The sequence below is a fragment of the Glycine max genome, chromosome 7, assembly GCF_000004515.6.
Source record: "Glycine max cultivar Williams 82 chromosome 7, Glycine_max_v4.0, whole genome shotgun sequence".
Lineage (NCBI taxonomy): Eukaryota > Viridiplantae > Streptophyta > Magnoliopsida > Fabales > Fabaceae > Glycine > Glycine max.
The window spans coordinates 36472025-36544113 of NC_038243.2; the positions used below are offsets into that span (position 1 = coordinate 36472025).

The 72089-nt window shown below is 32.9% G+C and overlaps 5 protein-coding genes and 2 pseudogenes across 5 annotated transcripts in view; 5 read left to right on the top strand and 2 right to left on the bottom strand.

Annotated features, from left to right (window-relative positions):
- Positions 1-92, top strand: part of LOC106799477 (polyphenol oxidase A1, chloroplastic) — a 453-nt gene extending 361 nt beyond the window's left edge. Inside the window, exon 1 of the mRNA XM_014778114.3 lies at positions 1-92. This exon is cut by the window's left edge and continues 361 nt beyond it. Within this exon, the coding sequence (XP_014633600.3) occupies positions 1-92 (92 nt within the window).
- Positions 93-5700: 5608 nt separating this feature from the next.
- LOC106799311 (polyphenol oxidase latent form, chloroplastic-like) lies at positions 5701-6448 on the top strand. The gene has a single exon (XM_014777512.3). It carries the CDS (start codon positions 5733-5735, stop codon positions 6270-6272), a length of 540 nt encoding a protein of 179 aa, XP_014632998.1. The 5' UTR covers positions 5701-5732; the 3' UTR covers positions 6273-6448.
- A 15894-nt stretch (positions 6449-22342) lies between these two features.
- LOC100801754 (polyphenol oxidase I, chloroplastic) lies at positions 22343-24366 on the top strand. The gene has a single exon (XM_006583742.4). It carries the CDS (start codon positions 22375-22377, stop codon positions 24190-24192), a length of 1818 nt encoding a protein of 605 aa, XP_006583805.1. The 5' UTR covers positions 22343-22374; the 3' UTR covers positions 24193-24366.
- Positions 24367-35395: 11029 nt separating this feature from the next.
- On the top strand, positions 35396-37363 carry LOC100802289 (polyphenol oxidase A1, chloroplastic). Its single transcript, XM_003528396.4, has one exon. It carries the CDS (start codon positions 35415-35417, stop codon positions 37149-37151), a length of 1737 nt encoding a protein of 578 aa, XP_003528444.1. The 5' UTR covers positions 35396-35414; the 3' UTR covers positions 37152-37363.
- Positions 37364-41452: 4089 nt separating this feature from the next.
- On the bottom strand, positions 41453-49315 carry LOC100802818 (polyphenol oxidase A1, chloroplastic-like; annotated as a pseudogene).
- A 1119-nt stretch (positions 49316-50434) lies between these two features.
- On the bottom strand, positions 50435-55899 carry LOC102670026 (polyphenol oxidase A1, chloroplastic-like; annotated as a pseudogene).
- Positions 55900-65565: 9666 nt separating this feature from the next.
- On the top strand, positions 65566-67733 carry LOC100803874 (polyphenol oxidase II, chloroplastic). Its single transcript, XM_006583745.4, has one exon. It carries the CDS (start codon positions 65740-65742, stop codon positions 67552-67554), a length of 1815 nt encoding a protein of 604 aa, XP_006583808.1. The 5' UTR covers positions 65566-65739; the 3' UTR covers positions 67555-67733.
- The last annotated feature ends 4356 nt before the right edge of the window (positions 67734-72089 follow it).

A 72089-nucleotide genomic window follows, 5' to 3' on the forward strand; every position in this document is an offset into this window, starting at 1 on the left:
TGAGGCGCATGAAAGCCCTTCCACCTGATGATCCTCTCAGTTTCATGCAACAGGCCAATGTCCACCATGCCTACTGCGATGGTCGCGGCTAATAGAGTGAATAGGGTAAATAGTTTGTTATGCTGTTATGCAATATTAGTTTGTTATGCTGTTATGCAATAGTTTGTTGCTGCTATATATAAGAGCATTGTTTTCATTATTTCAGTTTTCAATAAATATATGAGAAATAGACTTTACTCTCTCTCTTTCTCTTTTATGATATTGTATCATGGTATCTAGAGCTACTTTTTTTTCGATCCAGTGATCTTGATCTATGGCGTCTCCGTTTCGCAACGACGGCGCGTTTCCTTCTTCTCATCTCTCACACCTTATCTCCGTCAAGCTTGATGATAAAAATTTCAAGCAGTGGAAACAACAAATTGACGGTGTTGTTCGTGGCCACAAGCTTCAACGCTTCGTCACGGTTTCGGTGATTCCTCATCGTTCCCCTTCTACTTCCGATCTTAATCTCAGTGAGGTGAACGATGCATATCTGGATTGGGAACAACAAGATGCTCTCATCTGTACGTGGCTTCTCTCCACGATCTCTGATTCGCTACTCCCGAAGCTTGTTGACTGCACGCACGCGTGGCAGGTTTGGACTGAAGTGCATCGTTACTTCGCCACGCTCCTCACGACGAAAGCACGTCAGCTTCGCTCAGAATTGCGTCGTCTCTCCAAAGGTCCTCTCACGATTGAGTCGTTCATGGAGCGTGTTCGCGAAATCAATGAATCCTTGATCTCAATTGGAGATCCCGTTCCTCTTCGTAACCTAATTGAGATCGTCCTTGATGCACTTCCCGAGGAATATGATCCTATCGTTGCTACTGTTAATAGTAAGGAAGATCTTAGCTCTTTGGACGAACTTGAATCCTATCTCCTTGCACACGAATCGAGATTGGAGAAGCATCGGAAAATGATTCTCACAGAACCAGTGTCAGTCAATTTAACGCAGGCTCAGCCGTCTGATTCGTCTTCTCCGATGGAACCGTCGTCTCCTGCTACAGAGTCGTTTCCCACTGGCACTAGTCATGTTACTGCTCATGCTGAAAACAATAATTATAACTTCAGAGGCGGTCGTTCTGGCCGTGGAGGTGGCCGTTTTGGCCGTGGAGGTGGCCGTTTTGGTAAGTCTCAATGTCAGATCTGTCACAAAAGTGGTCATGACGCCTCTATTTGTTATTACAGATATTCGCAATCCGCTTCTATGCCGTTTTCACCTCAACGTGCTCCTTTCAATCCATTTCTGATGAATGCTCGACCGGTGTATGCACCTTCTTTTGGCTATGCTTCACCTAGACCAGCTGCACCCAGACCTTCTCCACCACAAGCATTTATGGCCAGTTCTGATCCAACCTTCAGCAACCAATGGTGGTATCCAGATTCAGGTGCGTCGCATCATGTTACACCTGATTCTTCTAATGTGTCTGATGCTCACTCTGTGACTGGTTCTGAGCAAGTGTTCATGGGGAATGGCCAAGGTTTGTCTATCAACTCTATAGGTTCCATGAATTTTACTTCCCCTAACTTTCCTCACAAACCACTCACTCTACACAGTTTACTCCTTGTACCTCACATCACCAAGAACCTCATTAGTGTTAGTAAATTTGCCCAAGACAATCAGGTTTTCTTTGAATTTCATCCTTCCTTTTGTCTTGTTAAATCTCAGGATTCTTCTGAGGTGCTTCTTCGTGGAGTTGTAGGAGCTGATGGTCTTTACAAGTTTCAGAGTCCCTCGTCTCAAGTGTCCAAGTTCAAGTCTCTCTCTAGTCTCAATTCTAGTGTAGCCTTAGGTTCAAACAATTGTAATCCTAGTACATCATGTAATACTTTACTTCATTCTAATGCTCAAAGTGATTGTATTACTGATTGTACTCCTTCTGTTTCAATGAATACAAGCAATGTTTCCTGTGTTAATTCACCTCTTGTTCATGCTACTACATTTACTAATTCTCAATCTCCACAACACTCTATTGTTCCTAATATTATACCTACCAGCAAATATGCTTTGTGGCATACAAGGTTAGGCCATCCTCATTACCAAGCTCTTGCAGAAGTGCTGAAAACTTGCAATATTCCTATACCCCCCAAGTCTCTAGCTGAATTTTGTACTGCCTGTTGTTTAGGCAAATCTCACAGACTGCCTACCTCTTTATCCACTACTGTGTATGCTCAACCTTTTGAGTTAGTAGTTTGTGACTTATGGGGACCAGCTCCTATCCAGTCTTTAGGAGGTTATACCTACTTCTTGACTTGTATAGATGCCTATTCCAGATTTGTTTGGGTCTTCCCTTTGAGACTTAAATCTGACACACTTACTCAATTTGTCCAATTCAAAACAATGGTTGAACTTCAATTCAACTGTAAAATTAAAGTTGTTCAAAGTGATGGAGGAGGTGAATTTAGGCCTTTCACCAAGTATCTCAATAACCTTGGCATTACTCATAGGTTTACATGTCCCCACACCCACCACCAAAATGGCATAGTTGAACGAAAGCATCGTCATATTGTTGAAACAGGCCTAGCTTTATTAGCTCACTCTAATTTACCTCTCAAAATGTGGGATCATGCTTTTGTCACAGCTGCTTACCTAATTAATAGGATGCCTAGTATGTCTCTTGCCAACCAGTCCCCTTATTTCAAGCTACTTCACAAAGTACCTGACTATTCTCATCTTAGAGTCTTTGGCTGCGCTTGTTTTCCCTTCCTTCGTCCCTATAATGCTCATAAATTGGACTTTAGATCCCAAGAGTGCATATTCCTTGGTTATTCTACCATTCATAAGGGTTATAAATGCCTTGCAGCTACTGGCCGTATTTACATCTCTAGGGATGTTCTTTTTAATGAAACCAGATTTCCCTACTCCATCTTATTTCCCTCTTCTTCTTCTGCTACATCCACATCATCTCCTCATACTTCTTCTGCCTGGTCTATATCAGCAGTTCCTGTATCTGCTATTCCTCTTACTCAAGTCAGTTCTGTTCCTACTACACCCACTACCTCTGTTTCTCTTAGCAGCCCTATGTCTGCCCCTATTAACACTAATGAGGTTCCTACTACACCCACTGCCAATTCTCCTATTATAACACCTTCCAATGATGCTTCCCCTGCTTCTGAAAATTCCTCTTTACACTCTCCCATCACTCCCTCTTCTCCCACCCCTATCACATCTGATATTGCAGAGGCCAACACCATTTCTCCATCCTCTATTCCCGCCACCAGTTCTCCTCTCAGCCCTGTACCAACCCCCCAACAACCCTCTATCCATCCTCATAACACTCATTCCATGCAAACTCGAGCCAAGAGTGGCATTACCAAGCCTAAAATTCATCCCACTCTTTTACTCACTCATATGGAGCCTACTTCAGTTGGTCAGGCCTTGTCTTCTCCCCATTGGTTTCAGGCCATGAAAGATGAGTATCATGCATTGTTAAAGAATCAGACTTGGACCTTAGTGTCGCCATCTGTTTCTAGGAAGCCAATTGGCTGCAAGTGGGTTTTTAGGGTGAAGGAGAACCCCGATGGCTCCATTAACAAATATAAGGCCAAGCTGGTAGCTAAAGGCTTCCATCAGCAAGCTGGCACTGATTTTATAGAGACATTTTCTCCTGTGGTGAAGCCTGTTACTGTCAGAATTGTCCTTACTCTTGCTGTTACTCACAAGTGGCCTATACAGCAGATTGATGTGAACAATGCCTTCTTAAATGGCACCCTTGAGGAGGAAGTTTTTATGCTGCAGCCTCCTGGGTTTGAAGCTGCTGACAAGACACTTGTATGTAAGTTGAACAAAGCAATTTATGGACTAAAGCAGGCCCCTAGAGCCTGGTTTGATAAACTTAAAGGATCCCTTCTGCATCATGGTTTTCTTGCTAGCAAATGTGACCCTAGTCTATTTCTCCTTCACACTGCAAGCTTAACTATAATGGTGCTCGTATATGTTGATGATATTATCATAACTGGCAATTCTGCATCCTTTATTACTGCTTTAATCAAGAATCTGAATACTGATTTTTCCCTCAAACAGTTGGGTAAGTTGGATTATTTTCTTGGCATAGAGGTAACACACTTGCCTAATGGCTCCCTCCTTCTCTCTCAAACCAAATATCTGACAGATTTACTTGCTAAAATTAACATGCTCAATGCTAATGGCATGCCTACTCCTATGGTGTCCACAAGCAAATTGTCTAAAATTGGTTCGCCAGTTGTTTCAGATCCCACTCAGTTCAGATCTGTTGTGGGGGCTCTTCAATATGCCACTCTCACCAGACCTGAAATCTCATTTTCTGTCAATAAGGTTTGCCAATTTTTATCTAATCCCTTGGAAGAGCATTGGAAGGCAGTTAAAAGGATATTGAGGTACCTTAGTGGCACTCTGCATCATGGCTTGCTAATTCAGCCTGCCTCACCTCACCAGCCTTTGTCTTTGCTTGGGTTCTGTGATGCTGATTGGGCATCAGACCCTGATGACAGAAGGTCCACCTCAGGAGCATGTGTGTTTCTTGGTCCAAACTTGATATCTTGGTGGTCTAAGAAACAATAGTTGGTTGCCAGGTCAAGTGCTGAGGCTGAGTACAGAAGTATGGCTCAACTTGCTGCAGAAATTCTATGGGTGCAGTCTCTCCTTCAAGAACTTAAATGCAGACTTCTCACTCCCACAATTCTCTGTGACAACCTTAGTACCGTTACCCTTGCTCATAACCCTGTGCTGCACAATAGGACCAAGCACATGGAATTGGATATATTCTTTGTGAGGGACAAAGTGCTCTCCAAGAATCTCATAGTGAAGCATGTTCCAGCCCAAGATCAATGGGCAGACTTACTAACTAAGCCTCTCTCAGCAGTGAAATTTCTCCCTCTGCGTGACAAACTGCGTGTGATCAACAAACTCAGTCTGCTTGATGCATCCTCAGTTTCTAAGGGGGAATAATAGAGTGAATAGGGTAAATAGTTTGTTATGCTGTTATGCAATATTAGTTTGTTATGCTGTTATGCAATAGTTTGTTGCTGCTATATATAAGAGCATTGTTTTCATTATTTCAGTTTTCAATAAATATATGAGAAATAGACTTTACTCTCTCTCTTTCTCTTTTATGATATTGTATCAGCGGCTATGCTCAAAAGGGCTTCCCTGACGACAAGCTTGACGTTCACGGCTCCTGGATATTCTGTCCTTGGCACCGCTGGTATCTCTATTTCTATGAGAAAATCTTGGGGAAGATGATCGATGACCCCACTTTCGCTCTTCCGTTTTGGAACTGGGACCATCCCGCCGGCATGAGAATCCCTCCCATTTTCACAGACAAAAGTTCGCTTCTCTACGACGAACACAGGAATAACGATCATGTATATGCTTTAATCGACCTAAACTACGATAAGGACTCTGATAAGGACTCTGTGCAACCTCTTCAAAACACTAGATGGCCGCCAGTGGAGAAAAAGAAGAGCTTGATCCTAACCAACTTGAACAGAGTTTATAGGGCAGTTGCAAGCGAAGAGTGCTCTCTCCCATATACCTTCCTCGGGCCAGCATTCGAAGTTGGTTGTGCACCTCAGAAAAACTATGGAACTCTGGAATCTTTGCACAATACAGTCCACAGCTGGACCGGTGAATTAGAAAAACCTAACCACGACATGGGGTTGTTGGCTACGGCTGCAAGAGATCCCATTTTCTTTGCTCACCAAACGTCGATAGGATGTGGAACATATGGAAGACAGAATTGCTGGATGGAAGAAGATTTGATCACAAAAGTGACGACTGGTTGGAATCCAGTTTCTTCTTCTACGACGAGAACAGGAACTATGTGCGTGTGAAGGTCAAAGACTGCCTCGACTCCAAGAAGATGGGGTATGATTACCAATATGTTTACCTTCTATGGCGGGTCACTAGGGGGGATCTCATCAAACCAAAGAAGGAGAGTAGTCTCCTTCGTTCAAAACGAGAAGCTTCAACATTCAAGAAATTACAGCTCCCTCACACTCTGGAATCCATTGAGCGTACAACCGTGAAGAGGCCGAAGCCGCGATCCAGGAACGAGAATGAAGAAGAAGAAGAAGAAGGCGTAAAAGAGGTGTTAGTGATAGATGTTGAATACGATAGCACTGATGGTGTGAGGTTTGATGTGTTCATCAACGACCAAGGCGACAATGAGATTAGACCCCTGGATTCAGAGTTTGCGGGAAGCTTTGTGACTTTGCCTCACTCGCCGCATGTCAACCATAACAACATCACCTGAGCTTCTTTCAAATTGCCATTAACGTATCAGTTGAAAGACTTGGGAGTAACAAAAGACGATGACAGTATTTCTGTCACACTGGCTCCCATATATGGGGACAAGCCTGTTGCAATTAAGGGTGTAAGGATAAAGCGTGTTTATCCTGAGGTGGACGATGAATAAATCTAAATTATGTGTGTGCTACTGCTAGGGTTTGTTCCTCTAGGGATACTTTATCTGTCATTTGTTGTTTCTTAATTAGTGTGTTGTATTAATAGATCCCTTTCATCTTTGAGGAATACTATGTTATTGTTATAATAAATGTTTGTTAAATTGTCTGTTTTATTGTTACATTTGTTTATAATACAATATAACTCCTAATCTCCTTTTAATTAATATATATTAATGGAAAAGAATGAATGAAAAGAATAGTTTAACTATTAGTTAACCAAACTACGAAGAAAGATAACTTGGTTCGAAGAAATGCTTTGCCACCCATGTTAGTGAATATGTTCACTTCTATTGATGATTCTACAACTATACATACACTTGTATGTTCACTGCAGTTTTGCCTCTAGCTAGGTCGTGGTATCATACTTTTAGCTATATTGGTATGTTATGCCAATTCCTCAGTATTTATACCCGTATTTTTTCCAATTCTTGTTTTATAGCTCAGGTTTAAATAAGAAAAGGAGAGTTTGCTTTCTTGATTTGGTTGTGAGTGTGTAGTTTACTTGGAGGTATTGATGGTTATTAAATATTTCTGGTTCATATCATAAATACTAACTAATTAACCATCACAAGCTGGCGATGATAGGAGGTTGTACAAAATCTACCAGTTTTTTTTTGTACTATACGGTATTTCTTATGCCCATCATATGTTTATAAAGTATTTGTTTTGCTGAAAAAAAAGCGTATGCAATTGATAATATTAATTTCTTAACCAATCAATTTATGTCATTTTTCTATTAATTTTAAATTAGTATTAGATTATTATTTTTTAAAATTTTTAAATTGTAACTTTTTAAATTAGATAATATGATTAAATACAACTTTAGAAGTCTGAATCCTAAAATTCTTTTAATTACTTTTAACACTTTTTATTTATTTTTTAAATGTAAGACCACAATATTCGTATGGGTATTCTTCTTCGTCCTTTTCTTTAACCTTAACTTTCTATTTGAATGAAGGATTTGAAAATTTATAGGAAATTCAAATATACAATATTTTAATTTTTTTTATTTAAATTCCTTTCATTTTATAAATATTTTGTTTAGATGAAGTAATTTAATTTCAATGAAATTCAAAATTTCATTTTAAAATATTTATTTAAAACTTAAAATTTCAATATTAAATCAAAATAAATATTAGTCATTTTTAAATATTTAATTATTTAAAATAATTTTAATTCTAGACAATATTTAATCATAAAAAAGTAAATGAACTTTGGCGCGAAGTTGATATTTAATAATAAAAAAGTAAATGACCTTTAGTACCTCCTTCTTAATCACCCCGTGGCCACGATGACGGTTCTCCTTCCTCCAACCATCGTTGTGCTCACACCCACCACAAACCAGGGTCGATATCTCCTCATAGCAAATCGTTGGAGCCAACACCGTGGTTTCAAATCTGGTGCTTGTCAACGACTCTGTGGAACTCTTCATCACCACCACCAACATTCATCATCTTCGTCAGAGCAACAACACCTCCCCGCATGGCTCCTGGTTCGCTTAAACATGGGGTGGGGTTCAGGTGGTTCAACATGAAGGTTCAGGATGGTGGCAGCGTGAAAAGGTCGCCAACACCATAGGAACACAAAACGTGTGAGAGAGAACGAAGGACTACCGTGTGAGAGGAGAGAATTTGAAATTCTTATCAATTAGGTGGAATTTCAATTCCTAATATTTTAGTCTATTAAAATTCTTTTAAAAATTGATGTAAATTTAAATTCTTTAACATCTTCTATCCAAACAATTAAATTATGATAGGAGTATTTCAAATTCACTAAAAAAATGAATTTACTTGTTTAAATACTACATTCAAACACACTATAAAGATGTTTTTATTAATTTATACATAATCGACTGTGCATTAATTACATTAAAGGGGAGGACAAAATTCCCAGTTTTTCTAATTTCTCACTACGTTTAAAAAAATTCTAACAACGATTTTGAAACCATTTTATAATTAACATAATGCAGAAAGAGAACAAATGAACAACAATACAGAGACTCGTTGAGCAGTAATGTTGATGGGATCACCACAAAAAAAAACATTAAATATTGATAAGGAATGATATTGATATTTTTTTTTATAAAAAGAGTTAAAAGTAACAAAATATTTTAGGGTTTTAACTTTTAAAGTTATCTTTAATCATATTTTCTTATTTATAAGAAAGTTGAAATTTTAAAAATAATAATCATTGACTGATTTGAAAAACAAAAAAAATAATTAATGAGAAAATTACATGTAATTTGATTGGTAAAAAAAACTAATAGTATCAAAATTCCCAAAATTATTAGAGACATCATAGAAACTCTAAAAGTATATTAATCTTTGCCTTTTTCTTTTAACAAAAAAGACATAGGTCATAATTAAAGAAATAACAAAATCTTCATACAAAAGAAAGTCACATATTTATAAAGTTCCAAACAACTACAATAACAAATAATGTATTTATGTTCAAGGAGTCAAAGTGACATAATCACATTGAGACACTCTTATTTGCTCTCCATCCATGAAATCATAACTTTCTCCAACATAACTTCCATTTTGGTTCAAATTTTCCATAGCATCCTATATCATCTTCATCCATCATCCAAGTGTAATTCATGTTTGACAATATTAATGTAAATATAAGTTAGTAACTAACATCTACTGGTGTCATCAATTAAAAAAAATAAAGTTATAAACAAAAATTTATCAATGTCATCTGAAATGGATTGGATAGCCATATTTGCGAGGGTGGATCATTAAGTAATGCATTAATCTTATCATTAGTTAAGAATGACGGTGACTTCTCCAATATCTAATTAGCATGCTCATGGTCATCAACACTTTCAAAATTCTTAGGATAATAATTTTTCTTTTTCAATGGATTCCTAAGTTTATTAATTTGGTCATTAACAAATAATCAACATAAAAAAATGAAAGATGTATTTAAAAATGAAAAAAAGTTTAAAAACCTAATATTAGGAAATCAATATTATCAACAATGTTGCAGGTTCTATACTAGTTGAACAACCTAAGAATATTGAGTTTAGAACATGCAAGATACGAGTTTGGTTCATTTTCTATTTCTATAATTTTGAAATATACCACTTTTAATCCTGAAAATAGTTTAAATATAGCATTATCTAAACGTTATTAGATAGCGCTTTCAAATCAAAAGTGATGTATTTCAAAATTAGAGGAACTTAAAAATGGACCGAAAAAAGGGCTTACACCAGCACTCCTTAATCAATAAAGCAAACTCAACCCCTTTAGCAACACCGAGTTAAGGCATGCTTCAGATGAAGAACCCCTTGAAAAAATCCGCACAGAACTATGGTTATCTACTGCCCCACCCATACATCTAACCCCGAGATAATTAAGTTCATTCTATATATAGATTCCAATTTACTATATTTAAGAACCATATATATTCTATATATATTCTTGCTGAACATACACTACAACAGATTCCATCAGGCCATCCCAAAATTTAGATGAAATGAACCAATCTGTTGAAATTGCTACAAATTTCTAGAATATTCTTAAATATAATATGTATGAATATGGTAGAACAATCTAGATGGTAGAACAATCTAGAACTATAATGTGTATGAATATGGTAGAACAATCTAGAACTATAAGTGTATGTATAAGATAGAAAAATCTAGAACTACCATGATACTAATCTATCATGAAAACTCTAGAAAGACCTAAAGTAATGTAGAAACATTCACCACCATTGAGAGGTTGGTGACTTGAGCCTATAAATAGGCAATTGGTATGTTGTAATTGAGAATCCAATAAATCAATGACATAGCCTTCTTTTTAAAACAATTCTCTAAAGCTATCAACTATCATCTAATCAACTACCAACAGTGGTATCAGAGTTACGTTTGGTCATACATTGGGCGTAGTTATCTTACCTATCTACCATTCCAAAATCCTCCCAACTACTTCAAAAATTTTCTTTGTACTATTAACCCACTCCAATAATATTTTTTCTAAGCTATGGATAATTCTACTCAATCGTCAACTATTTCTGTTCCTATCTTCATGATAACTGCTAAATAATTGTATTTTGATAGTAGAAAATTAGTCAAATATTGGCCTGAAATTAATTATTCAGCAGTTATTTGTGATTAAAAGTTAGAAAATTAATTAAATTGAATTTTTGGTTGCAGATATAAAAATTGGAGGTGTAACAAGCAAAAAGGGCAGAAAAATTGAAGAAAAGAAGAAAATTTGAAGAAGGCTCGGCCTAATACGCGCGCGTCACGGGTTAAGCGGGCCAGGAAATACACGCGCTAAGCGTGGGGTGTCGTGCTAAGCGCACCTACGAAGGCCCAAAGCTCACTTCAGCAGCTATAAATAGAGAGCCAGTCCAAGGGACAGAGAACACCACCACAGAACCCCCTCTCCTAGGGGTTTCATTTACTCCCTTTCTTTCTTTCACTCCTCCTCTCATTGTAAAGCCCTCATGACCATGAGTGGCTAATCCCCTAGCTAGGGCCTGGCAGGCCTAAAAAGTCAATGATGTATGGAGCATTTCAAGAGTTATCAATAAAAAGAGGAATTCCCTCTAGGTTCTTTTATTTATTTACCGTTCTTTCTTTTTACATCCTGTATCTCGGAACTTGCTTTCTGTTAGGGTTTAGTCCACTCGGGAGAGGGTAAAGCCTAATTAGGGGTAAGGAATGAATACTTGAATCTGTTTTAAGGGTTAGGTCACTCGGGAGAGGGTAACGCTTAAGAGAACACTAAAAGGAAGAAATTATCGGGTTATCTTTTAGAGGGGTTTCCTTCCAGGTTCTTTTATCTGCTTTTCTTTCTTGCTTATTCTGCATCTCGAACTTTGTTTTCTGTTAGTCTTTAGGCCACTCGGGAGAGGGTAAAGCCTAATTAGGGATAAGGAATGAATGCGTGAATCGGTTTTAAGGGTTAGGCCACTCGGAAGAGGGTAACGCTTAATAGAACAATAAAAGAAAGAAATTATTGGGTTAGCATGACTTAATGCCCCAATGCCCATGCTTTAGCAAACATCTAGAATGTAATCCTAATGCATCTTAGTTATTGAGTCTTCGCAAAGGGCATTTGGAAGATAGGTAATTAAGGTAGGCTTATCATCATGAGGCATCAGGGGCAAGTAGATGGATAGATATGGGGCAGAATTAGTTCACTGGTATTGATACAGACAAATCCTGAATCCAAATATCTAGGTTGATTAGACTTGTTAGGTTTTAGCAATTTTATTATATAGATTTTATTTTTCCATTATTTGAATTTTGTAGAAGTAATTATCATTATCATATCGCAATTTAAATATTTTATCTTCTATTTTGATCTTTCAATCTTTTATCTTTTTTTTTTATCTTCTAATTTTATCTTTAAGTATCTTATCTTTTCTTTTCTCTTCTAAGTTTATCTTTAAATATCTTATCTTTTCTTTACTTTATCTTCTATCTTTCTTTATATTTTATTTTAAATTCTTATCTCTTGCTTTTAAATTGGGTTTGCATTAATCTAAGTACAAACAAAGTCCCTGTGGATTCGACACTCGGACTTCCGAGAAATTTACTACTTGTGACGATTTGGTACACTTGCCAACGAGTTAACACTTCAATGGTGAAAATTATGATTTCTGGCATGTTAAAATGGAAACATATTTTTCATCTCAAGATTTATGGGACATAGTAGAAGAAGGCTTCACCATTCCCACGGATACTTCAGCCCTTAATGCATCTCAAGAAAAAGAGTTGAAGAAAAATAAATAGAAAAATTCAAAGGCGTTGTTCACCTTGCAACAAGCGGTTACTGATCCAATTTTCCCAAGAATTATGGGAGCTAAGATTGCCAAAGAAGCGTGGAACACATTGCAGGAGGAGTTTCAAGGAAGTGTTAAGGTACGTGCCGTTAAACTTCAATCTCTAAGAAGAGATTTTGAACTATTGAAGATGAAGGAGTCTGAGACAGTTAAAGATTAATATTCTAAAGTTAAAGAAATAGTTAATCAAATGAGAGCTTTTGGGGAAAATATTCTTGACAAGAAAATTGTTGAGAAAATTCTAATTACTATGCCCCAAAAGTTTGACCCAATCGTGACAACGATTGAGGAAACCAAAGATCTGTCCACTCTATCAGAGACAGAACTTGTGGGCTCTCTTGAAGTATATGAGCAAAGACTGTATAGGCATAAAGAAGATACAATTGAAAATGCCTTCCAGTCAAAGTTTAAATTTCAGCCCCAAAACAAAGAAAATAGAGGAAAGAAAAATTATGGAGAAACTTCCAAAAGAAGAGTAGGTTCTAGGAATTTCCTTAAGAACAAAACAGATAAAAATCCTCCATGCAATATATGCAAAAGGCAAGGCCACACAGAGAAAAATTGTTGGTTCCGTAATATGCCACAATGCAACCATTGCAAGAAGTTCGGGCACGTAGAGAAAAATTGTCGCAACAAAAATAGGCATCAAGCCAATATCGCAGAGGAGCATGATCAAGAACAATGTACGTTCTACGCCACTCAAGACTCAATAAAAGAAAAGGGAGGAAGCTGGTACTTGGATAGTGGATGTAGCAATCACATGGCCAAGGATGAGACTATTTTCAAAAGCATTGACGAGTCTGTCAAAGTCAAAGTTCGACTGGGAAATGGAAGTGTGGTTGAATCAAAAGGCAAAGGAACTGTCATGGTGGAGACAGATAAAGGTACGCGACTCATCCATGATGTCTTACTAGTTCCCAGCCTAAAAGAAAATCTTCTAAGCATTGGCCAAATGATGGAGAGAGGCTACACACTTCACTTTGAAGGAGGTGTATGCAAAATCTTAGACAACAAAAATAAAAGGTCTGAGATAGCCCAAGTAAAGATGAATAAGAGCAATAGAAGCTTCCCTCTAAATTTAAAATATGCAACAAACATTGCCATGAAGGTACAAGTTGATGATTCATGGCTATGGCATTGAAGATTTGGTCACTTCAACACACATGCCTTGAAGTTGTTACATGAGAAGAACATGATGAGAGATCTTCCAAGCATAAAGGAGAACAATGAAGTGTGTGAAGGATGTCTCCTTGGTAAGCAACACCGATTTCCTTTCTCAACAAGCGGAGCATGGAGAGCGAAAGATCTATTGGAGCTGATATATACGAACGTTTGTGGACCAATGAGGACGCCATCACATGGGAACAACAGGTACTTCATACTCTTCATTGATGACTTCTCTAGAATGACATGGGTATATTTTCTAAAAGAAAAATCAGAAGTCTTTGGAGTATTCAAAAAGTTCAAGGCCCTTGCTGAAAATCAAAGTGGAAAACGAATAAAAGTACTAAGAAGTGATCGCGGCAAAGAGTACACCTCTTGCGAGTTTGAAAGATTTTGTAAGGATGAAGGCACTGAGCGACAACTTACAGTCGCATATTCTCCTCAACAAAATGGAGTGTCCGAGAGAAAGAATCGCACAGTTATGGAGATGGCTAGATCGATGCTCAAGGAGAAGAGACTACCTAACACATTCTGGGCTGAAGCAGTCTACACTGCTGTTTACATACTCAACAGATGTCCAACTAAGTCTGTAAGAGACAAGACTCCAATTGAAGCTTGGAACAGAAAGAAGCCATCAGCAAAGCACCTAAGGGTCTTTGGATCTATATGCTACATTCATATTCCAGACGTGAAGAGGCACAAGCTTGAAGACAAGACTATACGAGGTATCTTCCTTGGGTATAGCAATATCTCTAAGGGCTACCGTGTCTACAACTTGCAAACTATGAAACTCGTCATCAGTCGAGATGTTGAAGTTGATGAGTACGCTTCTTGGAATTGGGATGAAGAAAAAGTGGAGAAGAACATTCTTATACCCGCTCAACTACCTCAAGAAGAAGTTGAGGAAGAAGACCCAGGTGAACCACCTGTCAAGAACTATCGTCACTAGAGTCTACTCCAAGACGAGTAAGATCTTTGGTGGACATATATGAAACCTGTAACTTGGCCATACTTGAACCTGGAAGCTTTGAAGAAGCGTCAAAGCAGGAAGTATGGGTCAAGGCAATGGAAGAAGAGATACAGATGATCGAGAAAAACAACACATGGGAGTTAGTAAATCGTCCCCATGGAAAAGATATCATTGGGGTTAAGTGGGTCTATAAGACAAAGCTCAACCCTGATGGAACCATACAAAAACACAAGGCGAGGCTAGTAGCTAAGGGTTACTCACAACAACCCGAAATTGACTACAATGAGACATTTGCACCAGTAGCTTGTCTTGATACCATAAGAGCTCTAATAGCTCTTGCGTCACAAAAAGGATGGAGTATCCATCAACTAGATGTCAAATCCGCCTTCCTTAACGGCGTACTTGAAGAAGAGATCTATGTGGAACAGCCACAAGGATGCGTGCCTGAAGGCAAAGAAAACAAAGTGTTAAGACTAAGAAAAGCACTCTACGGTTTGAAGCAAGCACCTCGAGCATGGTATAGCAGAATCGATCAGTATTTCATGGATCGAGGATTCAGGAGGAGCAAGAGTGAGCCTACACTTTACATCAAGTCTCAAGGGCAATACACTCTCTTACTCTCTCTCTATATGTAGATGATCTTATCTACACGGGAAACAATACTAAGATGATGATGGAGTTTAAAAAAGACATGATGAAGACCTTTGAGATGAACGACCTTGGTTTGATGAGTTACTTCCTCGGCATAGAGGTAAGTCAAAGAAATGAAGGGATATTCATCTCACAAAAGAAATACACAGAAGGCTTACTTAAGAAATTCAAGATGTATGGTTGCAAACCTGTTGCTACTCCACTCATAACAAATGAGAAACTACAGAAGAATGATGGAGCACCAGAAGCTGATGCATCCAAATACCGAAGTCTAATTGGAAGCCTCCTATATTTGACAGCTACACGGCCTGACATAATGTATGCTACAAGTCTTCTATTAAGATTCATGCAAAGCCCAAGTCAAATACACTTTGGAGCAGGAAAAAGAATTTTGAGGTATCTACTAGGAACAAAAGAGTTCGGTATATGGTATACTACCGAAACCAACTCAGAATTACTTGGCTACACCGACAGTGATTGGGCAGGTTCGACAGATAACATGAAGAGTACCTCTGGCTATGCTTTCTCACTAGGATCGGGAATGTTCTCTTGGACGTCGAAGAAGCAAGCTACAGTAGCACAATCAACAGCAGAAGCAGAGTACGTGGCAGTTGCGGAAGCAACGAGTCAAGCTATATGGCTTCGTAGGATACTTGAAGACATGGGAGAAAAACAAGATGGGCCTACTAAAATCAACTGCGACAACAAATCAGCAATTGCAATGGCGAAGAATTCAGTTCATCACCGCAGAACAAAACACATAGCAATCAAGTATCACTTTATTAGAGAAGCTGAAGCAACTAAAGAGATCAAACTCGACTACTACAGAACAGAAGATCAAATTGCAGACATATTCACGAAGGCTTTGCCGAGACCAAGATTTGAAGAATTACGAGCTATGCTCGGAGTCACAGAAATTTGCATCAAGGAGGAGTGTTGAAATTGCTACAAATTTCTAGAATATTCTTAAATATAATATGTATGAATATGGTAGAACAATCTAGAACTATAATGTGTATGAATATGGTAGAACAATCTAGAACTATAAGTGTATGTATAAGATAGAAGAATCTAGAACTATCATGATACTAATCTATCATGAAAACTCTAGAAAAACCTAAAGTAATGTAGAAACATTCACCACCATCGAGAGGTTGGTGACTTGAGCCTATAAATAGACAATTGGTATGTTGTAATTGAGAATCCAAGAAATCAATGACATAACCTTCTTTCTAAAACAATTCTCTAAAACTATCAACTATCATCTAATCAACTACCAACACAATCCTGAATGCTGCTAAAATCTAGCCATAAGTAGAAGGATTAAGAAACTATATTTGAAATAAACATATCCTTTTATTACCTTTGGCCAACATCCATTTCCATGACAGGAATTTAATCCTATATGCAATATAAAGACAAACTATTACATTGTTTATTTATTTAAAAGAAAGGTCTCATTTCTTTGTTTCGAAAGCGACCACACAAAAATCCATACTCTTTTCTTCTTCAAACTTGAGCTATGAAAGAAGAAATGGAAAAAAATGCTAGTATAAATTTTAAGGAAGAGGCATAATTAAAAATACCAGGACAGCAAAATATGATGCCAGACCCTATTGGCAATCAACTTTTTATGCATGTCAATTTGTAATTATTGTAACAGCATGATGAATTTTTAGAAATGGAAAACTAAATTGATGTTTTTTTTTAAAAAAAAAATTGAGGACCAATTTTAAGGATATATTAATATAGAGACCTTGTCCACGTTTGATTGAAAGTATATATAGAGATTAAAAATATATTGTTTCTTTTAATTTATTATATTTCCTTTCATAAAAACACATAATAATATTAATGTGTTGAGTTTAATTTTTATACAGTGTTAATCTAATTTTTTTTACACATTATCAATTAACTAATTAAAAATCATTGTAGATATAAATTTGAAGATGATTTTTGTAAAATTTATCCACTTATATACATGCGAATTTATAATTAGTTGATAAATATGTAAAGACTCTTTAGAGTGCAAAGAGTATTATTTTTTGTATTACATTATTAAAAATAAAACAAACAATTTAAGATACATTTATTATGTACAGATGGAGTTATTAGTTTAAGAAAGAAAGTAAAAGATGAAAAGGATTTTAAGTACTAATGAAAATTACTGGGATATAATGAAACACAATAAGACACGTGACAGAAGAATATATTTAATTTAATTATTTGTAACGAATAAAATTCAACTTAATTAGTATATTTCATAAAATACAATTGGTAAAAAAAATTGATCAATTAATTGTTAAAAAGTAAGAAAATTTAAATTATTTGTAACGAATAAAAGTCAAGTGAAGTGTTTTTAAGAAAAATTGTTAAAAAGTAACGAATAAAATTGGATTGTTTACAAAATGTTTTATTAAATTCTGTACCCCTCTCCTAACTATGTTTTGTCTTGTTGGTAGTTATTGAAGCAACAGAGACACAGGAGGAAGTTAGAGTGCATCTGGTGAAGCATGAGTAGTGGCTCAGTGTGAGGTTTAATGGACTGGAACATTTTATGATGTGCTCCCCGTTGCATGCTTTTCTGGGGGATATCATACATATTTATTCTCACTAGTACTGCTGCTACCTCCTGGCCCTGCTTATTCATATTTATTGTCACTAGTATACTAAATTATTTGACACATGAATTTAATAAATGATTTATATAAGTTGTTGGTAGAAAAATACCAACATTATAAAAAGAAAAAAAACTAATGAATGAGACTTTAAATCTGTAAAAAAGTTATAATTTACTCCTATATTATAATTTGAGTTACTCTCACTCTTTCAATTAATTCACTTTATATATATATATATATATATATTCTTCCAAAATTACACAATGATCTCTAAAACACAATTTGAGAGTAAGACTGTTTTTTAGTTAAGATTTCAGTTATTCAAATTTAAAATAAATTATAACAATTATTAATATTAATAATTTTTAAATATAATTATCAATTTATTAAAAGTTTTTTGTTTCATTTGGTTTCTTTATTTTCACATTTCTTTTATAAGTAAAAGAAATCTATTAATATTAAAATAAGTTTGACTAAAAACTTAATTGTTGCCCAATATATACAATAAGAAATTCAATGATGGGTTTGATTTGTTAAAAAAATTATGATACTAAAGAATATAAGTATTTTTGTTTTAAGTTTGATTTGAAAATAAGATTATGAAACAACCACAAATTAGAAAAGAAAACAATAAGATAATTTTTTTTTATCTTAAGTATATAATATTCAAAAGATACACATAATATCCTTACTTCTCTCTTATTTCCTATTATCTATTTATTGTAATAATTTTATATAATATTTTAAATTCACACTATCTATTATAATTATAATAATTTTATCATAAATTTTAAATTCACATTATATAATAAGTTACTTATATAGTTACGTGTTTTGAATTCACATAATATATAACAATAATAATAAAAATTATATTAAGATGATTTTACTAAAAAAAATATTTTAATACATTTTATATTATATTTGATTGTGTTATCTAACAATATATACATTATAAAAAAAATTCCATTAACTCAAATATTTGTCTTATGTTATTTTTTTTTCCCTCTAATATGTATCAGGCACATCCAAACATCCAGAGGATATTTTAGAGTTAACCAAATGTATTCCTCCCCATTAATGTAATAAAGTTACCCCCTAATCTATCATAAATCCTCTAATTTTATTTGGTGTCAAATAAATTTTTATAGTACACCATTGGATAGGATTTTGGGTGTCTAACTATATTTATCGAATTTTCAAATTATTTTCTATCTTTAGCACATGTATCTAGTAAAAAACCATTTCTTTTCTTTTCCAAACAAACTAAACTCAACAAAAACTAACTAGAGGTAAGACAATTAAACTAGTTGGAATTGAACTAAATCAAAGATCAATTAAAATTCAACTAGGACAATGATAATCTAAGCACGTCCCTAGCCTTGCAAGGTGTCACAACCATATTTTGCATGAAGGGTATTAGGTTAGTCATCACTCATCATAAATTCGTACGCCGGCTACCAACACCTAGTGGTCCACAAACCTAAAACCCACTTCTTTCCTTCTTTTACTAAAATCAGATTTTCCAGAGTAAGGAGAGAAGACATCTATCATAACTCTCAACATAAAAGTATAACCATGGGTGTTAAGTAATGTGTTCCTAGCATCATATTGTTTATTTTATTTTTCTCTTAATTATTATTGTCATTCTATTAATTTAAAAACGTTACTATTTTGCTCTTCAATCCTTAACGAAAAGTTAAATCAATTCTAATCCAAAAAAAAAAATCAATTTTAATTCCCTGTACCTACGTAACTTTTAAACATTACTAACCCATAACCGTCTCTTTGTTTCTTGTTACTATCTATCTTCAATAAGTTATCTTGTTTTAATTCCATTTATCTCTAACCGTACAAAACTCTGTATCATGTTTTTATTTTATTTTTTGCTATTTGAATTGCTATATTTAATTTTTATTTATTTATATGCTTGGTTTTTAACTTCTTTATTTAATTCTAAAAAACACTTCTTTTATTTATTCCACATATAAATCTCTACTATACCACAGTAACTCTTTTTACCATTTATTTATTCTGCTGTTAGTTATATATTTGTTGTTAGTTAATTATAAATACTGTTAGTTACGTACTTACATATGCCCATTTTATTTTATTTATAAATACTGTGTTATTTATATACATATGTTGCTTTTTTTTTTTTACTGTATATACATATTTTTCTATTACAAATTTATGAGATTATACATATACGTAGTTAATAATTTTTAAAGTTAAACTCCATCCATGACTATCTAAAGTTGAAGCAATTTATTTGAAAATTACAATTTTGCCACTAATGTTTGATTAAAATATTTTAATATCATTAAAATAGTTGCTAATTTTTATATTATTATGTGTGACTATTGTTAATATGTTGCTCAACGGAAATCAGAAGTATCTCCAATATTCCACACATCAAGAAAAAATGGTTTTTAGAGCCAGAAGATTTCTAATTTTACAAAGTGGATCGTTAATCAGTTAGTGACCAAATAAGAGACCAATTTTAGCAATTGTAGCTAAAGTTTTAGTCGCTGATTGTTGATTCCAATTTAGACACTGATTTAAAAACCGATTAGATGACTGGTTTTATTACAATTAATGTAGTTACTCAAATTATAGAGACTAATTTAGTGACCAATACTGTAGAGACTAATTTGGTGACCATGTTATAAAAGTTGATTTAGTGACTCATGGGTAGTGACCAAACTAAAAACCACTTTCATAATGACTGACTAGTGACCAAATTTATGTTAACTGTTTTTGTGACGATACTATTAATCGATGTAGTAACTCATTTAACTAAAAAAAATCCAGTCTAAATCAATCTCTAAGTAGTGAATCTCGTGTTTAAAGATTCCATGATTTCTCCATGTATCTTGAGTTTTTTAGATTTTTTTTTGTTATCATATGTTATTAGTACAAAGTGTTAATTAATTTAGTAAAAAAAATTGACTAACCGTTTTTAATGGAATCTCCCTCCATCAAAGTATATATATATATATATATATATATATATATATATATATATATATATATATATAAGTGTCCAGTATAAATGGATACATGTGTACATAACCTAAGCCTTCACCAAACAGCTTAAGTTTTCTTTGGAGTTTGAAATTTCCAATCTAGATCTCCATTAAAACCTGAAATAAAGCCCACAAATCTACATCAATATTTAAATAGCATGCCAAACCCATATGTGTACCACATTGTGCCAAAATTAATAATGAGACAATTCAAACCCTTGTTTAGTCCTTGGAAACTCACATTACTTTAGAACCTTTAGGTGGAGATAGATAACTTAAATTCTTCACGACTCATTCACAATTAAAATACCTACTAATACAAATGTCATGAGTAGGGATGATAAGAATATGCATACTTGTAAGTATTCGTTCTGATCTTGACAAAAAATACACTATTTAATCGGATATCAATATGAATATTACTCGTCGTTAGTGGAGGTAACTATAAAGATGATAATTATGACGACTGAGGTGGTAATAGTTGTAATAGTTAGTGATGGATCTTCATTGGGACATAGGGGGGCATGGTCATCTAACCAATTTTTTTTGTTATTTCTTTATATATATATATATATAATTTATATTTTAAGATTTTAATAAGATTATTTTTAATATTTTATTATTCTTAAAGTTATTTCTAATATATATATATATATATATATATATATATTAATAATAATTTTCATACATTAACTTTTTCCTTATTCTTATGGGTTTTCCTAGCAATTTTTTATGAATTTGTAAATTTTGCAATTTTTAATTCAAAATTTGTAATGACTTTGGCAAAAATGTAAGTATTCCTTAAACTCTTTGGAAAAATCTGTATAATTTTTTTTTGTATTCTAATATAATTTTTGTTTTGTATAAAAAAAATTAATTTCTTTAATTTGCAGTTTCACAAAAATAAATTAAAGATAAGCTCGAAAAAACTTGAACAGTATTTTTAATAAGCTCGAAAAAATATTTTTTTTAATTCATAAAAATAAAATAACATTTGAATATTATGGTTAAGGCTTAAAATCACTGTGACAAAAGAAAGCTTAAAATCACTTATAAAAAATGATATTATCAAAATTATTATATTGAATTATACTTTATAACTACTTTGGTCCTCCAAACTTTTTTTCGAGCTTCATCACTGATGTTGATGTTGGTGATGATGATGGGTTAATAATAATAAAGAAGAGTGATATAATAATTAAGATATTTTAAAATATAATAATTAATTAAGATTTTTTTTATAGATTTGATTTTTGTTCCCTGATCTCTAAACACAGTTTGAGAGTAGGATTGATTATTTTAAGATTTTACAATTTTTAAAATTTAAATTGTGTTTATTATTAGCATATTATTATATTCAAATTAAAATTAAAATTGAATCATATTTTATTTTAAATTATAACAACTATTAATATTAATATTTCTAAAGTATAATTGTCTATTTCTTAAAACTTTTTTCTCTGCTTCCTTTCACATTTTTTTTAGTAAAAGAGATATATTAATATTAAAATAAATTTGACTAGAAACTCAAGATATGTCTTAGCCCAATATGTTAAATAATTTTAATAGTACATTTTTTCACCTCATTTTCTCTCTCAAACTTGACTATAAAAGGCAATAGTATCTCAGAAGCGAAATACGCAACTGATTAACCATGGCTTCTTCTACATCACATCCATCCTTTTGGTCCCTCCTGAACCTGTCTGCATCCATTCCCATTTCTTCTTCCGTATGCATGTTCCCACCGTCTAAAAAACCTAGCAAAGCAACAAAACGGCGTCATGCTTGGGAAGTAGCATGCAATGGTAACCCTAGAAATAGGAGGGACATTCTGATCGGCCTTGGAGGACTCTATGGTGCTACAACAAGTCTCACAAGTAACAACACTGGTTCTGCATTTGGTGCTTCATTGTCGCCTCCAGATCCAACTAACTGCGTTCAACCGGACCCAGAAAAAGACCCTTTTTGCCCACCACCCCCCTTCAAAGACTACGAGCTCCCTCCACACGATGACAAGACATTACCCCTTCGAATTAGACCAGCTGCTCATTTGGTCACTGATGATTACATAGCCAAGTACGAGGAAGCCGTGAGGCGCATGCAAGACCTTCCACCTGATGATCCTCGCAGTTTCATGCAACAGGCCAATGTCCACCGTGCCTACTGCGATGGTCGCGGCTATACTCAAAAGGGCTTCGCTGACTACAAGCTTGACGTTCACGGCTCCTGGATATTCTTTCCTTGGCACCGCTGGTATCTCTATTTCTATGAGAAAATCTTGGGGAAGATGATCGGTGACCCCACTTTCGCTCTTCCGTTTTGGAACTGGGACAATCCCGCCGGCATGAGAATCCCTCCCATTTTCACAGACAAAAGTTCGCCTCTCTACGACGAACACAGGAATAGCGATCATGTAAATGCTTTCATCGACCTAGACTACAAGAAGGACGATTCTCCTGTGAAACCTCCTCAAACAATTTTATGGCCGCCAGTGGAGAAAAAGAATAACTCGATCGTCGACAACTTGATCGTCAACAACTTGATAAAAGTTTATACGGCAGTTGCAAGCAAAACCAACTCAAGCCCAGACTACTTCCTCGGGCCAGCATTCGAAGCTGGTTCTGCACCTCAGCAACACTTTGGATCTCTGGAATCTTTGCACAATACTGTCCACAGCTGGACCGGTGAAAGAGAAAACAATCACCACGACATGGGGTTGTTGGCTACGGCTGCAAAAGATCCCATTTTCTTTGCTCACCATTCAAACGTCGATAGGATGTGGAACATATGGAAGACAGAATTGCTGGATGGAAGAAGATTTGATCACAAAAGTGACGACTGGTTGGAATCCAGTTTCTTCTTCTACGACGAGAACAAGAACTATGTGCGTGTGAAGGTCAAAGACTGCCTCGACTCCAAGAAGATGGGGTATGATTACCAACGTGTTGACCTTCCATGGCTGTTGGCTGGGGAACTCATCAAACCAAAGAAGGAGATTATTCTCCTTCGTTCAAAACCAGAAGCTTCAACATTCAAGACATTACAGCTCCCTCTCCCTCTGGAATCCATTGAGCGTACAAACGTGAAGAGGCCGAAGCCGCGATCCAGGAACGAGAATGAAGAAGAAGAAGAAGGCGTAGAAGAGGTGTTAGTGATAGATGTTGAGTACGATAGCACTGATGGTGTGAGGTTTGATGTGTTCATCAACGACCAAGGCGACAATGAGATTGGACCCCAGGATTCAGAGTTTGCGGGAAGCTTTGTGACTTTGCCTCACTCGCCGCATGTCAACCATAACAACATCACCAAAGCTTCTTTCAAATTGCCATTAACGTATAAGTTGAAAGACTTGGGAGTAACAAAAGACGATGATAGTATTTCTGTCACACTGGCTCCCATATATGGGGACAAGCCTGTTACAATTAAGGACGTAAGGATAAAGCGTGTTTATCCTGAGGTGGACGATGAATAAATCTAAATTATGTGTGTGCTACTGCTAGGGTTTGTTCCTCCAAGGGATACTCTATCTGTCATTTGTTGTTTCTTAATTAGTGTGTTGTAGTTATTTTCCTTGGAACTTAATAGATCCCTTTCATCTGTGAGGGATACTATGTTATTGTTATAATAAATGTTTGTTTTATTGTTACATTTGTTTATAATACAATATAACTCCTAATCTCCTTTTAATTAATATATATTAATTGAAAAGAATGAATGAAAAGAATAGTTTAACTATTAGTTAGCCAACCTAAGAAGAAAGATAATTTGGTTCAAAGAAATGCTTTACCACCCATGTTAGTGAATATGTTCACTTCTATTGATGATTCTACAACTATACATACACTTGTATGTTCAGTGCAGTTTTGCCTCTAGCTAGGTCGTGGTATCATACTTTTAGCTATATTGGTATGTTATGCCAATTCCTCAGTATTTATACTCGTGTTTTTTCCAATTCTTGTTTTATAGCTCAGGTTTAAATAAGAAAAGGAGAGTTTGCTTTCTTTTTTTGGGAAAAATGTAAATTATATTAAACCCAAAATGATACAATAATAAACGGAGCATATCCCGCAGTTAAAGAAAATCAAAAGTCCCCCTTATACAAGAAGACCTATATCAAGATGCTAAAACAAATGCAACAAGTGCGCTTGTCTATACATAAGAAACTTAATCTTGCTAATAACCTCTATTACATAAAATTGATAATCTTTAAAAATCAGCTTGTTCCTAGACAGCCAGATGCAATAGACTGTAATTGTTATAGCCAGACAACGTAATTTTCCTTGAACACCTGATGTGGATCTGCCCCTAATTAAAGAGTCAGTAATGCGCTGTAAAGAAGTGAAACGTCTGTGGAAAGGAGCCAAATCACGAATGTGATCCCAAACTTGAAGAGATTTCCTGCAAGAAAAGAACAAATGAGCATTTGACTCAATCTCATTTGAACATAAAGGGCAGAGGGAACCCTTGTTCAAAAAAGCAACTTTGTCAAGAGTAAGCAGCCGGTTCCTTTTAGCAAGTCACAGAATGAAAGACATCTTAGGGGGGATTGCTGGGTTCCATATAACAGAACACCAACTAACAATAGGCTTGACACCTCTAATGTATTCATAGACTTTGCCAACAAGCAATTGTTCATTGGTGCTCCAAGATTGAATCCTCTTTTTGGCCTCTTCCGTACTTAGCTCTTTGGAGATAATAAAGTCCCTTATTTGAATGATTTTCTTTATCAAAACTGAATCTGATGAAGAAGTATTGTAATTCCACACATCGCTCCTTCTGAAATAGTAATGGTGAACCCACCGAACTCATAGAGAATCTTTCTTACAATGAAAGTCCCACAGGATACGGGAAAGAAGCGCAAGGTTCTAGTCCTTGAGATTAAAAAGGCCTAAACCCCCTTCTTTTTTCGGAGAACAAACTACTGACCAAGCAACCAAGGGCTTGTTTTTGCTAATATCCGCTTTGCCCCACAGAAAATTACGACACGAAGCGTTGATCCGGTCTAGAATAGATTGCGGCAAAGGAAAAATCTCCATCCAGAAATTCACAATTCCTTGAATAACTACTCTGATCAACTCTAACTTACCTGCATAAGATAAAGACTTCTTGCTCCATCCCTGAATCAGGCCAGTAATCTTGGAAAGCAAGGGAGCATAATGACATACATTTAATCTAGATGATAAAAGGGGAACACCCAAGTATCTAAAAGGGAAGTCACCCAAGCTAAATCCAGTAAGCTGCTGAATATGAGAAAGCTCATGAGGCCTAATACCGACTGAGTATATGACAGATTTATCAGAGCTGATGAAAAGCCCTGAAACCCTACAGAAGTGATGAAGTTTGGCAAACATAGTTGACACAAAAGGGATATTTCCTTTAGATAGAAGCATAATATCATCTGCAAAAGCCAAATGAGATAGTTGAATACTTGCACAGTTGGGATGAAATTTAAAATTGACATCATCCTTGAGGCTGCTCATATCTCTAGAAAAGTACTCCAAACAGAGCACAAACAGATAAGGGGAGAGAGGATCCCCTTGTCTAAGACCCCGCTGCCCTTTGAAGTGACCATAAATGGATCCATTGACTGCCACACTAAAGAAAGTGGAAGAAACACATTCCATGATCCAAGTACAGAACTGGGCTGGGAAGCCAATGGACTTAAGCATCCAATCCAAGAATTTCCAGGAAATGGAATCATAAGCTTTATGCAAGTCAATTTTTAGGAGGCATCTCGGAGAGGATCTTTTCCGGACATATTTGCGCAAAATCTTTTGAACTAGGAAGATGTTGTCCATCATCTTTCTGTTCTTAATGAAAGCAGTTTGAGTTTTTCCAATAATAGTCTCAAGCACTGGGGCTATGCGGTTGGCCAGAATTTTAGATACAATCTTGTATAACAAATTACAGCAAGATATGGGTCTAAAATGGTTAACCTGGGAGGCCTGATCATGCTTAGGAATAAGCGCAATAATAGCATGGTTGAGCTGCTTTAGAATTTTTCCAGTTGTAAAGAATTCATTAACCGCTGCAAAGATATCATCACCAATGATATTCCAAGCCTTCTTGAAGAATAAAACATTGAAACCATCTGGCCCAGGAGCTTTATTGTTATCCATCACAGAAATAACGTTCCAAACCTCTTGCTTAGAAGTAGGACAAAGTAAGGCCGCAAAACAATCGGTGGGAACCTTAGGACCCCTGTTGCAAATCGAAATGGAAGGAGTTTGGGTCAGCTCATGAGCACTAAACAAATTCCTAAAGTGATTCACAAAAGCAAGGCAATTTCATCTTGATTGGTTGTGAGTGTGTAGTTTACTTGGAGGTATTGATGGTTATTAAATATTTCTGGTTCATATCATAAATACTAACTAATTAACCATCACAGGCTGGCGAGGATAGGAGGTTGTACAAAATCTACCAGTTTTTTTTTTTGTACTATACGGTATTTCTTATGCCCATCATATGTTTATAAAGTATTTTTTTGCTGAAAAAAGGGTATGCAATTGATAATATTAATTTCTTAACCAATCAATTTATATGTCATTTTTCTATTAATTTTTTCTTCAAATTAGTATTAGATTATTATTTTTTAAAATTTTAAAATTGTAACTTTTTTAAATTAGATAATATGATTAAAGACAACTTTGAAAGTCTGAATCCTAAAATTCTTTTAATTACTTTTAACATTTTTTTATTTATTTTTTAAATGTAAGACCACAATATTCGTATGAGTATTCTTCTTCGTCCTTTTCTTTAACCTTAACCTTCTGTTTGGATGAAGGATTTAAAAATTTATAGGAAATTCAAATATACAATATTTTAATTGTCTTGATTTAAATTCCTTTCATTTTATAAATATTTTGTTTGGATGAACTAATTCAATTTCAATGAAATTCAAAATTTCATTTTAAAATATTTATTTAAAACTTAAAATTTCAATATTAAATAAAAATAAATATAATTCATTTTTTAAATAGTTAATTATTTAAAATAATTTTAATGCTAGACAATATTTAATAATAAAAAAGTAAATAAACTTCGACGCGGAGTTGATATTTAATAATAAAAAAGTAAATGACCTTTAGTACCTCCTTCTTAATCACCTCGTGGCCACGATGACGATTCTCCCTCCTCCAACCATCGTTGTGCTCACACCCACCACAAACCAAGGTCGATATCTCCTCATAGCAAATCGTTGGAGCCAACACCGTGGTTTCAAATCTGGTGCTTGTCAACGACTCTGTGGAACTCTTCATCACCACCGCAAACATTCATCATCTTTGTCGGAGCAACAACACCTCCCCACATGGCTCCTGGTTCGCTTAAACATGGGCTAGGGTTCAAGTGGTTCAACATGAAGGTTCGGGATGGTGGCAGCGTGAAAAGGTCGCCAACACCATAGGAACACAAAACGTGTGAGAGAGAACAAAGGACTACCGTGTGAGAGGAGAGAATTTGAAATTCTTACCAATTAGTTGGAATTTCAATTCCTACTATTTTAGTCTATTAAAATTCTTTTAAAAATTGATGTAAATTTAAATTCTTTAAAATCTTCTATCCAAACAATTAAATTATGATAGGAGTATTTCAAATTCACTAAAAAAATGAATTGATTTGTTTAAATACTATATTCAAACACACTATAAAGATGTTTTTATTAATTTATACATAATCGACTGTGCATTAATTACATTAAAGGGGAGGACAAAATTCACAGTTTTTATAATTTCTCAGGACGTATAAAAAAATTCTGACAACAATTTTAAAACCATTTTATAATTAACATAGTGCAGAAAGAGAACAAATGAACAACAATACAGAGACTCGTTGAGCAGTAATGTTGATGGGATCACCACAAAAAAAAAAATTAAATATTAATATTTTCACATAAACAAGGAATGATATTGATATTTTTTTTTATAAAAGAGTTAAAAGTAACTAAAAATATTTTAAGGTTCAAACTTTTAAAGTTATCTTTAATCATATTTTCTTATTTAAGAAAGTTGCAATTTAAAAAATAATAATCACGGACTAATTTGAAAAACAAAAAAAATAATTAATGAGAAAATTACATGTAATTTGATTGGTAAAAAAAACTAATAGTATCAAAATTCCCAAAATTATTAGAGACATCATAGAAACTCTAAAAGTATATTAATCTTTGCCTTTTTCTTTTAACAAAAAAGACATAAGTCATAATTAAAAAAATAACAAAATCTTCATACAAAAGAAAGTCACATATTTATAAAGTTCCAAACAACTACAATAACAAACAATGTATTTATGTTCAAGGAGTCAAAGTGACATCATCACATTGAGACACTCTTATTTGCTCTCCATCCATGAAATCATAACTTTCTCCAACATAACTTCCATTTTGGTTCAAATTTTCCATAGCATCCTATATCATCTTCATCCATCATCCAAATGTAATTCATCTTTGACAATATTAATGTAAATATAAGTTAGCAACTAACATCTACTGGTGTCATCAATTAAAAAAAAATAAAGTTATAAACAAAAACTTACCAATGTCATCTAAAATGGATTGGATAGCCATATTTGCGAGGGTGGATCATTAAGTAATGTATTAATCTTATCATTAGTTAAGAATGATGGTAACTTTTCCAATATCTAATTAGCATGCTCATGGTCATTAACACTTTCAAAATTCTTAGGATAATAATTTTTCTTTTTCAATGGATTCCTAAGTTTATTAATTTGGTCATTAACAAATAATCAACATAAAAAAAATGAAAGATGTATTTAAAAATGAAAAAAAGTTTAAAAACCTAATATCAGGAAATCAATATTCTCAACAATGTTGCAGGTTCTATACTAGTTGAACAACCTAAGAATATTGAGTTTAGAACATGCAAGAGTGCGAAAAGCAGTTGGGTTCATTTTCTATTTCTATAATTTTGAAATATACCACTTTTAAGCCTGAAAAGTTTAAATATAGCATTATCTGAACGTTATTAGATAGTGCTTTCAAATCAAAAGTGATGTATATCAAAATTAGAGGAACTTAAAAATGGACCGAAAAAAGGCTTACACCAGCACTCCTTAATCAATAAAGCAAACCCAACCCCTTCAGCAACACCGAGTTAAGGCATGCTTCAGATGCAGAACCCCTTGAAAAAATCCGCGCAGAACTATGGTTATCTACTGCCCCACCCATACATCTAACCCCGAGATAATTAAGTTCATTCTATATATAGATTCCAATTTACTATATTTATGAACCATATATATTCTATATACATTCTTGCTGAACATACACTACAACAGATTCCATCAGGCCATCCCAAAATTTAGATGAAATGAACCAATCCTGAATGCTGCTAAAATCTAGCCATAAGCAGAAGGAATAACAAACTATATTTGAAAATAAACATATCCTTTTATTACCTTTGGCCAACATCCATTTCCATGACAGGAATTTAATCCTATATGCAATATAAAGACAAACTATTACATTGTTTATTTATTTAAAAGAAAGGTCTCATTTCTTTGTTTCGAAAGCGACCACACAAAAATCCATACTCTTTTCTTCTTCAAACTTGAGCTATGAAAGAAGAAATGGAAAAAAAATGCTAGTATAAATTTAGAGGAAGAGGCATAATTAAAAATACCAGGACAGCAAAATATGATGCCAGACCCTATTGGCAATCAACTTTTTATGCATGTCAATTTGTAATTATTATAACAACATGATGAATTTTTAGAAATGGAAAACTAAATTGATGTTTTTTTTTAAAAAAAAAAATTGAGGACCAATTTTAAGGATATATTAATATAGAGACCTTGTCCACGTTTGATTGAAAGTATATATAGAGATTAAAAATATATTGTTTCTTTTAATTTATTATATTTCCTTTCATAAAAACACATAATAATATTAATGTGTTGAGTTTAATTTTTATACAGTGTTAATGTAATTTTTTTTACACATTATCAATTAACTAATTAAAAATCATTGTAGATATGAATTTGAAGATTATTTTTGTAAAATTTATCCACCTTATATACATGCGAGTTTATAATTAGTTGATAAATATATAAAGACTCTTTAGAGTGCAAAGAGTACTATTTTCTGTATTACATTATTAAAAATAGAACAAACAATTTAAGATACATTTGTCATGTACAGATGGAGTTATTAATTTAAGAATGAAGTAAAAGATGAAAAGGATTTTAAGTACTAACGAAAATAACTGGAATATGATGAAACACAATAAGACACGTGACAGAAGAATATATTTAATTTAATTATTTGTATCGAATAAAATTCAACTTAATTAGTATATTTCATAAAATACAATTGGTAAAAAAAATTGATCAATTAATTGTTAAAAAGTAAGAAAATTTAAATTATTTGTAACGAATAAAAGTCAAGTGAAGTGTTTTTAAGAAAAATTGTTAAAAAGTAACGAATAAAATTGGATTTTTTACAAAATGTTTTATTAAATTCTGTACCCCTCTCCTAACTATGTTTTGTCTTGTTGGTAGTTATTGAAGCAACAGAGACACAGGAGGAAGTTAGAGTGCATCTGGTGAAGCATGAGTAGTGGCTCAGTGTGAGGTTTAATGGACTGGAACATTTTATGATGTGCTCCCCGTTGCATGCTTTTCTGGGGGATATCATACATATTTATTCTCACTAGTACTGCTGCTACCTCCTGGCCCTGCTTATTCATATTTATATTTATTGCTTCCTTGGATGCCTTAAATTAATATGTTTTTCTCCGTCTAAGTTAGTATTCCAAATCTTGGATGATGAAACTTCAATTTGTTATCTATGAAAATAAGATCCTTTACGTTCACACGTTTATGCATTTTATTTCCGTTCATCTATTAATTTCTCCTTGAATATAGTAACTTCACTTACCAGAAGAACCAGAAGTGAGGAAAATTTACAATAATCCTAATAAATTAAGCCATCTATACATGGAGCAATTGTGCTAAGATTTTTGTTATATTTTATTATCCTAGCCTGGGATGAGGGAAAAATTAGTTTAAACTTTGTTTGCTTAGGAAGTTAAAACTTTTGCTTATCGTGTAGTCTACACTCGATTCATGGGTTTCTCAGTTCTTGTGTAAAACTTGGTCCCTATCAGAAAGGGAGGCCTCAATAATTTTATATAACTTTTCTTCAATTTTTCATATTCATTTTAAAAATTAATGTTATCAAAAGATGGCTAATATGAGCCCTTATTTGACACAAATTGTATGAGTTTCAACTTTATTTCAAGTGTTTATTTTTATTAGGATACTAGGCAATTATTATTTTTTATTGGACATTTGGGAATTTTTTTTTTTTTACAGACATCGTATATGCTGCAGAGAGTATTCAAGCTTCAAGCTTGACACTGAAATATGAAGAGTGCTGTGAACATAAAAATAGTTTATCAAAATAGTTTTCTTTTATTGAAAGTGTAATTTTAAGATTTATGTATATAAAAAAGTGAAAGATAAGTGAGAAATAAATATAATTTAGATAACTGTCACCTGTCACATGTAGTGACCATTTCTCCGTTTTAAGTATAATTGAGCTACTGAAATATTCATATTAGCAAAATGGCAGGTTTAGCATAGAGAAAAGGATGAGTAAGTGTTCCAAATTGACAACAAAAAAATATTACAATCATATTTTTTGGCTAGATTTTCACTTACGATGAATGGTGTTCAAAAAAAACTTCTTAAAATTGTATGACTAGTTAGACTTCTAGGCAAAACATAAGCAAATGTCAATGTATTTGCATTTTTATAGTAGGATAAGAGTAAAGGTTAATGAGGTTTTCATCTATATACATTATTGAGGATATAGATGTAGGGCATTAAACAAGTTCTATTATCATTTGAATGAGCATCTATTAATTCTTGACTATTCTTTCTTTTGGGAACATAAATTAAGGCTCTCTTCAATTAAGTTTCACTTACGAGACTGTCTAATTATACTCACTGTCCCCCACCTCTAATCTACCATGCTTGAAATTTCTAGCCAATTAACTTCATTATTACCACACTGGTCTGCACGAATAATTGTTGAAATTAAATATCTTCATACTGATAAAAAAAACTGCAACATCTGCGACCATATTTATGAAGTCTACGCAGATGTAAGATTGAACTGGTAGCTAGATTGGAAAATGGACTTAAGATAAAGGAAGAAGAGGGGAAAAAGAAGTTATGTGTTCAAATTTCTTTCACGTATTTCTAATCAACCTAATAAATTAATTTTTGTTGATTTAAAAAAAACACATACAAATACAGGACTATATTTACTGGATCCCACCTTCAAAGTTGCCATTATTGATATTTATTGGATCACATTTGCAACGTTGCCTTTATTGATTTGTACATAAAAAATTAATTTTGCTTGCGAAATTGTCAATATGGTATTGCTAAATTAGGAAACAGAAGTTAGGTATACAATCATTCGGAACCCTTTGGGTACCACTACCCACTTGATTCACGAGTTCTTCGACAAATCCATATAGTAACATCACTCCTTTTAATTATATTAAAATTAAACTAATGTCTCACATCTATTTATTATATTTTTATATTAAAGCACGGCTAAACCCAAGTCTTGCATTCTTGGCATTTTCATCAAGTTTGATCTGTGTTGGTCATTATAAATCCCCATTTCAAACTTGACCAACATAATGCAATGTATCTTATGCACTATATACAGCTGTAGCAAACTGACAAAATACAGCAATAATTTTAACACCAAAATACAAATAAACGATATCATCATCAATTTTTTTAATTATTTGAAACTGGTGCACATTTTCTTCAAGATCCATCAATTATTCCACATTCCCAAAAACTATATCTTCATCAAGAAATATGAAAAATAATATCTCTGTATTAACACATCCTACAAAGAAGTTGAAAATAAAAATAAACAAAATAAGATACCTCAAAATAATTATATACTTAAAAAGGATTCAGAATTTCAGATTCCACTCAAACGTGCTACAAAAATGAATTTTCAAATTTTTTTTTCCCCTCATATAATTCTACTCAAATTTTATCTTATCTTCTTATTTCTCTTCAGACAGAGATCACCTGTCTCACATCATATTTATTATTCGATATCAAACAATTTTTAAATTTTGTTTTTATCATGGTCTTTCTTTATACTCAAAATATATATCTTATCTCAATTATTTCAATCAATTTTATAATTTTTTACCTTACAAGATAGGTAACTAATCATTAACCACATTCACATTTTTTTTACTCATAACATAGATGTGATAGGTAACGGACTGATTAGTTACCTATCAGTTATAAGATAGATAATTTTCTCCCTTATAACTAATCTTGTCCAAATTTTTCAACACAGAAAGGACCTATTCTCTTTATAGACTTATCCTTTTTTCCACCACCGAAGGAGACCTATCCTTTTTGCCTCATGGTCTTTCTTTATACTCAAAATATCTATCTTATCTCAATTGTCTCACTCAATTTTATAATTTTTTACCTTACAAGATAGATAACTAATCATTAACCACATTCACATTTTTCTTACACATAACATAGATGTGATAGGTAACGGACTGATTAGTTACCTATCAGTTATAAGATAGATAATTTTTTCCCTTATAATTAATGTTGTCCAAGTTTTTCAACACAGAAAGGACCTATTCTCTTTACAGACCTATCCTCTTTCCACCACCAAAGGAGACCTATCCTCTTTGCTTCATGATCTTTCTTTATACTCAAAATATCTATCTTATCTCAATTGTCTCACTCAATTTTATAATTTTTTACCTTACAAGATAGGTAACTGATCATTAAACACATTCACGTTTTTCTTACTCATAACGTGGATGTGATAGGTAGCAGACTGATCAGTTACCTATCAGTTATAAGATATATAATTTTATCCCTTATAACTAATCTCGTCCAAGTTTTTCAACACAGAAAGGACCTATCCTCTTTATAGATCTATCCTCTTTTCACCATCAAAGGAGACCTATCCTCTTTGCCTCATGATCTTTCTTTATACTCAAAATATCTATCTTATCTCGTCACCATAATCTTTGTTCTCTTGCTTTTCCTACTCATAAAAATACTATCGTAAGGAAAGGACCAATAAGCGGAGCAACCGGACTTAACTTTAATAGTATTATTTTTTTTTCATTTTGTGATTCAAACTTCACTATAAAAGTGCAGTGCTATGGATCATTTTGAGTTATACTACTTTCTTGGTACCAAAAAATTTACACACTATTGTTATTTGTGCAAAATATTTAAATAATTTTGCATTGTACTTTATAATGATTTATATGTTAATATTGATAATATACAGTAGATATAGATATAATTTATTTATTATAATATTTATGATATATAGTCTGTAAAATTATTAATTTTATAAATCTTTGTTACTATTTTAACCATATAATAATTATTTGGTTGTTGCACAACAATTTCATGTTGAATCATTATCATCTGGGGTCAAAGTTACGTGGCGATGCATGTTATCCACTAAATAAATGTGTTTAGCATAAAATTGTTTTGGCACAAAAAAATTGATAATTTTTCTCCCCTCATGTTTTTCTTGCTACTTAAATTTAATAGTATTATTTTTTTTTCATTTTGTGATTCAAACTTTACTATAAAAGGGCAGTGCTATGGATTATTTTGAGCAGAGGCAGAAGATAATTAGCCATGGCTTCTATATCATCACATCCATCCTTCTCGTCCCTCCTCAGTTTCTCTGCATCCTTTTCCATTCCTTCCATGTTTCCAACGTCTCAAAAACCATGCCAACCTAGCAAACCAAAACGTGGTCGTCATGCTTCAAAAGTTGCATGCAATGGTAACCCTAACCCTAGAAATAGGAGGGACATTTTGATTGGCCTTGGAGGACTTTATGGTGCTACTACTCTTAGTGGTAACAGCACCGGTTCAGCCTTTGGTGCTCCGGTGTCTCCTCCAGACCCAACTAACTGTGTTCCGCCACTATTGCCGGGCGAAAATGATGTCAATTGTTGCCCTCCATCCCCAATCGTAGACTTCGAGTTCCCTTCACACAAAAGACTTCGACATAGACGACCTGCACAATGGGTCGATGATGATTACCTAAACAAGTACAAGGAAGCCGTTAGGCTCATGAGAGCCCTTCCACTTGATGATCCTCGAAATTTCATGCAACAGGCAAAAATTCATTGTGCTTACTGTCATAATGGCTATCGCCAAAAAGGTTTCCCTGATCATAATCTCCAAGTCCACGGCAATTGGCTATTCGCCCCCTTCCATCGTTGGTACCTCTACTTCCATGAGAGAATCTTGGGGAGCTTGATCGGTGACCCAACTTTTGCTCTTCCATTTTGGAACTGGGACAATCCCCCAGGCATGGCAATGCCAGCCATTTACACTGATGAAAATTCCCCTCTCTATGACCCTTTCAGGAATGCCCTCCATCAACCACCAGTTATTGTAGACCTAGCCAACGAGGCCAATATTCTTGACCCAAGTAAGCAAATCGTGAACAACGAAATTACAATGTTCAGGCATGTTGTTATTGAGGGGATAAGCCCTAGCCTCTTCCTCGGAAAACCCTACTATGCTGGATGTGAGCCAAATAACCCTGGTGCTGGCTCTCTAGAAAAAGGTCCGCACAATAATGTCCACAGATGGACTGGTGATCCCACACAACCTCATAGGATCGACATGGGGTATTTGGCTTGGGCTGCAAGAGACCCCATTTTCTTTGCTCACCATTCAAACGTGGATAGGATATGGAACATATGGAAAACAATACCGGGAGGGTTTAGAAGAGATTTCAACGATGATGATTGGTTAGAGTCCAGCTTTCTCTTCTACGATGAGAACAAGAACCTTGTGCGTGTGAAGATCAAAGATTGTCTTGACTCCAGAAAGTTGGGGTATGATTACGAATATGTTGATGACACGCCATGGCTGAATGTTCGTCCTAGACCCAAATATGCGGTTCCTCTCCCCCTCCCGTTTCCACTTCCACAACCTTTGCCGTTCCCTCTCACTTTGAATTCCATTCAACGTACAACTGTGAAGAGGCCAAAGAAGGAGGAGTCATGGAGCGAGGTAGAAAAGGCGGAGGTGTTAGTGATGGAAGTTGAGTATGATATGACTGAGGATGTGAAATTTGATGTGTTTATCAACGACCAAGGTGACGATGAGATAGGACCCGAGGATTCGGAGTTTGCGGGAAGCTTTATGACCTTGGCTCATTCGCATGGGCACCAAAGCAAGAGGACAACAACTTCTCTTAGATTGGCAATAACGGATCTGTTGAAAGATTTGCATGCACTGGACGATGAAAGTATTGCGGTCACACTGGCTCCAAGATATGGGAACAAGCCTGTCACAATTAAGGGCATAAAGATAAAGCTTGTCCCTCTGGTGGAGTATGTTAATGTATAACAATATTCAGCAGCTTAATTATGTGTGGTGTGAGACCTTTTTTTTTCTTTTCCTTTTCTTTTGAAGCTTCGGTTTGTTGTTTTGTGAGGGAATGCGGTTTGTGATCCTGCCATCTGCTATGTGACAGATTTTATCACATGTAAATTGGCTAGGCAACAATTCCATATGTCATGTTTCTTATTGCAACTAAATCCATGTCAAATACTATTGCAGATGCTTTTCTTTTCTACCTTAGAGTCCCGCGTAGCTAGAAATACATGAGGGGAGAAAAATTATCAATTTTTTTGTGCCAAAACAATTTCATGCTAAACACATTTATTTAGTGGATAACATGCCTCGCCACGTAACTTTGACCCCCAGATGATAATGATTCAACATGAAATTGTTGTGCAACAATCAAATAATTATTATATGGTTAAAATAGTAATAAAGATTTATAAAATTAATAATTTTGCAGACTATATATCATAAATATTATAATAAATAAATTATATCTATGTCTACTGTATATTATCAATATTAACATATAAATCATTATAAAATATAATACAAAATTATTTAAATATTTTGCACAAATAACAATAGTGTGTAAATTTTTTGGCACCAAGAAAGTAGTATAACTCTAGCGGAATAGGGGATGCTTCTAAATACAGTGATCCACCTAACTTTTGGATCTTCGATGGAGCATGCTTTTTATTTTTACGTTGTGGTCGGTTTTTCCGACTGGGTAGTCTACTATAATTCTGTCACAATTGTTATGAAAACAAATAAAAGAAAAGAAATCACGTCTCCCATCGGTGTATAATTCCAAAATAACTAGTGACATGGATTTTTTTTTCATCCATTTTATTTTGTCTCACAACTCGAAACTTTTAAGGGTTATGTTGCACAATTTAAAAGTAACAAGGTTTATATATTAGTTACTGATTATTAAAGTATACCAACGCGCGCAGTGTGATATAATATATAGAAGAATAATCCTTAAATTTAGGTCCACATATGAAAAAACATGTATCGAAAAATGTTAGACGATCCTTACATATTAACGGTTTCAAGAAATTATTTTTATTATAATAAGCATTTTCTTACGTCTAGAAATATCATCACTAGTTTATTAGCGACTCGAATATTAGTATGGATAAGGAACCAATAAAAATATTGTCACTAATTATCTTTAGTGATGAATTTTTAATTTTTAGTAACGAATGTCATCATCACACACACAAAAAAAAACACTATTTCTTGCAGTTGTAGAATAGTATGCTGAATTGGAATTTTTTGCACAAGACTTTCACATATGAGAGGGCACGACAAAAAACCGCATCCCCTGGCAGCAAACAACCCAAAAAGGAGGCTCAAAAGAAAGAGAAATCATCCTGTTTTAGAAGTTAGTATTTTTTTATTTTATTTATATAAATTTATTTTTTTTAATTTTATTTTATGTAAATTTATTTTATTTTTTAATTTTGATTCATGTATGATATTTTTTTAATTTTTTAATTTTTGTAAATTTAGGATTTTCTAATTTTGATCTCAATAAGATTTCAATTTTCTCATTTATAGTGTTAATAAATTTGAGTTTATAAGGATCAAAATTAAAAAAGTATAAATTTAAAAAGATTAAAAAAGTAAAATATCTTATAAAAATTAAAATTAAAAGTGTAAATTTACAAGAATAAAATTTAAAAAAAAATACTAACTTAGACGGAGAAAAACATATTAATTTAAGGCATCCAAGGAAGCAATAAATATAAATATGAATAAGAAGGGCCAGGAGGTAGCAGCAGTACTAGTGAGAATAAATATGTATGATATCCCCCAGAAAAGCATGCAACGGGGAGCACATCATAAAATGTTCCAGTCCATTAAACCTCACACTGAGCCACTACTCATGCTTCACCAGATGCACTCTAACTTCCTCCTGTGTCTCTGTTGCTTCAATAACTACCAACAAGACAAAACATAGTTAGGAGAGGGGTACAGAATTTAATAAAACATTTTGTAAACAATCCAATTTTATTCGTTACTTTTTAACAATTTTTCTTAAAAACACTTCACTTGACTTTTATTCGTTACAAATAATTTAAATTTTCTTACTTTTTAACAATTAATTGATCAATTTTTTTTACCAATTGTATTAAGTTGAATTTTATTCTTTACAAATAATTAAATTAAATATATATTTCTGTGTCACGTATCTTGTTATGTTCTATCATATCCCAGCCTTTTAGTTTCTTCTTAAACTAATAACTCCAACTGTACATGATTAATGAATCTTAAATTATTTGTTTTATTTTTAATAATGTAATACAGAAAATAGTACTCTTTGCACTCTAAGGAGTCTTTATATATTTGTTAACTAATTACAAATTCACATGTATATAAGGTGGTTAAATTTTAAAGAAAATCATCTTCAAATTCATACCTACAATGATTTTGTAGTGATGATTAGTTAATTGTGATTATTAAGTTCTGTAAAAAAATTGAGACTATTATTGTTTACAATTAAAAAAATAGTGTTATTCGTATCCATTAGAGTTGTGCCAAACATATTGTACTTTTTGGATAAAAAACAAATTATTGTAGTCTTTTGGAACTTTATAAATATGTGACTTTCTTTTGTATGAAGATCTTGTTATTTCTTTAATTATGACTTACGTCTCTCTCTTTTTTTTTTTAAAAAAAAAGCAAAGATTAATATACTTATAGAGTTTCTAAGATGTCTCCAATAATTTTGGAAATTTTGATACTATTAGTTTTTTACCAATTAAATTACATGTCATATTCTCATTAATTATTTTTTTTGTTTTTTTAAATTAGTCCTTGATTATTATTTTTTAAAATTGCAACTTTCTTAAATAAGAAAATATGATTCAAGATAACTTTAAAAGTTTAAACCCTAAAATCTTTTTAATTACTTTTAACACTTTTTATAAAAAAAATATCAATATTGTTTATTTGAAAATATCAATATTTAATGTTTTTTTTGTGGTAATCCCATCAGCATTACTGTTTAACGAGTCTCTGTATTGTTGTTCATTCGTTCTCTTTCTATACTATGTTAATTTTATACTATGTTAATTATAAAATGGTTTCAAAATCATTGTTACAATTTTTTTATACACTGTGAGAAACTAGAAAAACTGTGAATTTTGTCCTTCCCTTTAGTGAAATTAATGCATAGTCAATTATGTGTAAATTAATAAAAACATCATTAAGGTTAAAGAAAAGGATAAAGAAGAATACTCATATGAATATTCTGGTCTTATATTTTTTTAAAAAAAATTATAAAAAGTGTTGAAAGTAACTAAAAGGATTTTAGGATTCAGATATCTAAAGTTATCTTTAATCATATTATCTAATTTTAAAAAGTTACAATGTTAAAATTTTAAAAAATAATAATCAGGGATTAATTTGAAAAAAAAAATCCATAGAAAGATGACATATAAATTTATTGGTAAAAAATTAACAGTATCAAAATCCCTAAAATTATTGAAGCACCTTAGAAAGAATTTATCAACTGCATACCCTTTTTTTTTCAGCAAAACAAAATACTTTATAAGTATATGATGGACATAAGAATACCGTATGGTACAAAAAAAAAAAAAACTGGTAGATTTTGAACAACCTCCCTGTCTCCGCCAGCCTGTGGTGGTTAATTAGTTAGTATTTATGATATGAACCAGAAATATTTAATAACCATCAATACCTCCAAGTAAACTACACACTCAACCAATCAAGAAAGCAAACTCCCCTTTTCTTATTTAAACCTGAGCTATAAAAAAAGAATTGGAAAAAATACGGGTATAAATACTGAGGCATTGGCATAACATACCAATCTAACTAAAAGTATGATACCACGACCTAGCTAGAGGCAACAATGCAGTGAACATACAAGTGTATGTATAGTTGTAGAATCATCAATAGAAGTGAACATATTCACTAACATGGGTGGCAAAGCATTTCTTCGAACCAAATTATCTTTCTTCGTAGGTTGGTTAACTAATAGTTAAACTATTCTTTTCAATTAATATATATTAATTAAAAGGAGATTAGGAGTTATATTGTATTATAAACAAATGTAACAATAAAACAAACAATTTAACAAACATTTATTATAACAATAACATAGTATCCCTCAACAAAGATGGAAGGGATCTATTAAGTTCCAAGAAAAATAACTACAGCATACTAATTAAGAAACAACAAATGACAGATAGAGTATCCCTGGAGGAACAAACCCTAGTAGTAGCACACACATAATTTAGATTTATTCATCGTCCACCTCAGGATAAACACGCTTAATCTATCCTTACGTCCTTAATTGTAACAGGCTTGTTCCCATATATGGGAGCCAGTGTGACAGAAATACTATCATCGTCTTTTGTTACTCCAAGTCTGAAAGAAGCTTTGGTGATGTTGTTGTGGTTGACATGCGGCGAGTGAGGCAAAGTCACAAAGCTTCCCGCAAACTCTGAATCTTGGGGTCCAATCTCATTGTCGCCTTGGTCGTTGATGAACACATCAAACCTCACACCATCAGTACTATCATACTCAACATCTATCACTAACACCTCTTCTACGCCTTCTTCTTCTTCTTCATTCTCGTTCCTAGAGCGCGGCTTCGGCCTCTTCACGATTGTAGGAAAAAGTTAATGTATAAAAATTATTATTAATACTTAAGCAAATTGTTTAAAATAATAATAATAATAATAATAAATATTACTTTCAATTTATATGTTGTTTTGTGCTCGTACACTTAAAATTCTTAATCATTAAGAAACAAATAACTTTAAAGAATAACTAAAAATATTATAAATAATCTTATTAAAATCTTAAAATATAAATAATATATGTATAAAGAAATTGCAAAAAAAAAAAAATTGGTTAGAGGACCATGCCCCCTATGTCCCAATGAAGATCCGTCAATTGTTAGGGATTTTATAATTCCTAATTAATTAATATGGATTACATATTATATTATAACATTTATATTAGTTATTTACATTTAAATGAGTTCAATATAAAGTGATCTATTTAAGTGAGCCCATTAGACTGTCAATAGATAATTGATATGAGAATAGGTTTAAAACATAAGGCATGGTTATGATCCCCAATACACCAAATCAATAAACAGTTTCTCCTCTCCCCATCTGAAGAGAAAACGAAGGTTTCATAAGGAAGAATGTGATTTGGTTGAAGAAGGTCATTAAACCAGTTGTTCGTGACCACTGTCAGATTTCGCTGCGTGATAATCAAGCTCCATGGATCCAAGTATTCCTTAAAACCTCTTGATAATCTGACGTAATATGTTATGATGTTCATTTTGTATTTTATAAGGTTTATTGAAAATTCACAACATCAATGACTACCAGAATTAAGAATGATTATTATCTGCCATCATGACTGTAATCTCTGCAGTCACCTCTATCAACGATAAATAATATTTATATTGGTATCCGATCAAAATATGTATTTTTTGTCAAAATCAGAATGAATACTTGCATGTATGCAGATTCTTATCATCCCTACTCATGACATTTGTATTAGTAGGTATTTTAATTGTGAATGAGACTTGACGAATTTAAGTTATCTATCTCCACCTAAAGGTTCTAAAGTAATGTGAGTTTCCAAGGACTAAACAAGGGTCTGAATTGTCTCATTATTAGTTTTGGCACAATGTCATTTTTCTTGCCTAACACTACACATACGGGTTTGGCATGCTATTTAAATATTGATCTAGATTTGTGGGCTTTACTTCACGTTTTAATGGAGATCTAGATTGGAATTTTCAAACTCCAAACAAAACTTAAGCTATATATATATATATATATATATTTTGATGGAGGGGAGATCCAATTAAAAACGGTTAGTCAAATTTTTTTACAAAATTAATTAATACTTGGTACTAATAACATATGGTAACAAAAATAATCTAAAAAACTCAAGATACATGGAGAAATCATGGAATTAATCTTTAAACACGAGATTCATTACTTAGAGATTGATTTAGACTAGATTTTTTTAGTTAAATTAGTTGCTACATCAATTAAGAGTAACGTCACAAAAACAGTCAACATAAAATTGGTCACTAGTCAATCATTATGAAAGTGGTTTTTAGTTTGGTCACTACCCATCAGTCACTAAATAACTTTTATAACATGAGTCATCAAATTAGTCTCTATAATTTGAGTAACTACATTAATTGTAATAAAACTAGTCATTTAATTGGTTTTTAAATCAGTGTCTAAATTGGAATCTACACTCAGCGACCAAAAATTTAGCTGCTCGCTAAAATTGGTATCTTATTTGGTCACTAACTGATTAACGACCAACTTTGTAAAATTAGAGACCAATATTCTGTCACTAAGAACCATTTTTCTTGAAGTAGGGAATATTGGAGATACTTCTGATTTCCATTGAGCAACATATTAACAATCAACACACATAATAATATAAAATTAGCATTTATTTTAATGATATTAAAATATTTTAATCAAACATTAGTGACAAAATTGTAATTTTCAAATAAATTACTTCAACTTTAGATAGTCATGGATGGAGTTGAACTTTAAAAATTATTGACTACGTATATATAATCTCATAAATGTATAATAGAAAAATATGTATATACAGTAAACAAAAAAGAAACATATGTATATAAATAACACAAGTATTTATAAATAAAATAAAATGGGCATATGTAAGTACGTAACTAACTGTATTTATAATCAACTAACAACAAATATATAACTAACAGCAGAATAAATAAATGGTAAAAAAAGTTACTGTAGTGTAGTAGAGATTTATATGTGGAAAAATAAAAGAAGTGTTTTTTTTAGAATTAAATAAAGAAGTTAAAAACCAAGCATATAACTAAATAAAAATTAAATACAGTAATTCAAATAGTAAAAAATAAAATACAAACAGAATACAGAGTTTTTATACGGTTAGAGATATAATGGAATTAAAACAAGATAACTTATTGAAGATAAATAGTAACAAGAAGCAAAGAGATGGTGATGGGTTAGTAATGATTAAAAGTTACGTAGGTACAGGGATTAGAATTGATTATTTTTTTTTGGATTAGAATTTATTTAACTTTTCGTTAAGAATTGAAGAGCAAAATAGTAACGTTTTTAAATTAATAGAATGACAATAATAATTAAGGGGAAAATAAAATAAACAATATGATGCTAGGAACACATTACTTAACACCCATGGTTATACTTTTATGTTGAGAGTTATGATATATGTCTTCTCTCCTTACTCTGGAAAATCTGATTTTAGTAAAAGAAGAAGGAAAGAAGTGAGTTTTAGGTTTGTGGACCACTAGGTTTTGGTAGCCAGGGTACGAATTTATGATGAGTGGTGACTAACCTAATACCCTTCATGCAAAACATGGTTGTGACACCTTGCAAGCCTAGGGACGTGCTTAGGTTATCATTTGTCCTAGTTGAATTTTAATTGATCTTTGATTTAGTTCAGTTCAATTCCAACTAGTTTAATTATCTTAGCTTTAGTTAGTTTTTGTTGAGTTTAGTTTGTTTGGAAAAGAAAAAAAAATGGTTTTTTACTAGATACATGTGCTAAAAATAAAAAAAAAAAAATTTAAAATTTCAATAAATATAGTTGGACACCCCAAATCCTATGCAACACACCTAGTGAGAGAGAGAAAAATATTGAGATAATATATGATATGATAAAAAGAAAAAGATAAAAAAAAATAAAAGATATTGACAATGTGTTTAAAATAAAGGATATGCAAATATCATTGTTAAAAAAAAAATATTCAACGTATTCATAGTAAAAGGTAGAGTTCCTAGTACTTATTAAAAGAATGAGGACACAATAACCTCTTTTCTTCAATTTGGCTCAAGTATAATTTTGGACTCTCAAATTTAGATCAGTTTTGTTCTTGTCCTCCAAATTTAGATTTGTTCTTTTTTTTTTCTCTTAGAATTAGAAGAATGCTAATATTAAACTCTTTCTTGGTTCTTAGGAATACTATTGATTCTAGTTTTAAATTTTCTAATTCAAAGTAACAAATTTTCCTCACTTATCAATCTCTAGCGATTGCGGCATTGTTTTATTGAGTTCTTGTCTCAATCCATTTTTATTTTGTCTTCAAATTTTTCCTTGAATTTTCTACTTTTTGGGATGTATGCTGAATTTTGATCCATAAAAAAGAATTTTTCATTGGTTATATATATAGAGAGAGAAAACTATTTTTGTGAGAATATGTGCATATATAAAAACACGAGAGCAACAAATTATAATCCTCGGATTAAATTTAATGGTCTAGATTAGAACCCAAATTAAAAAACGGCACGGCCCCATTCTCCTTTAAGTTTGCCTATTATCTCCTCCTTCCAGTTCACGTTCTCTTGCTTTCATTGTGTGTTAATGCTTAATACTGCAACTAGTTGGCTTAGAGGGGATGCTCTCTTCCCTGCACTATGCGCCAATTCTTCTACCACAAAAGCGATTGCTGGAATCAAATTTTACACCCTTTCTCTACTCATCATGTCACACACCCTTTCTGTTCGTAACGTCGCACGCAAGAGAAGGGGAAAAGACACTTGAACCTAATTCCTATATTCTCTTTCTAACGTCGCACCATTCCTGTTTTCTTCGTCAATTGTTTTTCATCTCTCAAAGTGCGATCTTTTTTCTTTGCATATTAACGTGATGGATATTGCACCAATTTGACTCCAATAATCGATTTCAGAATTGGCGAGGGTAGGGGAGTGAGCGTCCTGTTTCACGAAAGATAGCATCCTATTTCAGCAGACAACGTTAACAAACTATATTGCTGGCAACATGAGAAACGAGGCACGTGCTTTTTTGTATTTGGATTAATCTTGACCATAAAATTTAATCTGAGGGTTATAATTTGATGTTCTCATATAAGCAACTTGCACTATATACATACATACATATATATATATATATATATATATATATATATATATATATATATATATATATATATATATATATATATATATTTCAAGTGGATATTTTAATTATTTACAAGAAATTCGTTATACACGAAACGGGAGAGAATAAAATTGAAAAAAATAAATATTATACATTGGATCAAACATTTGTTAAGCTCTATAACAACAACAAACGAAATATATTCAATAAAATTTTCTTTGCCAGTAAAAGTGCCATAATTAAGTCGTATATGACAGTGACATATTTCCACTCCTCCTTTTCAAACTCTATCTTTATGCCTTGAATTGTGATGGTGACATTCTCACATCGTGGTACCAACGTGACCAAAATACTATCATCATTTTCAGCATCCAAGTCTGTTACTCCTATTGTCAAGCTAGTTTTGATCTTCTTGTCCATGTTCATGTTCGAATGGGAATGACCCAAAGTAGCAAAGATTCCTGCAAACTCCGTCCTCTTTGGTCCAATCTCCTCCACATCTTCATCAGTAATATACACATCAAACTTCACATCAGTATCCCCATCAAACTCAATCCCATCAATCACCAACACTGCTTCCTCTTCCTCTTTCTCCCTCTTGCTCCTCAACTTCTTTGGCCTTTTAACAAGTAGGGTTACCTTTGAGTCCAACAAAGTGATAGGAAACTTGGCACTTGGCTTAGGCTAAGCCGCCATTGCTGCACCAATCCCAGACTGTTGTACGAACGCCACCTTCTTAGCTTTTCTAGTTATTTTGGGTTTAGTCTTTTTCTTGAGCCATAGAATGTCAACATCTTGGTAGATGTACCGCATCTTTTTCGAGTCGAGGGAGTCTTTCACCTTCACCCGCACAAGGTTCTTGTTCTCATCGTAGAAGAAAAAGGTGGTTTCCAACCAATCGCGGTTTTTTATGTCCCTTCTTTTTCCACATGGTATTGTTTTCCATATGTTCCATATCCAATCCACATTGGCATGGTGAGAATAGAAAACAGGGTCTCTTCCAGCAGAATATAAAATCTCCCCATGTCCTCTTTGTTAGGTTGTTTTGGATCAATAGTGAAAGAAAAAGAGGGTTCAAAACACGCAAGCACAGCGACAGACTAAAAAAAATTATTTTACATTTAAATTATATATTGAAGTAGACCACATTTCTTTAATAATGTAAAGATTCTATGTGTATTTACATTAAGACATCAATTATTTGATGAATGAAACTTTAAATAGTAAAAAACATTTATACTGTTTAAAATTGGCTTAAACTTTATTAGTGTATTTCTGGTGCATTTTGCTTTCAGCTAAATGCTTTTATTTTCAAAAAAGAGAGATCAACAACTTTGGCCTTTTAACAAGTGTGGATACCTTTGAATTCAAAGTGAGAGGAAACTTGACGCTTGGCCTAGCTTCAGCGGCCTGTGCTGCACCAACACCAAAATGTTGTGCATGCCACCTTCTTAGCTTTTCTAGATTTTTTGGGTTTTGGCTTTTTGTTGAGCCATGGAATGTCAACATCCTGGTAAACGTACCCTAGTTTTTTGGTGTCGAGGCTATCTTTTATCGTCACACGCACACGGTTCTTGTTCTCATCGTAGAAGTAAAACGCGGTTTCTAACCAATCAGGGTCAGTGAATCCCTTCTTTTCCCACCTTTGATTGTTTTCGAAATGTTCAACATCCTATCCACATTGGCATGGTGAGAATAGAAAATGGGGTCTCTTCCAGCAGAATAGAATCTTCCCATGTCCTCACCGTTAGGTTGATTTCTATCGCCAGTCCAAATGTGCCCAGGAGTGTGAGGAACACTCTCTACAGAACCAGCACTATTATTAGGCTCCTCTCCAGGATGGAAAGGTTTTCCGAGGAAGACTGATGGGGTTTACCCAAAAGAAACAACACTCTTATACACTACACAGAGGTTGTTTTCTACACTTGCACTGCCGTCATTGTTTTTGCTATAGTTTAGGTCTACGAGAGTAGGGGGTTGGTGGATTTTATCCCTGAAACAGTCATAAAGAGGGGATTTTTCATTTGTGTAAATGGGAGGGATTACCATGCCACATCAGGGTTGTTCCAGTTCCAAAACCTAAGAGCAAAGGTTGGGTCATCGATCAATTTCCCCAAGATTTTCTCATAGAAATAAAGGTACCAACGGTGGAAAGGGAAGAATAGCCACGAGTTGTGGACTTTGAAGTCGAGCTTAGGGAACTCAACTTGTTTATAGCCACCATCACAGTATGCACAATGGATGTTTGCTTGTTGTATGAAACTTCGAGGATCATCAGGTGGAAGGGCTTTCATGCGCGTAAGGGCTTTCTCATACTTCTCTAGATAGTCTTTGTTGAAGAATTGAGCAGCTGATCTAACCCTAACGGGTGTTCCTGGAGGAAGGAACCTGAATTCTACAGGCTTGGAAGAAGGTTATGGTGGGCAACAATTGAGTTGTTTCTCAATCCCCCTGGTACATCATCGATTTCAACACAATTTTCTAGTTTGGGTGGTTGAAATGGAGCAGCGATGGCTAAAGGGTTGTTGATGTTGTTGCTAAGAGTAGAAGCATCGTAAATGCCTCCGCCAAGGAGAACATGCCTCCTATGTTTTCCTAGAATATTGTTGTGTGATGATGGTTTTCTTTTTCTGGGTACTGTTTTGTTTAATGTTGCATGACACTTTGGAAATTACGAGATGATCATTGAGGTTTTTTGGTTTGCTACGTTTGGTGGGTTTGCATGGTATTTGGAAGGTGGAAGATGAGGAATAAAAGGGAATGGGAAGGGGTGGAGGATATAGAGAGGGAATAGAAGCCATGATATTATTCGTTTGTTATTCGATCTTCTTTTGGCTCATAATGATGATATCTACCATCTTGCCCTTTTATAGTAATGATCTTCCTTTGGCTTATGATTAAAATTGATCAAGTAATGATCCTTATTAGTGTGTATACAGTATTTAATTTGCACTGGCTCATTGTTCCTTTTTAAGTTATTTTTTCTGATTGAGTGGTAATCCCTAAGCAGATTTTTCACATATGGATTAATTTGATCCGTATGAAATACAGATGAAATTAATCTATAAGTATGAAATTCATTTGTATAAAACATACGGATCAAGTTGATCTGTATGATTTATATAGATGAAGTTTATCCGTATAAAATATACGGATCAATTTCATCTGTATGGTTTATACGAATGAAGTTTATTCGTATAAAACATACGGATAAACTTCATCTGTTTAAACCATACGGATGAAGTTCATCTTTATTAATTTTTTGGTTTTTTTTTTAATTTCTTAAAGTTTTATTTTTTAAATTATTAATATGTTAAATTACTCATTTGTGTATTAAATTTTTTTTACTATTACAAAATTTAATATATATTAAATTTTGTAATAGTAAATATTTTTTATTTATAAAAAAATATACGGATTAAATAATTTGTATGATTTATATCAAAATTAATTGTCATAAAATTTATTATTTAAATTTACATGCACATTAAATATATATTAAAAATTTTAGTGTTATGTATAACAATATTATTTATTTTATAATGTAATTAGTTCATTAGTTCAATTGGTTAAAGTATTGTGTTAATAACTTGAAAGTCACAAGTTTTATTCTTATTTTGATCATTAATTTTAAATTAATTCATCACAAATATTTTTCAAAAAATGGAATTAAATAAGTAACCACTTTAATATCCTGTATAAAAATATAATAAAAAAAGTAGCCACTTAATAGAAGGGACGTGAAACATCCTAACCTTCTCAATCTCAATTTCTCTCCGCCCTTCCAAAACCTCTTACCTCTTCATTAAAAAATTTCATCCTGAAATACTAGTGCTTCTTTTTAATTAAGAATTAGGCATATACAAAGTAATTCCTTTTCTTAAACAATTTGTCAGATGATTTAATTTGTATTTATGCAGTTTTATGATAACCTTATCATCTTATTAATTTCTTTTATAGTATGAAGTATGATTCTATGGCAAAATGAACTTTTGTTTAGATAGTGTTAACCAAAACCACTTTTAAGGTATAAATAAATATTATTGAAATGATATATAATATTAAGTTATGAAAACACACACACACACACATATATATATATATATATATATATATATATATATATATATCTCAAGTGGGCATTTTGGTTATTTATATGAAATTTGTTGGACAGTAAAAAAAAAATATAAGAAATTCGTTATACACGTTACGAGAAAAAAATGAAAAAAATAAATATTCTACTTTGGATCAAACCATTTGTTAATTACTATGCCAACAACAAACGAAACATACAATAAAAATTTTCTTTGGCAATAAAACAACAAATATTACTTTTGCCATTGAGTAATGGAAACGTGATTTATTTATTTTTCTCTTAAATTGCTAAACATGGTGATATGAATTTAAACTCATTTGCATGTTGGAAACACCTAGCCAAGCATGCAATAATTAAGTAGTAATTTGCCAGTGACATATTTTCACTCCTCCTTCTCAAACTCTATCTTGATGCTCTGAATTGTGATGGTTACATTCTCAGATCGTGGTACCAATGTCACCAAAATACTATCATCATTTTCGGCATCCAAGTCCTCTAACAAATCCGTTATTCCCAATGTCAAACTAGTTTTGATCTTCTTGTCCATGTTCATGTTTGAATGGGAATGACCCAGAGTCGCAAAGCTTCCAGCAAACTCCGTGTTCTCTGGTCCAATCTCCTCGACATCTTCATCAGTAATATATACATCAAACTTGACATCATTATCCCCATCAAACTCGATCCCATCAATCACCAACACTTCTTCCTGTTCCTCCTTGTCCTTCTTGCTCCTCAACTGCTTTGGCCTTTTAACAAGTAGAGTTACCTTTGAGTCCAATAAAGTGAGAGGAAACTTGGAACTTGGGCCAGTCTCAGCAGCCATTGCTTCACGAATGCCGCCAAACTGTTGTGTGAACGCCACTTGCTTAGCTTTTCTAGTTCTTTTGGGTTTAGTCCTTTTCTGGAGCCATGGAATGTCAACATCTTGGTAAACATACCCCATCTTTTTCAAGTCAAGGGAATCTTTCACTTTCACACTCACAAGGTTCTTGTTCTCATCGTAGAAGAAAAAGGTGGTTTCCAACCAATCACGGTTTTTGAAATCCCTTCTTTTTCTAGTTGGTATTTTTTTCCATATGTTCCACATCCTATCGACGTTGGCATGGTGAGAATAGAAAATGGGGTCTCTTGCAGCAGAATAGAATCTCCCCATGTCCTCTTTGTTAGGCTGTCTTGGATCACCGGTCCAACGGTGGAGAGCAGTATGAGGACCAAGCTCTACAGTCCCTCCACCGAGTTCAGGCTGCTTTCCAGCAAAGAAAGTTTTTCCATGGAAGAGCGATGCGCGTTTCGCACCAAAGACAATGTTAGGTACAGGAAGGGGAAGATTCGTGAGAGAGAAGATGATGGTTGCCTTGATTCGAGGTTAAGGTTCCTCCTGAAGGAACTAGCTTTTATTGAAAGGATATATTTGCCTTACTCGTACCACTTTCAGGCTTTTATACATGCTACAATGGTTACAACGAACATCTAACGGCCCTAACTACCAAGCTGGAGTAGTTACAACTAACTAACAGAAAGCTAGCGTATACATGCAAGGGTTTCTATACGTAACTTTCTAAGTATCGGGGTCTCGTGGTAGCTTTTCGTGGTCGTGCTTCGTTGCTACTGGTATCATTGTTGTTAACGTTCCTAACAATATCCTCCCCTGGGAAAGTCACCTTGTCCTCAAGGTGATGGGAGTCGTGGATATCAGCCCAATCTTCCCACGTTGACTCTTCTGGTGCCATCCCTTTCCATTGTACCAGTACAAGTTTCCTGGGTGGTTGACTTGAAGTGTCCATGCGCAAATCCAGAACAGCTAAGGGTTCTAAGATAGGATTATTGTGAGTTGCAGCTGGAGGAAGTGGGGTTGCTTGTAAGTCGTGTGGGCCATGGTGAGACCGGAGCAATGAACAGTGGAAGACAGGATGGATTTGACATCCTTCAGGTAATTGTAGACGATATGCAACGTTGCCGACGCGTTCTAGCACTCGAAAAGGTCCAAAGTATCGTTTAGCAAGCTTGTTGGAGGTCTGAGTTCGTAGTGAACATTGCCGATAAGGTCGAAGCTTCACATATACCAGCTGATCGACCTCGTATTGAGCCTCGCAACGCGATCTATCGGCGTAGTGCTTCATGGTGTCTTGTGCCTTGAGTAACTTGCGTCTGAGGGTGGCGTAGATTTCTTCCCTCGTGGTGAGCATGGCATCAACTGCTTCGTTGTGGGAAGAACCTCGAAGGTAGTTGTGAATCGAAGGAGGAGGTTTTCCATAGACTACCTCATAAGGGGTAAGCCCAGTGCCCGAGTGTTGCGAGGTATTATACGACCATTCCATCAAGGGTAAGAACTGGTACCAAGCTGTGGGTTGTTGATGAACAAAGGCGCGTAGATATGTTTCGAGTGTGCAGTTTAGGACCTCTGTCTGACCATCCGTTTGTGGATGGTAGGCAGTACTCATTCGAAGAGTGGTGCCACTCATTCTGAACAATTCTCTCCAAAATGAGCTGAGGAAGACTAGATCTCGGTCTGAGATGATACTTCGAGGAAAGCCATGCAGGGTAGGGCGTCGTAACTGCATTGAGAGCTCGGTAGTCAACACACATGCGCCACGATCCATCTTTCTTCTTCACCAGTAATACCGGAGAGGAAAAGGGGCTTTGACTTGGCCGTATGAGCCCGAAATTCAACAATTCCGATACTTGCTTCTCGATTTCCGTCTTCTGAAAGTTTGGATACCTGTAGGGCCTGACATTCACGGGGTTGGTCACAGGGAGGAGGTTGATATGGTGGTCGTGGTGTCTAGGGGGAGGTAATTCTGAAGGGGTGTGAAAGATGGAGTGGTAGCGGAGTAGAAGCTTGTTAATGGCAGGTATGGGATGTGGGGGGTCTGTGGTTGATTCGAGTTGGTTCACAGGTAAGAGTGAAATGTGGAATAAGCCAGAAGTGGAGTTGGTGGAGATCATTTGTCTAACCTGGGTAGCAGATGCTGGAGAGTTATCGACATAAACATCGGCATGAAGGTTGACTGGTTGATCTTTGTAGACGAACTGCATGGTAAATGATGAATAGTCATTGGTTATGGGCCCTAAGGTACAAAGCCATTCCACTTCGAGCACAATATCCGCCCCACTCAATGGCAGCACCCGTAACGTGACCGTAAAGGTATGCCCCTGCATGAGAACTTGTGTATCGGAGCACAGCTGGTGGCATTGTAACACGGAACCATTGCCCACCATAACTCTGAGGGTTGTTGTCTCCTTCACAGGTAAGCTCAGGAATTTTGCAACACGAGGTTGAACGAAATTGTAAGTGCTTCCGCTGTCGACCAATATGGTGACGCGAGCACTGTTGATCAACCCATATAAGCGAAAAGTGTCAGAGGCAAGGACACCAGCCAATGCATGAAGGCTAATATGGGGGTGGGGTGCGTTCGGGTCAAGAAATGGGTTGGTTTCGTCCGGGGTGGGGTTAGGTTCAGTTGCTGGGAAGTGTGGGTAGTCTGTTGAGGGAGGTTCAGATGTGGCGGGTTCATCAAGGTCCGCGATGAGGAGCAAGACTCGACCCTTGCATCTATGTGATGAACTCCACTTTTCATCACAATTGTAACATAGACCCATTTCTCTTCTAAATGTCATTTCTTCCTGGATTCTTTTGATAAATGGGGCCTTGGGTCGTGGTGCGAGATGGGTGGGTGTGTGAGGTACAGGTGGGTTTGGTGGCGGAGAAGGCCCAAACGAGGCCTTGGAAGTGTGCTTCTTTCGATCCAATAGCTTGTCTTCCTACAGACAAGCGAGGGTTGTAGCTTGTGGTAATGAAATAGGCTAGAAGGCCTGCACTTCACGGCGGATTTTCGGGTTGAGACCGGAGATGAAACAGCTAAGCAAGACGGAGGGGGAGAGACCTGTGATACGGTTGGCGAGTCTCTCAAACTCGATGAGGTAGTCTGTCAAAGACCCGCGTTGAACAAGCTTGAACAAGGTTCCTCGTGGATCATCGTAGAACGAAGGTGCAAACCTTGCTTCGATTGCTTGGAGAAGGGCTGGCCAAGACGTAATGAAACCATTCCTGAACATCCATTGAAACCAGCTGAGAACCGGTCTGTCGAGATAAAAGGAGGCCACCATGATTCGATCTTCCTCCGGGGTTCCCTGGTAGTCGAAGAATTGTGATACTTTGAAGATCCATCCTAGAGGATTGTGGCCGTCAAAGCGGGGCACGTCGAGCTTGACGGGTGGCCGTGGATGTGGAGAAGGTTGGGAAGGTGCTGGTGAGGCAGAGGTGAGGTGTGAGAGACGCTCGCACCATGCTTCTAACTTATTGGCCAAGTCGGAGTGTCTCTCGGAGAGGGCTGCTATGGCTTCTTCAAGGCGGTCTGTGGTTGTGCGACGAGTGCCGTGCTCCGCCATAGTAGCAGGTCGGACCAGTGTTAGGTACGGGAAGGGGAAGATTCGTGAGAGAGAAGATGATGGTTGCCTTGATTCGATGTCAAGGTTCCTCCTGAAGGAACTAGCTTTTATTGAAAGGATATATCTGCCTTACTCGTATCACTTTCAGGCTTTTATACATGCTACAATGGCTACAACGAACATCTAACGGCCCTAACTACCAAGTTGGAGTAGTTACAACTAACTAACAGAAAGCTAACGTATACATGCAAGGGTTTCTATACGTAACTTTCTAAGTATCAGGGTCTCATGGTAGCTCTTTGTGGTCGTGCTTCGTTGCTACCGGTATCATTGTTGTTAACGTTCCTAACAGACAACACTCGTATACATTACACCAAGGTTTTGTTCTACACTTGGTTCCTTGCCACTGCCATAGTTTAGGTCTACGAGAGTATCAACTGTGATGTCTGGATTCCTGCGAGGGTCATAAAGAGGGGAGTCTTCATCTCTGTAAATGGGAGGGATTACCATGCCGCCATCAGGGTTGTCCCAGTTCCAATATGGAAGAGCGAAGGTTGGATCATCAATCAAGCTCCCCAAGATTCTCTCATAGAAATAGAGGTACCAACGGTGGAAAGGGAAGAACAGCCAAGAAAAGTGAACTTTGAAGTCTAGCTCAGTTGGGAACCCTAATTGTTTATAGCCACCATCACAGTAAGCACAATGGATATCAGCTTGTTGCTTGAACTTCGAGGATCATCAGATGGAAGCTCTCTCATGCGCTTAAGGGCTAACTTATACTTTTCTAGGTACTCATCAGTGACGAATTGAGCAGGTGGTCTAACCCTAAGGGGTGTTCCTTTAGGCAACTTGAAATCTATTGAAGGGGAAGAAGATCTTGGTGGGCAACAATAGACTTGTGCCTCGATGACCCCTTTAGGTGGTACATCATCAGTTATACAACAATGTTCTAGGTCAGGTTGGAGAATAGGAGCTGCAGCCATGGCTAAAGGGTTGGTGTTGCTAAGAGCAGATGCACCGTAAAGGCCCCCAATGCCAAGGAGAACATCCCTTCTATATTTTCCTAGAATGTTGTATGATGGTCTTTCTTCTTTTGGGTTTGGTGTTGGGGTGTTTTGGTTACTGTTGCATGTCACTTTGGAAAAGTGGTGGCGTTTTGGTTTGCTACGTTTGGTGGGTTTGCATGGTATTTGGGAAGTTAGGAAGGTGGAAGATGAAGAACAAATGGAAATGGGAAGAGGTGCAGAGAAATTGAAGAGGGAGAAAGAGGATAGACAGGATATAGAAGCCATGATCGATCTTCTATTGGCTCATAATGATCGATCTACAATCTTTGCCCTTTTATAGTGAAGTTATATGAAGACTGTCCTTTATAAATAAATAATGACATTAACATTCGGCAAATTGGGATTGAAAAATTTCTTTAAAATTTAATTTAGATTCTTTTTCAAAAAATATGAAAATGTCCTTGATTGATTCACCAAAATTGTGGCTGAAGAAAATGTCGTGGGTCTGAAGATAATGTGGTAAATATAATGGAACACTGATTATTTCATTTGATCCCTACTACGTACGAACCAATTAATTTCATGCAAATCTTTTCAATAATCTTCTAAAGAATTATGGTGCTTTAAATGGTAACAATGTGTCGTTTACTTTTAGGGTGACTTTAATACATAAAATTATAAAGTAAAACAAATTGGTATGAATTTCATCATTTTATTCTTTTTAATTTTTATTGTTTCACTCCTATAATAATACCGAACACAGAGAATAAATTAGTGATACAAACTCATACCTTGACTTAGAAACTAGGGTTACGAATTTCATAAAAGTTTATAATATTTCTTTTGTAAAAATATTATATAACTTTTTTCTTGTCCCCACTAAATAAGCTTTTGGGAGTTTGTCCCCATTAATGTTATATATTGCACCTTTGCTAACTACTATGGATTTTACATGTCTCCCCTTTTTTCCTGCGAGCTAGGCTATATATTGAGCAATGATGTATTGTTAAAACAAATGTCTAGTCTGATCCTCAAAGCCTGAAGCGACTTCCAATATATATGCATGGATCTTGTTGCTGCAATTTGGATTCAAATGTTTTTGCGTTAGGTCTTAACCAAGTTATTTGTTAGATCTCAATCAAGAGAAGGTAGCTATTTTGAAGGTTTAGATCTTCTACAGTTATATTTTTATTGTACAAGATTTTTTTAATAGACAAATAAAATATATATTATATAAATAGAAGAATTCTGGCAGGATCATGAATAATTCCCCCACGACCCCACTAGACCCTTAATTAACGGCATTGGGAAAGATTTTAGTCATAGAAATTATTTAATTTAATTTATTTTATAAAACAAATGTTTTAAATATAAAGTTTAATGATATTAATTTTATACTGTTATTTAATTATAAATCCACATTTTTTTAAGTTTATGTTTAAAATCATGAATAAATGAGATAAATTTAATTTATTCTTGGATGTTAAATTTTAATGAAGAGAATTCATTATTCGTATTTCACTCCCTACTTTGGAAATGAGTGATGATGGAAGAGAACAGGTGGGTTGGAGATATTGTTTCTTGGTTTTGCGTGTAACATGTTCCCACTTCTCTCCTCTGGCCTTACTTCTGATCAATGCTGTGCTTTGTTACAGGTTACACGATTATATATAGATGTAAGACCTTTTTTTTTTGTTACAAGAGTGAATAAAGACAGAAAGGACAAAGGATAGAAACTAAAAGCAAAAGCAGCAAGTCTCCGCGAGGGAAGCAAGTTCCCATCTCATCCTCCCTGATCGAGTCATTAGGTAACTCAACGGATTGATGAAACATTGATGATAAGTCTTATCAAATAAAAATTATTTTTAGATATTCTATTATATGAAAAACTTATATGATAATTATTTTGGTTAAATAATAATTATTTTTAAACATTTCATTATTCACATAAAAAATTACATTATTTATAATCGTCACATATTTATTATTATAAGTATATAATTATTCTATCAAATTGTGTCTTTCTTTGGATTGAACACAATTCACATAAATAATTTCATGCAATATTCATGTAAATTAAATCAAATTAACTTAGAGATTATTTTTTCTTCAATCAATTTGATCCAAAAATACAAAATAATTTAATATAATAAATAGGAAGTCTTAAAATTACACAATTTTCACATATAATTTAATTATATAAAAATATATATAACAGAACATGCAAGTATATATAACAAAACTTAGCACAACATTAATTCCTAGAAAAATTAATTTATAATTATTACTATCAACGCAATGATCCAATATTGACAATAATGGTCAAATAATAGTGTTTCTTTGGACCAACTATTATTCACACGTAAACATCTTATAATTGTCACACATTTATCATCTAGGTATAAAATATTATTTGGTCAAATTGCATCTTCCTTTGGGCCGAACACAATTCGCATAAATAATGTTATACAAAAATCTATCTAATTTTAATCAAATCAATTTTCACAATAGAGATTACTTTAAAAATATATCGTGTCAATCAATTTAATTAAAAAAATCAGTAGATATGCAAATAAATGGAAAAGGATGTGTTAATGCTAAATTAACTCCAATCATGTAGCAAAAAAATATAAAACATTAATTACGGTAAGTAAATATCATATTCTTAAACTATATTTAATGTTATCATTGATTTATACTTAAAATATCCCAAGTAAATATTGCATTTTTTATTTTTTTTGCTGAGAGCATCCTTAGTTTTCTTTTTTTTATTATGAGAGGTCAAACTTAAATGAACACTTTTAGATATGTCTCACTACAACTTATCTTCCTCTTGCACACACTGAGATATAAGCTCATTAATGAAAGTGAGATTACACACAATGAGATATAAGTTCATTAATGGACTCATTAGACATTTTGTACTCTCTTATATAACTTTCCCTCTTCTTTACAAAAATAATAATAAATAAATAACACAAAAATTGCATACGCAAAAAAAACTTCTTTATATATCATGAACAATAAGACTTATTTATTGTGCGTTAACCTAATAGGGTTCTCATTTTCCTATAATGGATCAACACTTACATATGTTCATTTAAATTCATATCATCTTATTTATTTAGTTAGACTCACTTGATTTGATCACATGAAATAAAATTCACTAATCACAAATAACTAATATAATTATCTTATTAACCTATATTAATTATTGAAATAAAAAATTCCAATAAGAGAAACGTGGGAAAAAGAAAGGGAGTAACTTGTATTTTTCAAATTAAAACAAATTAAAGTAAAATTGAAATTATTTAACAACCCTTCAATTTATGCTTATGTAAAATAAAAAATGAACATTTTTTTAGTGCAAGTGAAAAGATGTTAAAGTGTTAATATACACCTTCTAATTTTCTATTTTTTAGTGGGTGTATATTAATTAGCATTCCCCAAAAATAAATACCTTATATACTCACTTAAAACTCAATATAAATAAAAAAGTTAATAAATTGGAAATATTTATTTTATACTAATAAATTTAATATTTATCTTACAATAAACTTACAATATAAATTAAAGAAATATCATTTTAAAATAAAAAATATTTTTCTCCAAGTTTTACAAGTTACAAACAATATTTCATCTCTACTAAAAACAACAATAATTCATACGAACTGCATGTTACTATATTGCAAGTGCAACTGAGAGAAAAACTAAAGAATATATGACAGCAAAAGTTTCAATTTGAACGGAAGAGATTTTTGTGAGATTCACGTAATATTTTTTTTTTCTTTTCTCTTTTCACTCCCTTTCCTCCAAAGAGTAGAAACCGACGTTTTCCCCTCAACTCTCAAGTACAGGAACAGATTTTATCAAATTTTGAACTAAGTATTTATAATTTAACATTTTTAATTCAACTTTTAAGAATTTAAAATGTTGTAACTATAAATCCTTAAAAAACATATAAAGTTATTGCACCTTTGTTACTAACTAAGTACTATGGAATTCACTATTTTCACTCTTTAGTTTGGAAGAGACAGGTGATGGGGAGAGAACACGTGGGTGTGTTTCATGCTTTTGCTTATAGCTACTGGTCAATGCTTTTGTTTCAGGTTACAGCATTATCAATTGATGTTAGTCTAAACCCACCGGCCTGTTTCTTACAGCAGAGGGAGATAATGGAGTAGATAAAAATAATGAAATTGTCTGTTACAGCAGATTCATTACAGAAATAAATTTAAAATTATTGGGCTTGTTTCTATTGCTTACTCTCGACTGAAGTAAAAGAACACACACATATATATATATATATATATATATATATATATATATATATATATATATATATATATAAATTTAATTAATTTCACTTTTACTTAATGACATTATTTTTAAAATATTTTTTTATTTAATTATAATTTTATTTTATTCATGATATTAAATTTGAATAAATGATATTTTTGACATTATTATTATTAAATGATTTTAATTAACCTTTTTAATTAGTATAAAAATATTTAATTTTACTTATATATGATTATAAAGGAATTATTATATTTTTATTTATTTTTATTCATCTTTCTCTCTCTATTTATTTTTTCTTTATTTTACTTCAATCAAACATTTATTTCTCATTTATTTGTATTTTTTATTTTTTTTATTTTTATCTATTCTATTTCTCTCTTCTCTACCAAACATAACAACAAAGCTACAATTTTCATATTTATTTAAATAATACAATTTTCATAGTTAAATGATATATATTTCAGAATAAATATTTTTAAGAATATGAATTTTGTGAAAAAGAAGACAAAAATGAAAGAAAATAAAATTTACTCAGCCAACAATCTTTAAAAATATGTGTTAGTTTTAAATATTTAATTATATTTTTAAAAAATATAAAAGCTGTAAAAAAATATTCAAAACACCATAATTGAAAACTTGATAACATTATAAAAATTTATAGGTCAATTTAATTATAAAAAAAATATTTGATAAAGGGAATGTGTCCTGATTAAATGTGAGAGACTAAGAATAAGTGGATATTTTGATTTTAGAAGTTTTCCAATATCTTCCATTTCAAAAACAAAAAAAAAAAGTTTCCAATATCTTCATTCTCATGAAAATGTTAATACGCTTTTTATTGAGATATAGCTATGGGTATTTTTTTTATTCAAAGTAATTTTATTTGAGTAAAGTAAAATTATTATAAGATAAGTTTTATTCCTTCTAAATTTAAATATAAGTATAAAAAAAAGGTCCAACTTTGAAAGACTAAAATATGAGTAAATTTTAACTATTTCAATCCTATTTAAGGTTACTAGTCCAAAAGTACCTTTAAGTTTAAATTTCAGCATAATCTTCAATAAATACGATTAATTAGAGTAGATTTAGAAATGTAGTTTTTCTGTAAAATTAAAAAAATTAAATAAACATAATTAATTTCTTAATCAATGTGAAGTCATGTATTTTTTTTCTTATATTTGACTTCAAACTTCTTTATCAGAGTAAAATTTATCTTTCAAATATTAATATTTAACATAGTTGAAATTAAGACTCAAATTCAAAACTATCAATTAAATTAAAAGGATTTAATATGTCGTTAGTCAAAATGATAATGAATTTAAATTCTTAGTCTAACATAAAGTTCAGGATCATCAATCATTAAATACTTTCTAATAATAATAAAGTAAAAAATAAAAAATTAAGAGAATCTTGTACCCAAGAGCAGATGATCAACGATTAACTTTTGGGGCACTTCCTATTCTTTTTTTCATATATATATAAAAGTAATTATTTTTATTTAGAGGTTTAATTGTGTAAATAATGTCAAAGGTTGTTATAATGTACTTTTAATGTTGTAATCACTTTTTTGTTCACCATAATATTGGTGTCAAGTATTGATAGCTTAAATTACTTGTATAAACCAATGTTGGTTTTTAAAGGTTGTCATTGTCAACACAACATTTTTCTTCTTCTATTTTCTAACTATTTGAAAGGAAATTATTTTTCAGCATTGTTGGTTATTATTGTTGTAAAAGATAATTTAGTGAATAGCATAATCTTTATAATTTATTAAGCAATACATTTTTTGAACATAATATGATTTTAATTTTATAAAAATATATGCTTACCAGATATATCAATTTTTATTATAAATTCATTAGGATTCATGGTGGCGCGTGAAGTTAGTGATTAATTGTTATTTATAATTTTGGGTCTTTAAAAAAATATTTAATTTATCTTCTTTGTAAATATATTCTTTATTTTATATGTTTAGATTATTTTAAAAATATGTAATTATAAATACATAGTATAAATTTTGATGTTAATTAATATATTTATTAAATGAATTTTAATTTTCATATTTATGCCTCAGTTGTTAAATTCTGGGTCCACCCTGCTTGTACCAATTGATACACATTCAATGATAACATTTTTACGTACGCTTTAACAATCAGTAATTCTTTATTAAACAAAAAAAAATCATTGATTATCCCAAAAGAAAAAAAAAATCCGTATGTTGAAAGATTAATGAATATCTGTTTACAGAAGTTTTTAACAATATCTTCATTTTCTTGAAGACGGCAGTATGCTTTAATAATTAGTGATTAATACATTTACATATTATTCTTACTTGAAATATAAATACAACAATTGTGAGTCCCGGAATGCAATTCACATAAACTTATTATTATAAAAAAAATATAACAATTTTTCCATTTTTCAAATCAAATAGAAGACGTGGTTAAATATTAATTAGAAATTTTATAATTAAATGGAATATGTAGTTAAATATTAACCATTAATTACTAGATCACTCCTTTCATAAAAGAAAGTGAGTTGATAGCATAAATGGGAGAATAAAGTCATGAAGCTTTAGATGGAACATATTTGTTACTCAATTTGTGTCTTTTCTTTTAACAAAATTCTTATTGAATATTTTTAAGTTTATATTTTTATTTAGTAAATATGTGTTTATTCTAAAAATAAAGATGAATTGAGAGTAAAACATAGAATTTTGATGAATGAAATGATTAAAAAATTGAGACAGTGGTCACTTATTGAAAATATAATTATTAAAAATTTAAATTGATTAAGTGCTATATATAAATTAGTCTTGAATAAAATTATAATTCTCCATGTAAATGAGTTGAACAAAATTATAATCTCTATAAATATATTTTAATGTCAAACTTACCAAAATTTAAACTAAACGTTAAATAAATTTAAATTTTAAACTTAAATTAATTTATTTAATTAAAAAATAAGTTTAACTAAAAATTTAATAAATTAAATACAAAAAGTACACAAATACCTTAATATCAACTCAATCATAATAATTACAAGTATACTTTTTTTATTCCTACAGGCTACATGTATAGCAACATATCTAAATGCACAAAAAATAATACGTGGCCCCATTGGTAGTTACTCACATTTTTCACATTTACAAGTGTGGTGGAATCAGTATCAATGGTCGCCTCTGATTTGGATTTTTGTTACCTAATTTAGCAGTACCATATAATTTCGCGAGCAAAAGTAAATTTTGATGTACAAATCAATAAAGGAAAGTTGCAAGTGTGATCCAATAATTATCAATATTGTCCACGTCGAAAGTGTTATCCAATACATATCAATAATGGCAACTTTAATTTAAAGTTGTGATCCGATAAATATAGTCCTGTATTTGTATGTGTTTTTTTATCAACAAAAATTAATTTATTAGTTTGATTAGAAATACAAAAATTAATTTATTAGTTTATTAGAAATATCAGGGAAAGAAATTCGAAGAAATAACTTCTTTTTTCCCTCTTCTTCCTTTATCATAAGTTCACTTTTCAGTCACTAGTTCAATCTTACATCTCTCCCTAAACTTCATGAAATATGGTAACAGATGTTGTAGTTTTTTTTATCCGTACGAAGATACTTAATTTCAACAAAGACCAGTGTGGTAATAATAAAGTTAATTGGCAAGAAATTTCATTCATGATAGATTAGAGGTGGGGGACAGTGAGTACAATTAGATGGTCTCGTAAGTGAAGCTTAATTAATTGAAGAGAGCCTTAATTTATGTTCCCAAAAGGAAGAAGAGTTCAAATGATAATAGAAGTTGTTTAATGTCCTCCATCTGTATCCTCAATCAGGTATATAGATGGAAACATCATTAATCTTTACTCTTACCCTACTAGCAAATACATGGATATTTGCTTATGCTTTGCCTAGAAGTCTAGCTAGTCATACAATTTTAAGAACCAAACCAAACTGAATATGGTGTGTTGAATATTATTATATATGCTGAACCAAAGAAACCCTCAACCACCTGAAGACACTATTCCAAATTAAACATGAAATGAAAAATAAATAAATATCCAGGAATAGATGAGAAAATGTGTGCCTTGGCAGTGCACTAGTGAATTAGCATAACTTGAGTTGTCATTTTTTGAGATTTTTTAAGGTATACTTTGATTTTTTATGATTATTTTAAGTATAAAAGTTTGCAGGTTATGAATTCTTTATATTTTTTTTAATATAAGGCAGGTAATGTACATCAATAATAACTTATTGGATCAACCTCTATTTACCTGATAACATTAATTTGGAGTGTCTAATTATATTTATCAAAAATCTATACCCTTTTCTTTTTTTTTCAGCAAAACAAAATACTTTATAAATATATGATGGGCATAAGAAATACCGTACAGTAACCTGTGATGGTTAATTAGTTAATATTTATGATATGAACCAGAAATATTTAATAACCATCAATACCTCCCAGTAAACTACACACCCACAACCAATCAAGAAAGCAAACTCCCCTTTTCTTATTTAAACCTGAGCTATAAAAAAATGAATTGGAAAAAATACGGGTATAAATATTGAGGCATTGGCATAACATACCAATCTAACTAAAAGTATGATACCACGACCTAGCCAGAGGCAAAACTGCAGTGAACATACAAGTGTATGTATAGTTGTAGAATCATCAAGAGAAGTGAACATATTCACTAACATGGGTGGCAAAGCATTTCTTCGAACCAAATTATCTTTCGTTGGTTAACTAATAGTTAAACTATTCTTTTCAATTAATATATATTAATTAAAAGGAGATTAGGGGTTATATTGCATTATAAACAAATGTAACAATAAAACAAACAATTTAACAAACATTTATTATAACAATAACATAGTATCCCTCAAAGATGAAAGGGATCTATTAAGTTCCAAGGCAAATAACTACACCTACAGCACACTAATTTTTATATTATTATGTGTGACTATTGTTAATATGTTGCTCAACGGAAATCAGAAGTATCTCCAATATTCCACACACCAAGAAAAAATGGTTTTTAGAGCCAGAAGATTTCTAATTTTACAAAGTGAGTCCTTAATCAGTTAGTGACCAAATATGAGACCAATTTTAGCAAGTAGCTAAAGTTTTAGTCGCTGATTGTTGATTCCAATTTAGACACTGATTTAAAAACCGATTAGATGACTGGTTTTTTTAGATTTTTTTTTGTTATCACATGTGTACATAACCTAAGCCTTCACCAAATAGCTTAAGTTTTCTTTGGAGTTTGAAATTTCCAATCTAGATCTCCATTAAAACGTGAAATAAAACCCTCAAATCTAGATCAATATTTAAATAGCATGCCAAACCCATATGTGTAGTGTTAGGCAAAAAAAATCAAATTGTGCCAAAATTAATAATGAGACAATTCAAACCCTTTAGTCCTTGGAAACTCACATTACTTTAGAACCTTTAGGTGGAGATAGATAACTTAAATTTTTCACGACTCACAATTAAAATACCTACTAATACAAATGTCATGAGTAGGGATGCTAAGAATATGCATACTTGCAAGTATTTGTTCTCATCTTGAAGAAAAATACACATTTTGGTCGAATATCAATATGAATATTACTCGTCATTGGTGTAGGTAACTATAAAGATGAAAGTTGTGATGATAAAAGTGATAATAATTGTAATAGTTAGGGATGAATCTTTATTCGGACATATGGGGACATGGTCATCTAACCAATGGCCCAATATATTAAATAATTTTAATAGTACATTTTTTCACCTCATTTTCTCTCTCAAACTTACTATAAAAGACAATAATATCTCAGAAGAGAAATACGCAAATGATTAACCATGGCTTCTTCTACATCACATCCATCCTTTTGGTCCCTCCTGAACCTGTCTGCATCCATTCCCATTTCTTCTTCCGTATGCATGTTCCCACCGTCTAAAAAACCTAGCAAAGCAACAAAACGGCGTCATGCTTGGGAAGTAGCATGCAATGGTAACCCTAGAAATAGGAGGGACATTCTGATCGGCCTTGGAGGACTCTATGGTGCTACAACAAGTCTCACAAGTAACAACACTGGTTCTGCATTTGGTGCTTCATTGTCGCCTCCAGATCCAACTAACTGCGTTCAACCGGACCCAGAAAAAGACCCTTTTTGCCCACCACCCCCCTTCAAAGACTACGAGCTCCCTCCACACGATGACAAGACATTACCCCTTCGAATTAGACCAGCTGCTCATTTGGTCACTGATGATTACATAGCCAAGTACGAGGAAGCCGTGAGGCGCATGCAAGACCTTCCACCTGATGATCCTCGCAGTTTCATGCAACAGGCCAATGTCCACCGTGCCTACTGCGATGGTCGCGGCTATAATCAAAAGGGCTTCGCTGACTACAAGCTTGACGTTCACGGCTCCTGGATATTCTTTCCTTGGCACCGCTGGTATCTCTATTTCTATGAGAAAATCTTGGGGAAGATGATCGATGACCCCACTTTCGCTCTTCCGTTTTGGAACTGGGACAATCCCGCCGGCATGAGAATCCCTCCCATTTTCACAGACAAAAGTTCACCTCTCTACGACGAACACAGGAATAGCGATCATGTAAATGCTTTCATCGACCTAGACTACAAGAAGGACCATTCTCCTGTGAAACCTCCTCAAACAATTATATGGCCGCCAGTGGTGAAAAAGAATAACTCGATCGTCGACAACTTGATCGTCAACAACTTGATAAAAGTTTATACGGCAGTTGCAAGCAAAACCAACTCTAGCCCAGACTCCTTCCTCGGGCCAGCATTCGAAGTTGGTTCTGATCCTAAGAAACACTTTGGATCTCTGGAATCTTTGCACAATACTGTCCACAGCTGGACCGGTGAATTAGAAAAACCTAACCACGACATGGGGTTGTTGGCTACGGCTGCAAGAGATCCCATTTTCTTTGCTCACCATTCAAACGTCGATAGGATGTGGAACATATGGAAGACAGAATTGCTGGATGGAAGAAGATTTGATCACAAAAGTGACGAATGGTTGGAATCCAGTTTCTTCTTCTACGACGAGAACAGTAACTATGTGCGTGTGAAGGTCAAAGACTGCCTCGACTCCAAGAAGATGGGGTATGATTACCAACGTGTTGACCTTCCATGGCTGTTGGCTGGGGAACTCATCAAACCAAAGAAGGAGATTATTCCCCTTCGTTCAAAACCAGAAGCTTCAACATTCAAGACATTACAGCTCCCTCTCCTTCTGGAATCCATTGAGCGTACAAACGTGAAGAGGCCGAAGCCGCGATCCAGGAACGAGAATGAAGAAGAAGAAGGCGTAGAAGAGGTGTTAGTGATAGATGTTGAGTACGATAGCACTGATGGTGTGAGGTTTGATGTGTTCATCAACGACCAAGGCGATAATGAGATTGGACCCCAGGATTCAGAGTTTGCGGGAAGCTTTGTGACTTTGCCTCACTCGCCGCATGTCAACCATAACAACATCACCAGAGCTTCTTTCAAATTGCCATTAACGTATCAGTTGAAAGACTTGGGAGTAACAAAAGACGATGATAGTATTTCTGTCACACTGGCTCCCATATATGGAGACAAGCCTGTTACAATTAAGGACGTAAGGATAAAGCGTGTTTATCCTGAGGTAGACGATGAATAAATCTAAATTATGTGTGTGCTACTGCTAGGGTTTGTTTCTCCGGGGATACTCTATTTGTCATTTGTTGTTTCTTAATTAGTGTGTTGTAGTTATTTGCCTTGGAACTTAATAGATCCCTTTCATCTTTGAGGGATACTATGATATTGTTATAATAAATGTTTGTTAAATTGTTTGTTTTATTGTTACATTTGTTTATAATACAATATAACTCCTAATCTCCTTTTAATTAATATATATTAATGGAAAAGAATGAATGAAAAGAATAGTTTAACTATTAGTTAACCAAACTACGAAGAAAGATAACTTGGTTCGAAGAAATGCTTTGCCACCCATGTTAGTGAATATGTTCACTTCTATTGATGACTCTACAACTATACATACACTTGTATGTTCACTGCAGTTTTGCCTCTAGCTAGGTCGTGGTATCATACTTTTAGCTATATTGGTATGTTATGCCAATTCCTCAGTATTTATACCCGTATTTTTTCCAATTCTTGTTTTATAGCTCAGGTTTAAATAAGGAAAGGAGAGTTTGTTTCTTGATTGGTTGAGTGTGTAGTTTACTTGGAGGTATTGATGGTTATTAAATATTTCTGATTCATATCATAAATACTAACTAATTAACCATCACAGGCTGGCGAGGATAGGAGGTTGTACAAAATCTACCAGTTTTTTTTTTGTGTGTACTATACGGTATTTCTTATGCCCATCATATGTTTATAAAGTATTTGTTTTGCTGAAAAAAAAGGGTATGCAATTGATAATATTAATTTCTTAACCAATCAATTTATATGTCATTTTTCTATTAATTTTTTCTTCAAATTAGTATTAGATTATTATTTTTAAAGATTTTAAAATTGTAACTTTTTTAAATTAGATAATATGATTAAAGATAACTTTAGAAGTCTGAATCCTAATTTTTTTTAATTACTTTTAACACTTTTATTTATTTTTTAAATGTAAGACCTCAATATTCGTATGAGTACTCTTTTTCGTCCCTTTCTTTAACCTTAACCTTCTATTTGGATGAAGGATTTGAAAATTTATAAGAAATTCAAATACATAATATTTTAATTGTCTTGATTTAAATTCTTTCCATTTAATAAATATTTTGTTTGGATGAAGTAATTTAATTTCAATGAAATTCAAAATTTCATTTTAAAATATTTATTTAAAACTTAAAATTTCAATATTAAATAAAAATAATATTAGTCATTTTTTCAATAAAAATTTCAACATGAAGGTTCAGGATGGTGGCAGCGTGAAAAGGTCACCAACACCATAGGAACACAAAACGTGTTGAGAGAGAACAAAGGACTAGTGTGTGAGAGGAGAGAATTTGAAATTCTTACCAATTAGGTGAAATTTCAATTCCTACTATTTTAGTCTATTAAAATTATTTTTAAAAATTGATGTAAATTTAAATTCTTTAAAATCTTCTATCCAAACAATTAAATTATGATAGGAGTATTTCAAATTCACTAAAAAAAATGAATTGACTTGATTAAATACTACATTCAAACACACTGTAAAGATGTTTTTATTAATTTATCCACAATCGACTGTGCATTAATTACATTAAAGGGGAGGACAAAATTCACAGTTTTTCTAATTTCTCACAACCTATAAAAAAATTCTAACAACGATTTTGAAACCATTTTATAATTAACATAGTGCAGAAAGAGAACAGATGAACAACAATACAAAGACTCGTTGAACAGTAATGCTGATGGGATCACCACAAAAAAAACATTAAATATTGATATTTTCACATAAACAATGAATGATATTGATATTATTTTTTTATAAAAAGAGTTAAAAGTAACTAAAAATATTTTAGGGTTCAAACTTTTAAAGTTATCTTTAATCATACCTTTAATCACATAAACATGGACTAATTTGAAAAACAAAAAAAAATTTAAGAGAAAATTACATGTAATTTTATTGGTAAAAAAAACTAATAGTATCAAAATTCCCAAAATTATTAGAGACGTCATAGAAAATCTAAAAGTATATTAATCTTTGCTTTTTTCTTTTAACAAAAAAGACATAAGTCATAATTAAAAAAGAAAGTCACATATTTATAAAGTTCCAAACAACTATAATAACAAATAATGTATTTATGTTCAATAAGTCAAAGTGACATAATCACATTGAGACACTCTTATTTGCTCGCCATCCATGAAATCATAACTTTCTCCAACATAACTTCCATTTTGGTTCAAATTTTCCATAGCATCCTATATCATCGATCTTCATCCATCATCCAAATGTAATTCATCTTAGACAATATTAATGTAAATATAAGTTAGCAACTAACATCTACTGGTGTCATCAATTAAAAAAAAAAAAAAGTTATAAACAAGAACTTACCAATGTCATCTGAAATGGATTGGATAGCCATATTTGCGAGGGTGAATCATTAAGTAATGCATTAATCTTACCATTAGTTAAGAATGATGGTGACTTTTCCAATATCTAATTAGCATGCTCATGGTCATCAATAATTTCAAAATTCTTAGGATCGGATAATAATTTTTCTTTTTCAATGGATTCCTAAGTTTATTAATTTGGTCATTAACAAATAATCAACATAAAAAAAATCAAAGATGTATTTAAAAATGAAAAAAAAGTTTAAAAACCTAATATCAGGAAATCAATATTCTCAACAATGTTGCAGGTTCTATACTAGTTGAACAACCTAAGAATATTGAGTTTAGAACATGCAAGAGTGCGAAAACCAGTTGGGTTCATTTTCTATTTCTATAATTTTGAAATATACCACTTTTAAGCCTGAAAAGTTTAAATATAGCATTATCTGAACGTTATTAGATAGCGCTTTCAAATCAAAAGTGATGTATTTCAAAATTAGAGGAACTTAAAAATGGACCGAAAAAAGACTTACACCAGCACTCCTTAATCAATAAAGCAAACCCAACCCCTTCAGCAACACCGAGTTAAGGCATGCTTCAGATGAAGAACCCCTTGAAAAAATCCGCGCAGAACTATGGTTATCTACTGCCCCACCCATACATCTAACCCCGAGATGATTAAGTTCATTCTATATATAGATTCCAATTTACTATATTTATGAACCATATATATTCTTGCTGAACATACACTACAACAGATTCCATCAGGCCATCCCAAAATTTAGATGAAATGAACCAATCCTGAATGCTGCTAAAATCTAGCCATAAGCAGAAGGATTAACAAACTATATTTGAAAATAAGCATATCCTTTTATTACCTTTGGCCAACATCCATTTCCATGACAGGAATTTAATCCTATATGCAATATAGACAAACTATTACATTGTTTATTTATTTAAAAGAAAGGTCTCATTTCTTTGTTTCGAAAGCGACCACACAAAAATCCATACTCTTTTCTTCTTCAAACTTGAGCTATGAAAGAAGAAATGGAAAAAAATGCTAGTATAAATTTTGAGGAAGAGGCATAATTAAAAATACCAGGACAGCAAAATATGATGCCAGACCCTATTGGCAATCAACTTTTTATGTATGTCAATTTGTAATTATTATAACAACATGATGAATTTTTAGAAATGGAAAACTAAATTGATGTTTTTAAAAATAAAAAAAAATTGAGGACCAATTTTTACGATATATTAATATATAGACCTTGTTCACGTTTGATTGAAAGTATATATAGAGATTAAAAATATATTGTTTCTTTTAATTTATTATATTTCCTTTCATAAAAACACATAATAATATTAATGTGTTGGGTTTAATTTTTATACAGTGTTAATGTAATTTTTTTTACACATTATCAATTAACTAATTAAAAATCATTGTAGATATGAATTTGAAGATGATTTTTGTAAAATTTATCCACCTTATATACATGCGAATTTATAATTAGTTGATAAATATATAAAGACTCTTTAGAGTGCAAAGAGTACTATTTTCTGTATTACATTATTAAAAATAAAACAAACAATTTAAGATACATTTGTCATGTACAGATGGAGTTATTAGTTTAAGAAGAAAGTAAAAGATGAAAAGGATTTTAAGTACTAACGAAAATAACTGGAATATGATGAAACACAATAAGACACGTGACAGAAGAATATATTTAATTTAATTATTTGTATCGAATAAAATTCAACTTAATTAGTATATTTCATAAAATACAATTGGTAAAAAAATTTGATCAATTAATTGTTAAAAAGTAAGAAAATTTTAATTATTTGTAACGAATAAAAGTCAAGTGAAGTGTTTTTAAGAAAAATTGTTAAAAAATAACGAATAAAATTGGATTTTTTACAAAATGTTTTATTAAATTCTTTACCCCTCTCCTAACTATGTTTTGTCTTGTTGGTAGTTATTGAAGCAACAGAGACACAGGAGGAAGTTAGAGTGCATCTGGTGAAAAAGATTAAAAAAAGTAAAATATCTTATAAAAATTAAAATAAAAAAGTGTAAATTTACAAGAATAAAATTTAAAAAATAAATTTAAAAAAAATTAAAAAATACTAACTTAGACGGAGAAAAACATATTAATTTAAGGC

Coding starts and splice junctions, on each gene's coding strand:
- LOC100801754 (XM_006583742.4), top strand. CDS start 22,375: ATGGCTTCTTCTACATCACATCCATCCTTTTGGTCCCTCCTGAACCTG.
- LOC100803874 (XM_006583745.4), top strand. CDS start 65,740: ATGGCTTCTTCTACATCACATCCATCCTTTTGGTCCCTCCTGAACCTG.
- LOC100802289 (XM_003528396.4), top strand. CDS start 35,415: ATGGCTTCTATATCATCACATCCATCCTTCTCGTCCCTCCTCAGTTTC.
- LOC106799311 (XM_014777512.3), top strand. CDS start 5,733: ATGTGGAACATATGGAAGACAGAATTGCTGGATGGAAGAAGATTTGAT.